This window comes from Sciurus carolinensis, chromosome 8, assembly GCF_902686445.1.
Source record: "Sciurus carolinensis chromosome 8, mSciCar1.2, whole genome shotgun sequence".
NCBI lineage: Eukaryota > Metazoa > Chordata > Mammalia > Rodentia > Sciuridae > Sciurus > Sciurus carolinensis.
Window position 1 is genome coordinate 120817876 of NC_062220.1, and position 72089 is coordinate 120889964.

Genomic DNA, 72089 nt, shown 5'->3' on the forward strand with positions numbered 1-72089 from the left:
AAAATTGGAGAAAATACAGCCTTTTAAACAAATGATGCTGGGGAAAACTGGATATCCATGTATAGAATAATAATACTTGATCCCTATCTCTCATCCTGCATAAAACTCACCTCAAAGTGAATAAAAGACCTAGGAATTAGATTAGAAACCCTGCGCCCGCTAGAAAAAAATGTGGATTCCACACTCCAACATGTTGGCACAGGCATCAACTTCCTTAATAAGACCCCGAAGGTACAAGAACCCCCCTTCCCCAAGAATCAACAAGTTAGACAGCATCAAATTAAAAAGCTTCTGCACAGCAAATGAAACAAGGGCATGAAGAGAGAACCTATAGAATTGGAGATCTTTGCCACTTACTCTTCTGACAGGGGATTAAATTCCAGAATATATGCAGAACCAAAAAACTTAACACCAAAACCCCGCAAACTACCAAGTTATTACATGGGCAAAAGAACTAAAGAGACACTTCTCAAAATAAGAAATACAATCGGTCAGCAAATATATGAAAAATGTTCAACATCTTTAGCAATCAGGGAAGTGCAAATCAAAACTACATTGAGATTTCATTGTATGCCAGTCAGAATGGCAATTATCAAGAATACAAATAATAATAAATGTTGGTGAGCATGTGGGGGAAAGATTCTCTTACACATTGTTGGTGAGACTGAAAATTAGAACAACCACTCTGGAAAGCAGTATGGAGATTCCTCAAAGAGTAAGAATGGAACCACCACATGACCCAGCTATCCCACTCCTTGGTATTTATTCAAAGGACTAAAACCAGTATACTATAGTGATAGAGCCACATGAATGTTTATTGCACCACAATTTACAATAGCCAACATGTGGAACCAGTCCAGGTGCCCATGGAGTTGCTCTTTTTTTTTTTTTTTTTTTTTTTTTTTTTTGGTGCGGTGCTGGGGATCAAACCCAGGGCCTCATGCTTGCAAGGCAGGCCCTCTACCGACTGAGCTATCTCCCCAGCCCCCAGGTGCCCATGAACAGATGAATATATAAGGAAAATATGGTATATATACACAATGAAGTTTTACTCAGTTATAAAGAAGAATGAAATTATAGTATTTTCTAGCAAATGGATGAAACTGGAAAACATCGTGTTAAATGAAATAAGCCATACTAAGAAAGTCAAGGGTCAAATGTTTCCTCTCATATGTTGAAGCTAAACCAAAATAAAGGGGGAAAGGTGTGTGGGAGAATCCCACAAAATAAGAGAGATAAGTGGAGTAGAGGAAGGGGACTGAGGGAGTGGGAGGAGGGGCATGAAAAGGGAGGGATGGTGGAATGAAATTGACCCAACTATCCTACATCCGTGAATATATCACAGTGAATTCCACTTTCATGTGTACCTACAAGGCAGTAATTAAAAAACTATAAATAAATTGAAGACCAATAGAGTAGAGGAAAGGAAACAGAGGAAGAGGGGAGAGGAGAGAAGGGGGATGTACTGGGGACCGAACTGAAGCAAATTATATTCAATTCTTGTATAATTATGTCAAAATGAACCCCCATATTTTATATAGCTACAATAATTTAAAAAATTCTAATACTAGTCTACATTCAGTCTCCAGAAATTCATTAAAATTACCATGGAAATGTTTCTAGGAGGTACTTGCTCCAGTGACTTCCGCTTCAGCTAAACTTGACTTAAGCTGTGAGAAACATCTACTCAAGTCCTTTTCCATATTCCATCTAGTTGCTTTAATTTTCTTGAATTTTAGTGGTTTTTACATATTACCCTCCCATCATTTATGAGTTGAAAGTATTTGCTATCATTTTATAGGTATTCTTTCTTGAATGTGATTTATGCTGAAAATGTTTTTTTTTAACAAAAGTCAGTTACCTGTTATTCTTTTTTTTTTTTTTTTGCTTTTGCTTTCCATGTTTTATCCAATAATCCAAGGTCACAAAGACTTAGTCCTATTCTTTTTTTTTTAACAGCATCTTCTATTTTAGCTCCTATACTTAGGTTTTTGACCTATTTAGAATTAATTTTTATATATGGTATGTGGTAGAGGTCTAACTTCATTCTTTTGCATATGATAATTCAGTTGGTTTAGTAGCATTTGTAAAAGAGACTATTCTTTACGTTTTCAATGGACTTGTTAAAAATCTTATTGTCTATAGATTAGTTAATTTAGCTCTCAAGTCACATATCTGTTCCATTGTTCTGTCTATTTATGCCAGTACCACACTGGATTAATATAGCTCTGATAGTAAATGCTGAAACTGGAAATTCTGAATCCTCCAAACAAGTTCTTTTTCAAGATTATTTTGGCTATTCATGGTCCCTTTCAATTTCATGAATTCTCTCTGTACAAAAAGAGTGTCAGAATTTTGATATGTACTACATGATTCTATAGAACAGTTTTTTGTGTAATATTGCCATCATGATGATATTCTTTTGATTCATGAACACAGATAATAACATTATTGGTGTGGTCTTTTTTCAATGATGATTTCTAGAAGTGTATGCACCTTTACTTCCCTAATTAAATTTATTACATTATATGTTATTTAGATGTTATTGTGAATGGAATCGCTCTCTTAAATTCATTTTTCTGTATTGGTTATTATTGAAACATCTGGGAAAAAGTGACTTTTGCCTTGATCTTATGATTTGAATCTCTGCTGGATTTGCTTATTAATTCTGAGATTTCTTGTGGAGTCTTTGGGAATTTTGGTGTATGGGATCATGTCTTTTATGAGTAGAGATAATCTGATTTTGTCCATTCAGACTTGAATGCCTTTACTATGGTTCTTTTCTGATTGCTCCAGCTAGAATCTTAAGTCTAGTGATAAATGGTAGGGAGAGTGTATATCTTTGTCTTACTGCTGATTCTGTGGAAAGTTTTTAGCTTTTAATCCTGTTGAAATGTACACTTACAAACTATTTACATGATTAGAATTATATGATTCACCAAAAAAAATTTAAAAGGCAAAAAGAATACATAATAAATGAAGTAGGAAATATAGATCCACAGAAGCCAAAACTTTGTAAAATTTAAAGAGAAAAATGGAGAGTTAAACCCGGGCTTCAAAATGGGCAGGAAGAGTAACAAGACACTGACATTCAATATACAGCACATTTTAGTGTGAACCTATTTGTAAATGTACTATTTTAGATTAAGTTACAGTTATCTGGGTAAACCAAGGCTCTGTTCGTTCCTGTTCCACTGCCTTTCCTTCCTTCCTTCCTTCCTTCCTTCCTTCCTTCCTTCCTTCCTTCCTTCCTTCCTTCCTTCACTAAGGTGCACAGTTCAGCAGAAACTCAAGTCTCTATTGTTAACAACCATCTCTTCATACAAGAAAGTTTCCTGAGTCATTCTTCAGAAACTTGAATATAATCACAGTTCTTCTGTGTTCCTCTATATCCTGTGGTGGTCCTATGGAAGATCTAACAAGTGACAAGGTAGATGAGGAGTCACAATTTATTAGAAGGTAAGGCTGCCTTTTCTTTTTTTTTTTTTTAAGGTTGCCTTTTCTGACATAGCCATGAAAGTCTGATCAAGTACATTATAGATGTCTTACACAATTTTCTATGCTGAAGAATGTCAACTGCAAGCATATTATCAAATGATACCCAACTCAAGATGGTATTCATGTGTGATAGCATCAGTTATAGACTGTATGTTATGTTAGCGAGAATTTCCTTAAATAACATCTTTTCTGAATGAAAAGGAACTTTGTGCATGAACTTGAGAAATTGTCCATGCATGCAAAGCTTGTGCTTTTTGTGCAAGTGCCCTTTGGGCTTTATTTTGTGACCATTTCCTGGATTACTGTTTCACATCCAGCTTTCTCATGTCACCACAGTGAACAAAAGTCCTGTGCAAAGAAGAAATGACATGATGTGATCCTCATAGTGTCCTCTTTTTAATTATAGATGAACTTAGGAGCAAATAAAAACCGTATATATTCCCATCTTATTCCTTACTAAGGAAAATATCTAAGTGCTGAGAAAGGTTGGACTTTGCTGCCTGTTTTCTTTAGGAAGCCACCTGATTCCACATTCATGAAGGAAAAGAGGACTGGGAGTTTTTGTATTATTTTGCTTGTATAGATTTGTGTGCAGGAGGTTTTGGAAGTACCTATGTGTGAGTGCATGTGTAGTGATTGTGAATGTGTGTAGTGTGTGAGTGTGTGTGTGTGTGTATTTCCCCAGAAAATATACTCCCACATGCACAGCACAATACAAGTGACAATTAAAAGAAAACCCACAGCACTGTACACTTGATAGAAATCATTTCCTTCAGTGCTCACCACAGCAGAATCTGAAGGTTTGTTTAATATCACCATTTCTTAGATGGAGGTGATGCAGTGATCCCTGCAGGGTCAAGAGATCTTTTAAGAGGAAAAGGCAAATGGGAAGCAAGGTGCTGGGGCCAGTGCTGACACTCTGGGCTACAGAACTGTATCACCATGCCAGGGAGGTCCAGCACATGTGTGTACCCACAGGAGGATTACAACCTTTGGATATCCCAAACACTGTCCATCATTATAAGGTGGTCTCAGTGTTCACATGACACTGAGTGGAAAGGGTACATTTAACAGCAGAAAAAGGACAGTGACAAATAGGGAATTCAAAATACAACTTGGCTATTAGCTTGGTGCCCACCTACCTTGTTGCAAATTTTTTCCTGCTGGGTTAAAGCACCAGCATTCACCAAATGCTGAACTTCACCAAGTACTGTCCCACAGTCAGGGGGCTAATGTGAGCATTGGCAGCCACTGACACACTAGATACACACACACATTGCATAGAAAAAGAAGACAGGAAAGGAAAATATCACATTGTTAGTCGTGGTTATATTTATTTTTGTTTTTATTTTTTTGGTACCAGGGATTGAACTCAGGGGCACCTGGCCACTGAGCCATATTCCAAGCCCTACTTTTTGTATTTCATTTAGAGACAGGCTCTCACTGAGTTGCTTTAGTGCCTTGCTTTTGCTAAGGCTGGCTTTGAACTCATGCCTCCCAAGTGACTGGGATTACAGGCATGAGTCACCACACCCAGTTAGTAGTGGTTGTTTTTAAATGGTAGGACTTTGGTAATTTTAAATCTTCCTTACTTATAAGTTAGCTTTATAAAAATGATCAACTTATAAATATATTCCACATCAAGTAAATACTTCTGAAGAGTTCATGAACAGCACCATCAGTATAAAGACAGTTCCTCTGTGTCCTCCTAGATCCCTCTAAGGACTTACTGGAGTCACTTGCAAGTGACAGCAAAAATGAGGAGGATACACTAATTGTCCAGTGGGAGAACCCACTGAAGGTCAGTTGTCCTCATCCGAAGTAAGAAGTGTTGCTTTCTCAGTTTCTATTTCAATTAAATTAAAATATGAAAATCTGAACATGCATAGTTTACATGATATATTCAGTTTCCTTGTTAGGGGAAATTTTACTGGAAAATCTGTTACCAACTGACACCTCAATCAAGAGAGCACTGAAAAATGACAACATCTGTACAAGCTGAATAGCAGCATTTTTCATTGCAGCATTTTTCCATCTTGGAAAAAGTTTTTTTTGCTTTTTTTTTTTTTTTTAATTGTCAACTACAGTTAGACTTGACACACACATTCCATGTAAAGAGGCAGGAGGAGTCTCACTCTTTTGTTTCCTCAACTTGACCACTGTTTTCTAATATCAACAAGTGAACAGAAGGCCTGTGCACACAGGGCACAACATGGCATGATCCTCATGGTGATTCTTTTTCTGGCAGGTAGACACAAGATGAACTAAGAAAGGTATGTACTGTGAAATCACTTACTTGCTGATGAACCATTTAGATGATGAGAAAGATGAAACTGTCCTTGTGGCTTTAGTGTGCAGAGCCACCCTGATTTCAGCTTCCTGTTACGAATGGGATTGGGGAAATTGTGGTAGAAATTCATCGTCCAGGTTAAGAACTATAGTCATTCTCTGTAGTTCTGGAAAAGCCTGCATTCCCTTTAGGTGGTGTGAGGATATGCGCATGGGAGTGGGGTGTGTCTGTGTGTGAATCCATGTGGTGTGATTCTAATGATGCCTGTGACTGAGGGTTTGTGTCTTTCTGTGGATATTTATTTGTTCCCTAGCTGCTAGTGTCAATATTTTCAATCAAAAATGCTATCACTGTTGCAATATGAAAAATACAGAAGAAAATTAATCAAATTGTAAACTTCATATGTATGTAACTCTTTGATTGCCACAGGTACTTCAGTGAACATGGAAAAATATCCCATCAACACCCAAGACAGTTCACAGGGCCTGGACAAAGCTGTGTTTCACAGTCTCTCATATTGTGTCAGAAACATTTTAATCATAAACCTTACCTATGAGTCTCATCCACATGGCATTTGGTCATTCAGTCTTTGACACTTTTCCTACTCACTTTCCTGTGAAAGGCCTTACAATTCATTTCCACAATTCATCTTAAGTATGGAGCTCTGGGTAGTGTAGTTTCTTTGCAGTGAGACCTTAGTACAGGTGTTCATGTGCCACACCCAGTTATGGCAGGAAAATGAGGCAGGAAGAGCCTGAGGCAGAAAATTCACTGCAGTTTTTGCCATGTAGATCTCATACGGACCTTCAGATAATGCTGCCAGGTGAGGCAATGCCATGTGCATGTGAAACCTGTCTCCCATCCTTTGACCTGGTCATGGTTTCTGTACTCTGCCCAGAAACACTGTAAACTGTATAGAGAAACAAGAGTGTCCCTTGAGGGACTGAGTATCAGAGTGAATATTTGGCTGCCTTTTTAAGAGGCCCAAGAAGAAGACATCCATTGCAAGTTGGGAAGACATCAATGCAGCCTTGGGGACAGGAAAAATCTCCATGTTGAACATACAAAAATCTCCTGTTGAGCATACAAGTTGAAATAGTTCTCGGTTGCTTCTGGAGGCCTTTCCATGGAAACAAGTCAAGGTATTATTTTAAATCAAAGGAGCAAAAAATTATCAAGTTTTGATGGTGATTCACTTCTGCAACATGTTTTCTGTGTCGATACATTTTATTTTAATAAACGTTGATCACACTGTGGGTAAGAATATTTTCCCCACAAAACAGCATGCCACTTGTTTACCCCAGAAACTATGTGCTTAAGACAAGATTGTCCTAAAAATCTTAAATCTCTAGGTCACAGTTTCCTAATGGTTCTGAAGGAGACCCAGCTATGTGCAGTCAGAGATAAAACTCAGTGTTTCCAACCGGGGCTCCAGGAATCCATGGACAGTTATTCAGTAGGCTCCATGAGGGAAAGCAGGGCAAAACCTCTGGACGTCCATTTAGAGGAACAATAGTTAGGGGGCAGGAGGAAGACAGAAAGGGCATCCAGGCCATGGGATGGGAGGTAGATTTCAAGGTTGCAGATTAATGTCATCAACTGAGTAAGTTAAGGATGTTTAGGCCCCTTATGAGTGGGAATGAACAATATGTGGCCTTCAGGGGTGACATGAGCACTGTCTAGCTTCCTAATATCCTGGAGATTTTTTTTCACTTGAGTCAGAAAGGCAATCATCAGGAATATAAATAATAATAAGTGCTAATGAGAATTTGTGGAAAAGGTACATTGTTGGCGGCACTGCAAATTAGTACAACCACTCTTGGAAGCAGTATTGATGTTCCTCTAAAAATAAGGAATGGAATCACATAGAACCCTGTTCTCCCACTCCTCAATATTTATCCAAAAAACTAAAATCAGCACATTGTAGTGATACAGTCACATCAATGTTTATAGCAGCATAATAACAATACCAAGTTATGGGATTAGCCTCCCAATGAAGAATGAAATTCTGGCATAGAGAACATCATGCGAGGTAAATAAGCCAAATGCAGAAAGTCAAGGGTCAAATGTTTTCTCTCACATGAGGCAGCTAGATCAAATAAGGCATAAAAATGGGTGGGAGAATCCCATGCAAATAGAGAAGAACTAGGTGGAGCAAAGGAAGAGGATTGGTGGGAGAAGGAGGAGGGACTGGAAAGGAGAGAAATAGTGAAATAAAATTGGTCAAATTATATGACTACACAATAGTGAATTTCATCTTTTATCTATATCTATCTATCTATCTAGTATTAATTTTAAAAATTATGAGTAAATAGAAGGGATACCATTAGAGTAGAGAAAAGGGAATAGGAAGAGGGAAGAGGGGAGACAAAGAGGAAATACTGGTGACTAAATTGGAGGAAATTATACTCCATGCTTGTATGATTGTGTCAAGATGAACTCCATTATTATGTATAACTATAATGTACTAATAAGAAAGAGGAAAAAAATGGAATCTCAGGGTGAGATGCCGTGGACTTGATAGTGCAGAATTCTTGCTATTTGGGGGCTGCTGGGAGAGTGTATTGACCAGGGACAGTGCCGTCTGACCAAAGTTGTGGACATATGATGATGGAGGAATGAGAGTCTGTTAGCTCCCTTGTGGAGGGTCTTGGGATGGGTCGGGGATCACAAAAAGTAGCTTCTGATCAAGTCCCTCTAGGGTAAATAAGAGACTGCCCCTTGCCCCTGCAGGAGCTGTGGAGAGATGAGAGATTGTGAGTCTGGGTTTGGGTGAGAAACATTACTATCAGGAAGACTCATGATCAAAGTGTATGCAACTACTACCTGTTCTCAGGCAGGCCACAGTGCAGCTGCTCAGTCAGGTGGGCAGATCAGCAGCTAGAAGATGTAGGAATATGTCAACTTCTTCCATTGAACCAAATAAGCACCAGCCCAGCAGGAAACATTTAATTGACCTAAACCATTCATCTACCATTGTACAGCGGAAGGAATGTTAATTTTTGGCATAGCCATAAAGTGGCAGTTGATTTGGAATGTCCTAAGTTCTGAGCCAGTTTGAGAGCCATGGAGACCACTGGTCACTTTGAGTGGTCAACTGCTCAACAGGAGGGCTCAGGGAGAGTCAGTTGACAGAAGATGCTAGGAACCTCAGAAGGTGGGGCTTTTTGATGTCCTTCAGAGGGGTTTTATTTAGTTTAGGCCAGAAATTAAACAATAGGTACAAAATGAATTAAGTTTAGGTCAGGAATTAAAAGGTAGGGTTGCAACTTGAACTCTTTTTTTTTTTTTTCCTGCTCAGGCACTTCTTCCAGGGCATTAGTATTCCTGAGGAAAGCTTGGCACAGGAAAATTTTAGAGAGAGTGGGAAAAGCTCTAGGTTTAGGGTTCTAGGGCATCATTTAGAGGACTCAGGTATTCAGAGATCTCTATTCCCAGGGAACTTACTACCTTCTTGTCTCAGATCCATCAAGCAACTATGTTGAAGTTAAATTTCAAATCCTTGAATTGTAAGATGTGGATGTCAGTCCCTGTTCTACCTATCTTATGGTGCTGACGTGGAGATCTTGGGAAATAAGATATTTTCCGTAAACTATAAAGCATCACACCCATGCAGAGTAGGAAGAGTTTATAATTCTTCTTAAATGTTATCCTTACAACATAACATAGGCCATATTAACCTCCACATCCCCAAACAGGAGATTGAGATATAGTGGGGTATAAGTACCTTTCACAGGTATAGCTTCTAAGTAGGATTTTATTCTAGGCCATGAGGCCCCAGTCCCTGTGCTCTGAGTAAATATTCTCTGCCTTTCTTTTTTAAAATTATTGATTTTTTATTTTTTACAGACTGCATTTTGATTCATTGTACACAAATGGGATACATCTTTTCATTTTTATGGTTGTGCATGATGTAGATTCATATTATTCATGTAATCATACATGTACAGTAAAGGCATTTGCCTTTATAGTCATTTGGTTAGGTTTGAAGGGCACACTATACTGAAGGATCTTCCTGAAGTCAACTCTCACTCAGATGACTCTGTAAAAGGAGATCAAAAGCTTGAACTTTGAGAACATTCAAAATCCTCTCTTTCATTTTGAAATATAACTCTGTATTATTGTCAACTATAGTCGCTATTCAATAAAACATCAAAAGTTATTCCTAATGTCCAACTGTTACATGAAACGCATTCACCAAACTATCCCCAGACTCTGGTAACTACTATTTTCAACTTTTGAGATCAACATTTTTAAATTCTACATATGAGTGTGATTATTTTATTTAACATAATGTCCTTTAGGTCCAACAATGTTGTAAAGGACAGGACTGTTCTCACCACAAAGTAACTTGATGGGAATCATTGTACATTGCACACACACATCAGAACATCACAATGAACTCAGAGGAAACTACATGTTTATGTGTACATCCAAAAAAGTTGGAGCTATGATAAAATATTACTAATTATCTATGGTTTTCTGCCAGTGAGTGCCAACAGCAGTCTCTTTTGCAATACATTTCCCAGGTTCTTGCCTTCCCCACTGGAAGATTGCTCCTCAGAGGACAAGATAATCTACAGCCTACTCCACACAGTGGGTCACAAATATCTGCCTTTGTCTGGACAATAGGGTATACCCTGCAGAAGAGTCAAATGAAGGTACTGTGCAAATTCCATCATTTCCTATATTCTAGAATAATGATTCCAGTTTATTCAGTGTCCCATATTTAAGAGAAAACTCTAAAAGTACTACTATGCCATATTCTTGCATTTTCTATGTGAAAATTTAAATTCATTAAGTCAATCAGGAGTTCTCCAAGTACCCAATAAAGATCTATTACTGTCTTAAAATTTGGTTCATTTGTAAAGACAAACAACATCTCAAGATAATGTTTAAATATTTAGCCAATTTTTGAAAATTAGCTATCATTGATCTCCTCCTGAAATAGTGTAAGTCAGATTTTTTAAAAAATAGGATTTATTTGGAACAGTTTTAGTTTAACATACAAACATACAAACAGATGATATATAAAGTTCTCCTTTTTAAAATGCTTTTATTTTTATAGTTGGGTCCAGTTTCCTTTTTTAAACAACTTGCAATAGTATTGTATATTTATTGCAAGGACTGAACCAATGTTGGTAAATTATTCTTAACTAGAGTCAGAGTTTTCATTAGGATTCACTTGTTACACAGTTCTATGGATTTTGACAAATGCATATTGTCATTCATAGTAATTACACAATACTTTTCCTGCCATGAACATTCCCTCAACTTCATTTATAAATCCCACTCTCCTTTGCCCAGAACCCCTGATAACCACTACTCTTTTTTTTGTCTTTGAAGATTTTCTTTCCTAGAATTTCTTATAGTTGGAGTCACAAAGTATTCAGCCTTTCAGACTGACTTATTTAATTTATCAATATATAATTAAGATTGAAAAATTTCTATGTAACTTCATAACGAAAGGATTTTTATCACTGAATAAAATTTCGCTGGATAGTTGTACTAGAATTTGTTGGTGCATTCACCTGTCACAGGAAATCTCATTTGCTTGCTGTTTGTGCGACTATGATTAAAGCTTCCATAAACATTCTTGTGCCCCCAGTCCTTTTTATTTTTATTTTGAAACAGGTACTCACTAAATTCCTTAGGACCTTGCTAAGTTTCTGAGGCTGGCTTTACATTTGTGATCCTCTTGCCTCAGTCTCCTGAGTTGCTCAAATTACAGATGTACACAACCATGCCAGGCCCTGTATGTTTTTGTATGCATATGTTTCTTTTCTTTTCTTTCTTTCTTTCTTTCTTTTTTTTAGGAGTTCTTTTGACTTTCTTTTATTATGCTAAAATAGTGGTGCTTTCAGGATTTACATTATCTATTGTACTCTCCAACACAAAGTATGGGGCACGTTAAAGTATAGAGTATACCATTTTTATACATGTACAATATTGGTGGATGAAGAATGTCTCTTAGCAGTAATACTGGATGTAGCCTCTGGTTTTACCAGCTACATACTCTAGGACTATTATATAAGTAAAAATCTCTCTTGTGATATTGAAAAGTGATTAGAATGTGCAGACTGATATAATAGCTTTCATTGGCCTCTTAAAGGATACCACCACAGGAAAGTCCATTCAGGATGTTTGTAGATTTAACAAAGTTGGAATGCTGGCACTGTTGAATTGGGCAATAGTTCTTCAGACCTGACTCAGAGCTACAAAGCAGCTGACATGATGACTTTTTGTGGGCCTTCCCAGGCACTGGAGTTTTTCTGTTAATTTGCCACACTAGGTCATAAAAGATCTCATTGACATTTACTTTTGATTTTGCAGAAGATCCTAAGAATTCACAGTTGTACCACTGTCTTGCTAGATTATGACCTTGCTCCTTTCCTAAAACTCTTTCATCTTCCAAGTCACACTTATTACCAACCAGAATAATGGGAACATCATCAGTGTCTTTAACTCAAAGAATTTGTTCTTTTAGATCTTGTAAATCATTAATGGTGGACTGTGTTGTGATGAAATAAACCAAAGCAAAGCCTCGTTCATTTTTCATGTACAAATACCTCATTGCTATAAAATGTTCCATTCCTGCAGTATCCAAGATTTCAAGCATACATTGTTGTGCATCTACTTCAACTTGCTTTCTATAAGAATCTTTTATCAAGGGATCATATTTTTCAACAAAATTTCCTTGAACAAACTATACAGTCAGAGCACATTTTCCAACCCCTCCTGAATTCCCTTTTTACGTGAGTATGTTGGCTGGAGTTTTATAAGCTTTTTGATCATTTTAAAGAACTAGATTTTAGGTAGGCTGATTTAAATCAGAGCTTCTACCAATATTCTCAAGTTTTAAAAATAGTACGGAAAATGTTTCAACAAAAATATTCTGAATTGCATACTACAGTAATGTATCCACATCAATGTTTACAGCAGTTCAATTCACAATAGCTATATAGTGGAACCAACCTAGATGCCCTTCAATTGATGAATGGATAAAGAAAGTGTGGTATATATACACAATGGAATATTTATTCAGCCATAAAGAAGAAAAGTATGGCATTTGCAGGTAAATGGATGGAGTTGGAGAATATCATGCTAAGTGAAATAAGCCAATCCCAAAAAACCAAAGGCCAAATTTTTTCTCTGATAAGTGGATGATGATACATAACAGATGCAGGGTGGAGGGGTTAGGAGAAGAATGGAGGAACTTTGGATTGTGTAGTGGGAAGTGAGGGGGGAGGGGTGGTGGAGAAAGAAAGATAGTGGAATGAGATAGACATCATTACCTTATATACATGTATGATTACACAAATGGTATGGATCTACATTGTGTACAACCATAGAAATTAAAAGTTGTACCCCATTTGTGTACAATGAATCAAAATGCAGTCTGTAAAAATAAAATTTAAAAAAATTTAAAAAATTCTACATGAATGAAAATCTCTGATTTAATTTCATGATTTTATTATGTCAGAACCATGGTTAATTTTTTAGTTTAAAAATTTTTTTTGGCACAGGGTATTTACCATTGAGTTATATCGCTGACCCTTTATATTATTTATTTTTAGGCAAGGTCCCCTAAGTTGTTGAGGTTGGCTTTGAATGTGTGACCTTCCTACCTCAGCCTCCTGAGTGGATGGGATTCCAGGCATGCACTATCATGCCTGGGAGGCTTTTGATTTTTTTTTTGAAACAGATATTGGTATCATAACACATTAGTTTATTAATAATTAAGGCATTTATATACACAATATCTCCGTGTGTACAAATTTTTAAATATTGATTATTTACTATGATGTCTTAAACTTTGAAAATCTATTCGACATAACAAAATAGCTGCACACATTCAAGGCTTTTTTTACAAAACATAATAAAAAATTAATGATTGCTCTTCATAGTCCCTGGTAATAAGTGCTGTGTATTTTTTTTTTTAATTTAAGGAAGAACAAGATGGCGGACTAGAGGGTGACTGCATTTCATGTTGCTCCAGGACTCAAGATTCAAGAAGAAGAGGTATTGAGAGACTTGGGATCAACTTAGAGCTGACGGGTGAGTCTCTCCCACTGGGTGAGGCTCCCCGGATGGGGCGGTAGTCCCGGAATGCAGGGAACTTTGTGGAGTAGGGTTACCCAGCGAGACTCCCATGCTGGAGCAGTGAACCCTGACAACCAGGAGCATTGTAGAAAAGGGCTGCCCAGCAAGAGGCTTCAGTGCAGAGCAAGGGTCCCAGGATGGGTGGCAGGACAGGACTGCAGGCAGCTTCTCGGACGAGGGTTGCCGAGCGAGAGGCTTCAGTGCAGGGCTAGGTCTGGTCCCCAGGGAATGTGGCAGAGATGGGCTGCCCAGCGAGAGACTCGCTCTCAGAGTGAGGCTCCCTGGCCAGGAGGTAGGTCTGGACCCCTGGGAACGTTGCAGAGGAGGGCTGCCCAGCCCAGGTGGTAGTTCTGAACTGAAGGGAACTTCTTGGAGGAGAGCTGCCTAGCAAGACTTCCCCACCAGGTGAGTCTTCCCTTCCTGGCGAGGCTTTCCCACCAGGACGGTAGAACCAGAGACACAGGCCCAGTCCAGCCATGCCCCAGCTGGCAGTCTAGTCCCCCTTTGGCTGACCATCAGTCAACAAGTGGAGGTACCTCTTCTCACTAGCAGGGAATATACCCCACCTGAAGGCCACCACCCCTAGAGGGGCAGATTCCTTGTGGAGCACTGCATTATCAAGTTCCTCCAAGACTTCATGCTACTGAAGGCTAAGAGGTGAGTTATTGGAAATCTACAGGGACAATATAAGTCAATAGAGGAAATCTGCAATATCTCAGAGTTTCACTATTAGAGGGGTAGATTCCTGAGCAATATGAGAAAACAAGGGAATAAAATTTCCCAAACAAACCTAGATGCTACATCAATAAAATCCAATGACAGCATGGCAGAAGAAATGTCAGAAAGGGAGTTCAGAATGTACATAATTAAAATGATCAGAGAAGCAAATGATGAAATGAAAGAGCAAATGCAGGCATTGAATGATCGCACCAATCGACAGTTAAAAGAGCAAATGCAGGAAGCAAGAGTTCATTTCAATAAAGAATTAGAGATATTGAAAAAAAACCAAACAGAAATCCTTGAAATGAAGGAAACAATAAACCAAATTAAAAACTCCATAGAAAGCATAACCAATAGGATAGAACACCTGGAAGACAGAACCTCAGACTTTGAAGACAAAATATTTAACCTTGAAAACAAAGTTGACCAAACAGAGATTATGGTAAGAAATCATGAACAAAATCTACAAGAATTATGGGATATCATGAAAAGGCCAAATTTAAGAATTATTGGGATTGAGAAAGGCACAGAGAAACAAACCAAAGGAATGAATGATCTGTTCAATGAAATAATATCAGAAAATTTCCCAAATCTGAAGAATGAAATGGAAAATCAAGTACAAGAGGCTCATAGGACTCCAAATATACAAAATTACAACAGACCCACACCAAGGCACATTATAATGAAAATACCTAACATACAAAATAAAGACAGAATTTTAAAGACTGTGAGAGAAAAAAATTGAATTACATTCAGGGGGAAAACAATATAGATATCAGCAGATATTTCAAACTAGATCCTAAAAGCTAGAAGGCCCAGGAACAACATTTTTCAAGCTCTGAAAGAAAATGGATGCCAACCAAGAAACTTATACCCAGCGAAACTTACCTTGAGATTTGACTACAAAATAAAATCCTTCCATGAAAAATAAAAGCTAAAAGAATTTACAAAAAGAAAGCCGGTACTACAGAACATTCTCAGCAAAATATTCCATGAGGAAGAGATGAGAAACAATGATGTAAATCAACAACGGGAGGAACTAGCCTAAAGGAATAGCCAAATAAAGGAGAAACAAAGTTGTGTCAAAAAAAAAAAAAATGAGCCAAATGACCAGGAATACAAATCATATCTCAATAATAACCCTGAATGTTAATGACCTGAACTCATCAATCAAAAGACATAGACTGTAAGATTGGATTAAAAAGAGAGATCCAAAATATGCTGCCTGCAAGAGACTCATCTCATAGAAAGAGATACCCACAGACTAAAGGTGAAAGGATGGGAAAAAACATACCATGCACATGGACTCAGCAAAAAAGCCAGAGTATCCATTCTCATATCACATAATGTGGACTTCAAGCCAAAGTTAGTCAGGAAGGATAAAGAAGAACATTTCATACTGCTTAAATCAGCAAGACATAAAAATCATAAATATCTATGCCCCAAACAGTGGCTCATCCATGTACGTCAAACAAATTCTTCTCAATTCCAGGAACAAAATAGACCACAATACAATAATACTAGCTGACTTTAACATACCTCTTCACCACTGGACAGATCTTCCAAAGAAAAATTGTACAAAGAAACCATAGATCTCAATAACACAATCAATAATTTAGACTTAACGGACATATATAGAATATACCATCCAACAAAGAGTGAATACACTTTCTTCTCAGCAGTACATGGATCCTTCTCTAAAATAGACCATATATTATTCCACAAAGCTACTGTTAGCAAATACAAGAAGATAGAGATACTACCTTGTATTCTATCAGATCATAATGGTTTGGAATTAGAATTAAATGACAGAATAAAAAACAGAAACTACTCCAACACCTAGAGAATAAATAATATGATATTGAATGATGAATGGATAACAAAGGATATCGGGGGGAAATAAAAAAAATTCTTAGAGGTAAACGAGAACAAAAATACACATATCAAAATCTCTGGGACACTATGAAAGCAGTACTTAGAGGAAAAGTTATTTCATGGAGTGCATTCAATAAAAGAAAAAAAATCAACAAATAAATGACCTAACACTACAGCTCAAAGCCCTAGAAAAAGAAGAAAGAGCAACACCAAAAGTAGTAGAAGACAGGAAATAGTTAAAAACAGAGCTGAAATCAATGAAATTGAAACTAAAGAAACAATCAAAAAATGGACAAAATAAAAAGTTGGTTCTTTGAAAAAATAAACAAAATTAATAAACCCTTAGCACATTAACAAAGAGAAGGAGGGCAAAAACTCAAATTACTAAAATTCAGAATGAACAGCAAATATCACGACAGACACGAGTGAAATGCAAAACATAATTAGAAGCTATTTTGAAAATCTATACTCCAACAAAATAGAAAATCTCAAAGACATCAACAGGTTTCTAGAGACATATAAATTACTAAACTGAACCAGGAGGACATACACAATTTATATAGATCAATTTCAAGTAATGAATACAAGAAGTCATCAAAAGCCTACCAACAAAGAAAAGTCCAGGACCAGATGGGTTCTCAGCTGAGTTTTACAAAACCTTTAAAGAAGAGCTCATTCCAATACTTCTCAAAGTATTCCATGAAATAGAAGAGGAGGGAACCCTCCCAAACTTGTTCTATGAAGCCAATATTACCCTGATACCTAAACCAGACAGACACATCGAGGAAAGAAAATTTCAGACCAATATCCTTAATGATCATCGACGCAAAAATTCTCAACAAAATTTTAGCACATTGCATACAAAAATATATTAAAAAGAGTGCACCACGATCAAGTGGATTTTATCCCAGGGATGCAAGGTTGGTTCAACATCCGGAAATCAAAAAATGTAATTCACCATATCAACAGACTTAAAGTCAAGAATCACATGACTATTTCAATAGGTGCAGAAAAAGCATTTGATAAAATATAGCATCCCTTCATGCTCAAAACACTAGTAAAAATAGGGATAGTGGGAACATTCCTTAACATTGTAAAGGCTATCTATGCTAAGCCCATGGCCAATATCATTCTAAATGGTGAAAAACTGAAAGCATTCCCCCTAAAAACTGGAACAAGGCAGATATGCTCTCTTTCACCACTTCTTTTCAACATTGTCCTTGAAACTCTAGCCAGAGCAATTAGACATACCAAAGAAATTAAAGGGATACGAATAGGAAAAGAAGAACTCAAACTATTTCTATTTGCTGATGACATGATTGTATATTTAGAGGAACTGGGAAATTCCACCAGAAAACTTCTAGAACTCATAAGTGAATTCAGTAAAACAGCAGGATATAAGATCAATGCTCATTAATCTAATGTATTTTTATTCATAAATGATGAATCCTCCAAAAGAGAATTTAGGAAAACTACCCCATTCACGATAGTCTCAAAAAAAAATAAAATACTTGGGAATCAATCTAACAAAAGAGGCGAAAGACCTCTACAATGAGAACTACAGAACACTAAAGAAAGAAATTAAAGAAAACGTTAGAAGATGGAAAGATCTCCCATGTTCTTGGATAGGAAGAATTAATATTTTCAAAATGACCATACTACCAAAAGTGCTATACAGATTCCACTTAAAATCCCAATGACATACCTCACAGAAATAGGACAAGCAATCATGGAATTCATCTGGAAGAATAAGAGACCCAGCATAGCTAAAGCAATCCTTAGCAGGAAGAGTGAGGCAGGGGGTATTGCAATCCCAGAACTTTAACTATGCTATGAGCAATAGTAACAAAAACAGCATGGTATTGGTACCAAAATAGACAGGTAGATTAATGGTAGAGAATAGAGGACACAGACACAAACCCAAATAAATACAGTTTTCTCATACTAGACAAAGGTGCCGAAAACATGTAATGGAGAAAAGATAGCCTCTTGAACAAATGGTGCTGGGAAAACTGGAAAGTCATATGCAGCAGAATGAAACTAAACCCCTCTCACCCTGCACAAAACTCAACTCAAAATGGATCAAGGACCTAGGAATCAGACCAGAGATTCTTCATCTTATAGAATAAAAAGTAGATCCAAGTCTTCAAAATGTCAGCTTAGGATCAGACTTCCTTAACGGGACTCCCATAGCCCAAGAAATAAAAAAAAGAATCAATAACTGGGATAGATTCAAACTAAAAAGCTTTCTCTCAGCAAAGGAAACTATCAACAATGTGAAGAGAGAACCTACAGAGTGGGAGAAAATTTTTGCCACTCGTATTTCAGATAGAGTACTAATTTCCAGAATATATGAAGAACTCAAAAAACTCTACACCAAGAATACAAATAACACAATCAACAAATGGGCTAAGGAAATGAACAGACACTTCACAGAAGAAGATCTATAAGCAATCAACAGATATATGAAAAAAAGTTCAACATCTCTAGTAATAAGAGAAATGCAAATCAAAACTACCCTAAGATTTCATCTCACTCCAATTAGAATGGCGATTATCAAGAATACAAGCAACAATAGGTGTTGACAAGGTTGTGGGGAAAAAGGTACACTCATACATTGCTGGTGGGTTGCAAATTAGTATAGCCACTCTGGAAAGCAATGTGGAGATTCCTTAGAAAACTTGGAATGGACCCACCATTTGACCCAGCTATCCCACTCCTTGGCCTCTACCCAAAGGACTTAAAATCAGCATACTAGAGTGTTTAGCCACATGAATGTGGCAAACTGCCACCGGATAGCCTAGAGCATTCCTTGGCTTCAGGGCTGAGCCCCACTCAGAGCCATTCAAACATCCCATTCTTTTTTTTTTTTTCATTCAAGTTCATGGTTTATTAAGGTTTATTATAATACAAGATGATGTTTTGAATACTTAAGGCATCCTGAGTATTTTCAGTAAAACCGACAGATGATTATGCACTGTTTTTACTCTGTGATTTCATGGAAGTCTATTATGCCTCCCCTGATAGAGAAGTAGAAATAGAAAAGAATTTGCCTTTTCCTTAACTCTGTCCAACTAGGACACTGAATTTTCATGGTTGACCTACTTTATTCTTTTCAATATGAGGTATGTTTTATGGCCCATGGTGTTGTCTATCTGGAGTTATGTTTCCTGTGACCTTGAGAAGACATTGTATTGTCTCATTGTTTGAAGCATGCATTGTACAAGTGCCGATTAGGTCTGGTTGAATGATAGTGCTTTTCTTAGTTTTAGTAGGGGCTGCCATGACAAAGTACTAGAGACTCTTTGGCTTGAAATAAATGAGTTTTAAAAAAACCTGTTTCATAGTTCTGAATGCCGAAAGTCCATGATCAGAGTGTAGGCAGGACCGTACTACCTCAAATCAATAGGAAGGAATTGGGCAGGAGGTGGGAATTAGGGTGTGGCTATGGGGTATATATTTTGCATCTGGAGAGTGGAATCTCTTTCTTTATGCTTCCTGATCACCTTGATGTGAGCTGCTTCCCCTATGTCACCCTCTCCCACCATGATATTCAGCCTCACCTTGAGCCCTGAGGAATGGAGCCAGCCTTTTATGGACTAAGACTCTGAAACCGTGAGCCCTCAAATAAATTTTCCTCCTCTACAGTTGTTCTGGTTGGGTCTTTTAGTCACAGCAGTGGAATGGCTGACTAAAACATTTGCATTTGATTAAAATAATTAATATTACATATATTTCACCACAAAGATTAAAAGTGAAACAATACATGATAAATTTAGTGACAGCAGTGTCAGATCTGTGAAAGCCAAATAATTTGGTAAAATTTAAAGTGAAAATTGGGGGAGTTGCCTGGACTTCAAGATGGGCAGGAAGAGTGAAAAGCCACTGGCATTCAACTATGCAGTGCATTTTAGTATGAATCCACTTTTAAATGAACTGTTTCAGGTGTATTTGGTTATAGTTAGCTAGAAAGCCAAGGCTTTGTTATTTCCTCTTTCTACTCCTTTTAAAAAATTTGTATTAATTCTTTTTAGTTATACATAACATTAGGATTAATTATGGCATAATTATAAAAGCATGAAATATAATTTGCTTTATTTCAGCCCCCAGTATTTCCCCTCCCCATTCCTCCCTTTCCCTGTTCCTTTCCCTCTACTCTACTGATCTTCCTTTCTGCTATTTACTTTTTGCTCCTACATTCAATAAGGAGTACATTCCAGTAGAAACTCAGTCCGTATTTTTGATCGATTATCTCTCCATACCAAGAAAGTTCCCCTATTCATTCTTCAGAGACTCCTATGTACTGAAAATTATCCTGTATTCTCCTAGATCCCCCAGAATTGCTGATGTAGGAGATACAAGTTTCAAGGCAGAGGGTAAGGTTCTATCTATCAATAAGAGAAGGATGTCTTTCTTTCTTTGACATCTACATGATTTTCCTCTCTTTATCTTCTTTTCTAATCAACTTCAGACATGGATATCTGACCAAGTACTTTGTAGATGAACTAAACAATTTCCTTTGCCAAAGAATGTCAACTCCAAGTCTATTGCCAACTGATACCTGACTCCAGATGGTATTTGTGTATGACAGCATCAGTTATGAATTTTAGGGTAGTAAGAATTTGCCTCTGTAACACCTTTTCTGGTTATAAAGGAATTTTGTAGGTGCCAACCAGAATGGACTTGAGAAATTTTCCATGTACTTGCCTTTTGTGCAAGTGCCCTCTGGGCTTTATTTTTTGGTCATTTCCTGGATCACTCTTTCCCATCTAATTTTCCCATGTCACCATGGTGAACAAAAGTCCTGTGCAAGCAGGATGTGGCATGATTAGGTCCTCATAGTGTCCTTCTTTCTTTCATTGTAGGTGGACTCCAGAGCAAATGAAAACTGTATGTATTCTGAACTCACTTGCTAAGGGAAAAGTTCAAGTGCTGAAAAAGTTTCAGCTTTCTTGCCTGTTTCTATCTACAAAGCCACCCTGATTCCAGATTGTTGCTGGAAAAGAGGACTGGGAGTTTAGTGAAAAAAACTGATAGTCCAGGGAAGACTTATGTCCATCTATTACAGCCCTCAGGTGGAGCTCTATCATTTTGGTGGTGTGAATTTTGTGCATGACCAACAGGAGGTATTTACAAGTGAGTCCATGTGTAATTAGTGGGAAATGGGTTAGTGTGCATTTCCCCAGAAAATTCTGTTCCCACATTCACACACAATACAAATGGCAATTTTCTAAAAATAAGAATCCCACATCCCTGCACACTTAATATAAATCAATTCATTCAACCCTCACGACCATAGAATCTGAAAGTTAGTTTAATGTCACCACTTCTTAGTTGGAGATGATGCAGGGATGAGTGATCCAGGCTCTTGACCCTGTAAGTAGAAGAGGCATATGTGAACCCAGGTACCCATCCCAATGGTGATAGTCTGGGCTGCAGAATCGTATTCATTATTCAACCATGCAATAACTAGTCACCAGGCCAGGGAGTTCCAGCACATATACTTCTGGAAGGATTCTATTCTAGTGGTCCCAAACATTGTCTATCATTATGTGACTTCAGTGGTGAAGTAATCTTGAAGGCAGTAGGAACATTTAACATCAGACTCTGGTATGGACAATAAGGTGAAGGACATAATCTACAAGGTTCTGGTCAATTCACGTATTTTGAGAGGTGCAAGGCACCTTGTAGGACAGTCAAGGTTCACACCTGCTGGTGCTGGGGTCCCTTGCTCTTTGTGGACAAGAATCAGGAAGTTATATTATTTAATAATAGGATCATCACTAGCTTTAGAAATGTTCAACCTGATTAGTACACAAAACCAAGGGATAGTGACAAATAAGAACTCAAACTACAACTTAGCTGTTAGGCTTGTGTTTATCACCCTTGTTGCAAATCTCCCTTCCATCTAGGTTAGGGTGTCAGCACTCACCACTGCTGAACTCCACCATGAACTGTCCCACCATCATGGGACTAGTGTGAGGGTGGGCAGCTACTGACACAAGGGATATGAACCTTGTGTAGAAAAGGAAGAAAGGGCCAGCATGTTGCCCACACCTGTAATCCCATCTACTCTGGAGGTTGAGGCAGGACTGATCACAATTTTGGGGCCAGTCTGGGCAACTTAGTGATAACCACTCTCAACATAAAAGTGCTAGGAGAGTAGCTCAGTGTTAGGGTGCTTGCCTAGCATGCAAAAGGTCCTGGATTTGATCTCAAATACTGGGGAAAAAAGGAAGAAAGGAAGGAAAAGGATTTAGGAAATATTAGTAGTGGTTATTTTGAAATGGTAAGATTTTAATGTTTTCAAATCTTTAGTGATAAATTATTTTTATAAAAATTAGAAAGCAAATGTAGAATATTTTGTCTATAAGTGAATCCAGTCTGCCAAAAAATGTTGCTATTAATCAAGTAAAAAAACTTCTAGAAGAGACAACATGTATAGTAGCAGCATTTATGGATGCAGGGATAAAATGCGATCTTGGAAGGTATCAAGATTGTGTCTATTTAGTTATATGTCTGAATGGGCAAGAGGAAGCTTGGAACTCAATCAGTGACACATAGCATGGACTTTAGTGTTTATCTCCTTTTTAGACTAATTCACACAATTAGTTTGACTTTAACTTGAAAGTCAAAGGCTCTGTTTCTCACCTCTTTCCTGCTCCACTCCTTTGCCTTTCACTCATGCCCTGCATCCATATCAAGTAATGCTCCTCAATAATTCATGAACAGAAACATCCATATCTTGACAGTCACTCTTTGTCATTCTACTTTCTTCTGAAGACTTGTCAGAGTTACTTGTAAGTGACAGCAAAGACAAGGAGGGCCCACTGAATGCCCTGGTAAGGTCTCTTTTCTTCATCTGAAATGGAAGTGTTGCCTTCTTGGTTTCTTTCTATTTCAATTCCATTAAAATATGAAAATCTGAATATGTATAGTTTAGAAAATATATATAGTTTCCTTGATGGGGGAATTTCAGTGAAAAGTCTGCTACCAACTGACAATTTTTTCAAGACGAAAAAATTGCATGATTATTTCAAAGTGTATAGTAGTAAGCATTTTCCTCAGCAACATTTTCCTCAGGAACTCCTTGGAAAATAATTTTGTAATTGCCAACCACAATAAACTTGAGATATCCATCTCCTGGGAAGAGTTTGTGTCTTGGTAGGAGTAGATTTTGCTCTGTTCTTGCCTTTGGGTTCCTCTGACTTGACCTCTGTTTCCCATCTGTTTTTCTAATGTCACCAAGAAAAGAAGAGGATCATGAACTGGTCCTCTTAGTGATTCCTTCTCTGTAATTACAGGTGAATGCAACAGGAACTGGAAATGGTAAGCACTGTGGAATCACTCACTTGCTGATGAATCGTCTAGATGATGAGGAAGGTGGAATAGTCTTGCCAACTTTCATGTGAACAGCCAGCCTGATACCAACTTTGTGCTGTGGGTGAGGACTGGGGTATGGTGGTAGTAACTTATTTTCCAGATGAACTACTATGGCTATTCTTCATTTTCTCTGAAAGCAGCTTGTTGCCTTTAGGTGGTATGGGGCTGTGTGTGCAGGGAAGGATTATCTCTGTGTGTGCATCCATGTAGTATTATTCAGAGTGTGCCTGTGTGTGAGTTTTTGTGTGTTTTACTAAATATTTATTTCCTTAGTTGCCAGTATGGATGTTTTCAATAAAAATGCCATCTTCACTGTAGCATAAATAGATGTAAATCAATCAAATTATCCACTCTATATGTGTGCAGTTTACTGCATGCCAAGTATACCTCAATTAAATGGAAAATACCACATCAAAACTCAGGACAATGTTCTCATGACTATAAAGAGGACAAATGCCCTTTTAGTGGGCTAGTAGCAACTTCATTTTATAATGAAATTCACCTGTCAGCAGGCCTCTATAGTTGTTCATGGCATTTGATTAGTCATAACACTTTATTCTTGACACTTTTTTCCATTGATAACCCTTTTCTCCAAAAGATCTTAGAATTAATTTATCCAAACCAGTTTAAACGTGGAGTGCTGGGTGGGTATTTCCTTTGCATTGAATCCCTGGTAGAGCCACACACCACACTCAGTTCTGATAAAAATCTGAGACAGAAAGAGACTAAGGCAGAGTTGGGGAAATTCACTCCAACTGTCTCCATGGAGGTCTAATAATTGACCTTTAGACAAGAGTAGCGCATGCCTTGTATATGTGAAAAATCTGTCTCCCCTCACTTACCCTAGTCGTGAATTTTGTGCACTGGACAGAAATACTGTAAAATGTATGGAGAAAAAGAGGTTTGCTTGAGGCACTGAGCATCAGGTTTCCAGGAGGACCAAGGGAAAGTCATTCACTGCAAGGTGAAGAGAGAAATGCAGCCAAGGAAGAGAATCTCCATCATGTCCCTGTTGAACCTGTAAGTTAAAGTATGTTCTTGGTTGTTTCTGAAGGTCTTTGCAATGAAACAAAGTCAAGGTAGTTCTTGGTAGTTTTATATTCATTTAAGTCTAAATGAATATAAAATAAACCAAGCAATGGTTTGAGTTTACTTTGGCAATTATTTCTTTTTTGGGGAAAATATTGTATTTTAATAAAATTGGATCACCCTACAGGTGTGCATATCTTCCCCACAAAACAAGATGGTAAGACTTTAAGATCTAAAAATTTTATTTTTTTATCCTCAGAGACTATGGATTTGAGACAAAATTGTCCTAGAAATTTTGAATTTCTAGGTGATAGCTCACCAATGATTCTACTGTGTGTGATTAGAGATAAAAACCAGTGTTACCACCATTGGGGCTCCATTAATTTATGGAGAGTTGTCCAATGAATTCCATGAGAGAGAGAAAGGCAGAACTTAGTATGGACCTTATAAAGAACAATAGTTACACGACTGGAGGAAGACATGAAGGGAATCCAACTCATGGGGTAGAGGTGGATGTCAAGGTTGTAGGTCTGCAGAATCAAGTCAACATCATCACCTGAGCAAATCATATAATTAGGTCCCATCTGAGTGGGAATGAGCAAGATGTGGCCCTCACAGGTGACATAAGTGCTATTTAACTATCTCCTAAAAGCCAGGAAAGAGAAGCCTCCTTCCTGTGCATGTCTTTTTTATTTCCCTGTGTGACAATAAGGACTCTGATGATGACAGAAAATAGTAAGAGGTAGAGAAAAGGGGTCAGGTGACCACATCTCTAGTTCAAACTGGCAGGGATTATGTTTATAGGGATAGACTTCAAGGTAGGTCCTGAAATTCCATAGGGTTGGAACAGGAACCTGTTCCACCTTTCATTGCTTCTCAAAGTTTCCCTCATGGAAAGAGTTCTAGTTGAGGGTTGTATGGCCCAGAAAACATTTAAACTGTGCTTGTTCAGTGTAGTTTCAGCACATTCTAATGACAGTGTAGGGGGTGGAATGCATGGGTTCCACTACAAGGTGAGCTCAGAACAGTGATATGGGCTCATCCCATAGTCCAGGTGGTCCTTGCCAGTCCCTTGTAGAGTTCAGAGGACATCAATTTGAAAGTGTCTCTGATGCTTGTCAGCCCTCAATTTTGTCTATGTCCTCCCATGCAATAGGTACAGGAATTCTGGCCCTGGGTAGTCACTGCATGAGCAAAACCTGTATACTCTCCATTCTTCCTCATTCTGAGCTTAGCCCTGATCAGTCTGTCTTAGTTCCATGAGTATCTGATTAAAATATGCTGGGCTGGGATCTCACTCAGGTGTGGAAAATTCCCCTCTTTAATTCTTCCAGCCTGTTGTGCCCCACCCCGAGCCAGGTGGATGCTCAGGCTCTGATCCAGGCTCAGGAGGATAAAGGCAAGCTCCTGAAGGTAGTATTGTTTCCCCTACCTCTTAGCCCCCAATGGACTCATCACTTCTGGATAGGTTTTTCTGGGCTGTTCTGGGAATTCATGTGGGCCTGGATTTTGGCATCATTGTTTTAGCACCTCCAGGAACTCATAGAATGCTGGCCCTTGTGCATGTTCTTGGATCACACTTGTAAGTGAGTAATTGGATCAGGCTAGCAAAACTACTCTGAAAGGGAACGACAAGGGAAGGGAGGTTGTCTTCCTCATCTTTGGATTTTAGGTCATTTCCATCCAATGTGTAAATCCTTACATGGTTGCTCCCTATATTTAATTTAATTTAATTTAGATAAATAAAGTCAAACATTTGGAACCTGGAGACAATGTTCCCAACCTCTTGTGGGCAGTTGCTTTCTGATTCTGGCCCAGGGTCTGTCCAACGAACTCATAAAATTCAATGTGTGTGCAGTAAAGTTGAAAATTCAGGTTTCTATGTTTGGAGGTTAGAATAATAATAAGTTAGTTGAAGTGAGAAGTTGAAAGGTGATTTATTCAGCTCCTCTCTTTCCCTTGGGGGTTTACGACTGATTGCAATGTCTTGATGAAGACCTCCAAGTCTGTGGAGCCCAGAGAGCATCTCACCACCCAGAGGAAAGAGCTGTGAAATAATATGTGAGCTAGCATATCCCCTGATATAGGGGCAACAAGTTCAAATAACTCATTGTTTAGGTTAGTGTTTCCAGAGATTTGCTTGTAGAGAATATCAGTGACTCCATAAATGAGAAGGAAGACTCTCTAGGTAGGTAACAATACTCCAGATTGAACCCAATCAGAGTCAGTCTTTGGGAACAATTGGTTTACACCTGCTGCTTTGGAGCCTGGGGAGGGTGACATGAAATCATAAACAAACAAATAATCAAAAAACAAAAAGAAAAGAAAATATGACATTCATTTCACCATTTAATGACATAGTAGTAAGAGGCTTTGTGTTCATGGGTTTTGTTACCTAGCATTGTGTTTGTAACTATCTTTTATTGCTTTGGTGTCCCAGTAAACTTCTCCTACTCCTGTCAGGCCAAACCTCCCATAGCTGCTTTAACTAGAAGGAGAAACTGTAAGAACTGGGGACCAATTCGTGCATGAATTTCCAGGACGCTGCTCATTGTGTCCTTGGTGAAATGCCACCAATGTTGTACAGCCTCTCGTTCTCCGGGAATCAGCTGTGCCTGCTCAATCCCCTAAGGTCAACAGAGAGCATGGTCAGTGAATCACTAGGTATGGGAAGACGTTGGGAAGCTGTCCTGACTTCAGGTGGTTCAAGCCTCCTGGAAGAATATGGGGTGAAGTGGCTTACCCTTGTGCAGGAAGGACAGCCCTCTTGGCCCAGCTTTGTGTACTATGGACACTTAGCAGGTCCTGGTATCTGGGAACGCTACAGGATCCAAGAACAGGTGGAATTTCACCATGCCCCTAGGACCCTCCTCAGCTTCTGTGGAGCCTTGTGGGGGCCTGTGTTCCTCATGGCACCATTTCTCTGAGGTTTGAAGGGTTTTGTATATAGAGATTATCAGTGTAAATTTCTGTACATATGTCAAATCTGAACAAAGCAAGCACCTGAAGCAATGCAATGCATTGCCCATATGAGTGAGTTAAAAGACCCAGATCATAAGTTGTTTACCTTGGTTTTATATATTTTCTGATTTTGTAATTCAATAACAAATATAACAGATTTCATCACTCTTTAAAAATATTGTCCTCAGTAAGCATTTTCACACTGGAATATTTTGAAATAATGAGATATATGTTAAGCCAAAGCAAAGGATATTTTTAAATTTAAAAAAAAGGCAGGTTTGATGAGGGTGTAATTAATTAGTTTTATAGTGTTAGCAGAAAATAATAAAGAGCTCCAGGAAGTTGCCCACATATTTAACATGTGGGTCACATGATGTGTCCTAGGATTTCATGACTGGAGGGACAGGGTCCAGGCTTCCCCCTAAGTTATCAGATCTCCTGCTCCTCAGGGGGCCCAGGTGTGTGGAACTGGGTCTTTCCATTCCAGGTCATAGAAATCATCCTTTCCTCTGCCTCAGGTTTACTGTCCATGGGAGCAGCCCATAAAGGCTATTCAGGTGTATGCCCAGGAGAATTTGCTCCTGAAGGACAGTTGTAAACACTCTGCCCACAGACAATACCCTCAGTAGAGGACAGCAAACAGGCCTCAGTGCTCCCTGTCCTGTGCCCTGGGGAGGTCAGAGGCTAAGGTCACTTTCTATTCCTTTACCCCTCCTCTAGTGAAACCCTTTTCCTTTTTCTCTATGTCTCCCCAGTGACCTGGCACCTGTTTCTGTTTTGCAGATTTCTGTGTGGATACCTGGGGCTTGGAGGATCTGGAGCTTCCTGAGTAATGGGAAGCACAAATGAAGTCTTAAGCTCAAAGTACAGGAGCAGCTTCCTGTTTGTCCTCTCCATAGTTTAAAATAGATGCAGTTTATTTTACTTTGTATAGGTTAAATATTAATTTTGAAAATGAGTTCAATATTTAATATTGGATGCTTTTATATTAAATAAGACACTTGCTACCAATTGCTTTTAAAGGTTTTTCCATAAAATAATGTATCATAGAAGAACACCTCTATAAAGCAGTGTTTTATCTTTTGCAAATCATCAATCATACTTGGCCACAATACTACCACACTGCTTAAACACCTGCACTAGTGGAATTGGTTCCATGTTCCCTAAAATATCATTTTCTTCATATTTCTCAAATGCCTGACTCCTGGCCCAAAGCTTACACAATTGCATTACTCTATTTTGGCAAGGGTTGTCTGTGTTCCCAAATCACTACCCACCATTTCGGGGTCTTCATTGCTCCAGAATTCTACCTCAGTGTCTCCTTTCTGAAATACTCCTGGCCCCAGGACTGTCCTGGTTTTAGCACTGAAAGATCCATATCCTGGAGAAACCTCTTGGTCCAAGGCAAACAGAAACATTCTCCTGCTGTAACATGAAGCAAGGAGTTGGGTGGGTTCTTTGTCTTGCAATCAAAGAATGAGATTGATGGCAGTGGATGAAAGCAAAGTGTAAGAATTTACTAAAACAAAGCAAAGCAAAGCTCCCTCATCTAGGAAGGGACCCAAGAGGGTTGCCAGTGAATGACTATTGTCTAGGGATTCATATGGATCTATAGGTTTAAGGAAGTCAGTCCCCAGCTCAATCCTGGGAAAGGCCTCCATGAGTCAAAAAAAAAAAAAAAAAAGGATAAACATTTGAGTTGATATACCAGTTACCCTCATCTGATTATTACATTTTGTCCACATGTATTGAAAAATCACACTGTACTCCATAAATATGTACCATTATTATATGTCAATAAAACATAAAATCTAGTATATCAAGTCTTGTAGCTTATCCTAAAAGTTATTAAGGAATGGGAGCCAAGAAATATCTCCAGTTAAAGAAAGAAATAAAGTCTAAGCTTAAAGGGAATGCATGAATACATATTTTTGTGAGAATAATAACAAAAAATAAAAAGCCTGTGAGTAAACAACTGTGTCATAAGCCTACCAGATGATGGTGTGCACTGGGTTAGAGACCAGTCCTCATCACCTGGGGTATAATGAGAAAGAAAGTTCCCTTGGAAAGCTAGAAGGGGTGTTCCAGACACCCCATGAAGCAGGTATCACCATGTAATTTGCTCTAGAAGAATCTGACCATACAATAAGTCATCAAAGAGATACAAGGTGCCAGTTTGTTGCAAATTAGGAGACAAACATGATAATTCTCACAGACATAACTTGTCACTTATAAAACCAAAGCGAGAATACTGGAGAATATTAAAAACAATTTCCTACCTACCCAAGGTTTACCAAGGTGAGAAGGCATTAGCACTAAGGAGGCCACGGTTAGCACAAATGAAAAGGGTCTAATACATGGAAAGGATGGCCAAAATGTTTGATATCAGGTATATTAAATTCCTACTGTTGATATAACAAATTAATACAAATTTAGGGGCTTAGAATAACAGCAATTTATTTTATTATAGTTCTGGGAGCCTGAAATCCAAAATGAGGTTTAAGGGTTGAAATCTCGGTATCCACAGTGTTGGTTCCTTTTGGAGTTTCCAGGACAGAATTCATTTCCATGTCTCCAACGGCTATGAGATGTTGCTGGCATTTCTTGTATTATAGCTACATTATCCAAACTCTTTCCTCAAGGCTTCCTTTGCTTTCCTTTTTTAGAGATACCTGTGACTCCATTTAGGATTCACTGAATAACCCAGGACAATGTCCCCATTTCAAGGTCCTTAATCACATCTGCAAAATGCTTTTTGCCATATAAGGTAACATTCACAGATCCCAGGAAGATCCTGATAACAACCTGGTAATTCTGTGCCATCTAATCTCTGCCAAGATACCAGGCTCAGTCCCTGAGTGGAGTTAGTTACAGAAATAAAGAAGACACCGTCAATCAGGATATGACTCCCCCTGGGAGAGGAGAGGTCTCTCCAGCCTGCTTCCTATAAAGCAGCTGCTATTCCAAGAGGAGGAAATAAGTAATAAGTGCCAGCTGATGACTACAGAGTCAGGTTGTGGGAAAATGCTGAAGAGAGAAGAACTGAGGATACAAGACTCCAGAAGGATAAGCCCGATTTTGTTCAGAAGATCAACAACAGACTGAACATAAGAGTCATGACGTATGCACTGACTTCTCCATTTTCTCATCTAGTACCATGAAGGTGGGAATATTTGAGCTCCTTCTTCCTCCAGTTTCAGTACTACAGGATCCACCTCCTGCCTTCACTGCAGTCTTATTCCCCTTCCCTCTGCCCTAGGCATTTTCTTCTGCTTCTCAAACTGGACAAGTGCTTTGCTACCTCAACTCATGTGCAGTCTGTGTCCATGCCTTGAATTAGGTCCCTTCCAGCTCCTATAGCTACTTGCTATGCAGGCTCATAAAGTAATTGCTCAGAAAGCAACCCTGCCAGGATTTCATCTGCCTTTGTAACTTTCTATCCAGCCTGTTTGTTTTCTCAAGAGATTCAGTAATATCTTGCTACCTCAGAGGACAGGTTTTTTTTTGTTTTGTTTTGTTTTTTTGGTGGTACTGGTGATTGTAGGGCCTCCTGCATGCTAGGCAAATGCTCTACCATTGAGCTATATCCCAGGCCACAATTCGTCACTTTAAAACAATGGTCATCTTGTGTGTGTGTGTGTGTGTGTGTGTGTGTGTGTGTGTGTGTGTTTATCTCCTTGATTGTTGTTTCCACAGTCCCTTAAGGTCAAACCTCTGTTGAATGTCAAAGGGAGGAGAGGTGGGAGGCTCCAGTTGCATGTGAAAAAATGGAAGATTTTTATCAGTCCCTTTCTGTGCTGCAAACTCAAGTCCAAAGGGGAACGATACATAGACTTCATTTGAATGTGCCTATTACACTATTCCTCCACTCATTCATTCCTTCATCCACATAATTGGGAACCTGAGGTTCCCCTAGTTCACAGTCTTGGGGATATTTGGCCAGTAGCGGATACAGAAAATATAGCAACCCTAGTATACTGCCTATTTCTCTTGCACACTAGGGTCACCATGGCCTGGGCACAGAGATTTGGGATGACTTGGAAAACAGGGACACAGTCCCACACTCCATTCCCCCACCTCCTTTAAAAAAAAAAATACAGTTTGTATAGGCTGAGTACTCCCCAGGTATGAGTGAGGCAGTTGAATTCAAAAGACCCAAAGAGATCACTGTCCCCCCATTCAAATGAACTTGAATGTGGCTTCCACTTTAGCAGCAACCCCTTCCCCACCTCTTGACCTGGCAAAGATCCTCCACATCTCTCCAGAAGCCTAATTCTGCCTTCCCCACCCACAAAAGGGATTGGGAGGATATAAGTGTCAAAAGCTGACATAGGCTTTGCAAGTCATCCCAGAGATTCTAGGCCTCCAGCTGGCTCCAAACAATTCTCCATGGTGGTCAAGGTGCACAGGTGCAGCCTGGAAATCCACAACCCTCCATAATCTTGACTTATTGGTAAAAAGCCCTGAATTTAGGAAAAGTCAAAGCTTAAATTCCTCTGAAAGTCTCTGGAGGGGAGTAGCACTAAAGGAGGTAGTAGAGCTAAAGGAAGATTATGGGGGGTCTGAAAAAGCCCCGGATATCCAAACCTGAGGGGAAGATTGAGGGAAACAAGCTCTAGAGAGGACAAGTGAACTGAATCCAGGTGGAGGTTACTCAGGTCAGGGTTACATAAACGGGTCCAGAGAGAGGGGGCATGGGACCCATGAAGGGCAGTGGTGTCTTTCTAGACAAAAAGGTTGGGTGGAGCTGGGAGATGAGAGGTCCCTTGTACCCTGAATGCCATGGAGGAAAGAGGTTGGCCCCGCAAGTATAGGCCCTGGAATGGGTTCAGGTCAGGACCTCACTCTTCCATCTCAGGTTCTGCTGTCTCACCCAACACCCTTCCTCCCTCTCTTCTGACCCTCCTCCCCACAACACATACCCTCACCTTCACCCTCCTATCTTTATCTCCTGCCTTCACCTCCTATCCCAGCCTCACTCCTTGCTTCTCTCCACTCCCTATCTTCACTCTCCTATCTGTACCCACCCCATCTTCCACCTACCCCAACTTAACCTCCCTTTCACCCTACTGACCCCATCCCTACCCCTCCTACCTCCACCCCACTCCATCGCTGCCTTCCGCCTTCCCTCTCTCCTCCATTCTCCTGCTGGCACCTCCACTCCCACCCGCACCCCTGTATCTCCATCCCCTGCCAAGCGCTGTCAAGTAGGAGGGGTCGTGGCTGTCATTCATTCTCCTTTCTGGACTCCTCACTTGACACCGCTGGATAAGAAGCCGGTATTAGTCAATCCACCGGTTTCCCAGCGCTAGGAAATTTGCCGTGGCAGCCTCTGATTTTTTTTTTTTTTCCGTTGAGCAGCCGTGCAAGGGGATCATGAGATGAGGCATGTGGTGTGGAAGAAAAGGTAAGTTCAAACTCCTTTTCTAACACTTTCTTGCAGGGTGACCTTGGTCTCCTAATCGACCCTTTCTTAGGTCCCTGCTTTCTATCCAAAAATGGATTGTCAAAGCTTAGGTTGAAACTAAGGGCATAAGCAACAGTGTACTTGAGTCAGCTGAGGTACCTGCTCCAGAGTCGTGCAACAGGGAGGAGAGTCAGACATCATAATTCATGGAATGGAGTAATCTGGGTTTACAGCTTGATCTGACTTTTTTACTAGGTGTCCATTTGCAATTGGGCAACTGCTCTAGGGACAGGCCCCTCTGAAGGTCCCTGGAAGTCCTGGGAGGTGAAGTAGCTCAGCCAGAGTCTTCAGAATTCCAAGGGGTAGGGGAAAGAAGGGCCTAAAAATTGACTGTAAGTCAGTGTCATTGAGGGAAGGGTCAGTTGTGACCAAGCACAGGCTCTGTCACTCAAATTGCCCTTGAGTTCAACTGAGGAAAAATGGGTGCTGAGGTTTGGGGTGTAAATGAATACGTTCCCCACCAAAAGGGCAGGATGGAAGCCAGCTGTGGTGTCACATGCCTGTATTCACTGAGACTCAGGAGGATCCCAAGTTTGAGATCAGCTTGGGCAATTTAGCAACACCCTGGCTCAAAATAAAAAATGTAAAGGACTGGGGATTTAGCTCAGTGGTAGAGCAACCCTGGTTCAACCCCAATACCTCAAAAATAAACAAAGTATAAAAGGACAGAATCAGAGGCTCCAGTGTTTACAGACTGGGGCTGTTGCTTCCCAACTCCATGTGTTCAGACACAGTCTCCTTGCTTTTGGGGCATTTTAGTTATTGCTTTCAAATTTGTTTGCAGATTGGTGATTGACATGACAGACATCTGGAAAACAAAGTATTGGAGGACCTGAGGCTGGTATGAGTTGGGTCAGTTTGTGTAGACGATATCATTGGCTGTTAGTTCCCTGAACCATCTTAGGTGCCCAGAGTAGCCCTTTCCCCACTGTCTTTGTCCCTGAGGAGCTAGAGGGAGTCTACTCTGAGGCCTCTCCTAAAGGTAGGCAGAAGCAGGGGCAGCCTTTTTTCTTCCCAAATAATTTCCCCTACAGAGAATTTCATTTGTTCTGCTTTTTTTTTCTTTTTCTTTTTCTTTTTCTGTTTTTTTTTTTTTTTTTTTTTTTTTTTTTTTTAATAAGAAGTAGCCATAACTTGTTGTGGACAATATTCCCCAAGCCATAGTTAAGTTTAGAATCTCTGCTCAAAGCATTAATGTCTAAGATACAAAAAGAACTCAGAAAACTTAACACTAAAAAAAAAAAACCCAATCAATAAATGGGCTAAGGAACTGAACAGACACCTCACCGAAGAAGATATACAATTGATCAACAAAGATATGAAAAAATATTCAACATTTCTAGCAATTAGAGAAATGCAAATCAAAACTACTCTAAGATTTCATCTCACTCCAATCAGAATAGCAGTTATCAAGAATACAAGCAACAATAGGTGTTGGCAATGATGTGGGGGAAAAGGTACACTCATACATTGCTGGTGGGGTTGCAAATTGGTGCAGTCACTCTGGAAAGCAGTATGAAGATTTCTTAGAAAACTTGGAATGGAACCACCATTTGACCCAGTTATCCCACTTCTCTGTTTATAATGAAAGGATTTAAAATCACCATACTACAGTGACACAGCCATATCAATGTTTATAGCAGCTCAATTCGCAATAGCTAAGCTATGGAACCAACCTAGAGGCCCTTCAACAGATGAATGGATAAAGAAAATGTGGTACACATGTATATATGTATGATGGAATATTACTCAGCTTTAAAGAAGAGTGCAATTATGGCATTTGTTGGTAAATGGATGGAGTTAGAGAATATAATGCTAAGTGAAATAAGCCAAACCCCAAAAACCAAAAGCTGAATGTTTTCTCTGATTCGTGGAAGCTAATTCACAATAAAGGAGCGGATAGGGAAGAATAGAGTTATTTTATATTAGGTAAAAGGGAGTGAAGGGAAGGGAATGGTATAGGGGAAAGAATGATAGTAGAGTGAAACAGACATTATTGCCTCATGTACATGTATAACTGCATGACCGATGTGATCCTGCAGTATATATAATCAGAAAAATGAGAGATTATACTCCATTTATGCATGATATATCAAAGTGTATAAATGCATTTTACTGTCATGTACAACTAATTAGAACAAATAAAATTTAAATTTTTTTTAAAAAGAGGCAAGAACAAAGCTTAATCCTGATCTTTCATAGAGAAAGGAAAACTCTCCATGTAGAGTTAGCTTATCTGATCTCTCATGGAAACTTTGGCTGAAGTCCCTGACTTGTTAGAACCAGATGCTGTTCGTGGAGCTGTCTGACTCAGCTCATGGAGAAGCAGAACATTTGCTCCAATGCTCCAAGCTTCTGGGTCCCTTCCATGGTCCTCAGAAGGTCCTGTAGGACTTTCTGTGCTTGCCTTCCCTTTGCAGCTCCAAGCTTAAAATTACAGTGGAAGAGTGAAATCTGATTACATTACTGGGATTCAATACTTAGATATTTCAGGACAGTCTGAACCTATTACAGTGCCCAAAATACTGGGTGAGCCCAGCAATGTCCCTATGTTTTGCTATTGTGGCAATTTATGGATGAAGAAACCAGGACTTTTCCATGCTGTGGGATAAAGGTGAGTATCAGGACCCAGTCTTACTAGGAGATATCTAAATATCTCCTCCTTTCCTAGTGCAAAGCAGCACTGAGGATCTCCCATTCTTCATCAAACTCTCATCAATAGAGAGAAGTCCTCAGGCAATATCTATTCCGTAACAGAGCACTGATTTGAGAAAGGGGCCTGTGGCTGATGCTAGAGTCATCTGTTGGCCTTTACAGGAAAATATATTTTTGGACATATCACACTTGGATCCTGTTTCCTTGTATCTTCAAAGATATTCAAGGGCAAACAGTTCCAGGGACTTTAGACAGGCCAGCCTCAGTCACAGCAACTGCAAGAAAGGGCAAAACTGGGCAGGGCATGGCAAGGAGAAATAGACCGGGAAAGCAGGATGCAAGCTCCTGAGGGCATTCACAATATTCAAGGCATGGAATTGAAGAAGGCAAGGCCTGGCAAATTCACTGTAGCCAAATCAGACCATGACAAAGGCAATTGACAATAACTAGACAAGGAATGGAAAAGTAAGGCCACGCCAGTCCAGTTCAGGTCAAGGAAATTCACACTAGCCAGACAAGAGATGGCCAGGCCAAGACAAAGCAATTCAAAATAGCCAACCAAGGGATGGTAAGTCAAGGTCAAGCCAGTTGGAGGGTAATTCAAAATAGCCATACTGGGCAACACAGCAAAACCGGGTTAGGCCAGAGGCAATTCACAATAGCCAGTGAGGCCAGGCAGCAAGGCCAGGCCACAAGAAGAGGTGGTAAGGCCAGTTCAGGCCAAAAGTAGTTCACAGTAACCAGCCAAAGGAGGGCGAGGGAAGTCAAGGAAAGCCCAGGCTAGGCAAAGGTGGTTCACAATAGATAGCCAAGGGATGGCAAAGAAAAGCCAGGCCAGGCCAAAGTCAAGTAACAACAGCCAGTCAGGGGATGGCAAGGCAAGAAAAGACCAGACCACGTATGATTGTATGAATGGTATGACTGTATGTTGTTACAACCAGAGAAAGGAAAAGTTGTGCTCCATTTGTGTGAAATGAATCAAAGTGCATTCTGCTGTCATGTATAACTAATTAAAAAAGAAAAAGCAAAGACCAAACTAGGGCAGACAAAGACAGTTCACACTAGCCAGCTGAGAAATGGCAAATCCAGGCTGGGCTGATCCAGACCAGATGAAAGCAATTCACAACAGCAAATTAAAGGATGGCAAGGCTAGGCCAAGCTAGACCAGAGGTAGTTCAAAACAGCCAGTCAAGGGATGACCTAACAAGGCCAGGTCAGACCAGGCCAGGTCAGGTCAGGTCAAAGGCAATGCACAATAGCCAGCCAAGAGATGGCATAACAAGGCAAGACCAGATCAAATTTAATTCACAATAGCTAGGCCAGACCAGGACAAAGATAATTCACAATGAAAAACCCAGTCCAGGCAAGGCCAGGCTGTGCCAGGTCAGGCAAAGGCAAATCACAGTAGCCATTCAAGGATTGGCAATGCAAGGCCAGGTCAAGCAAGACAAAAGGCAATTCACAATAGTCAGCCAAGGTAGTGGAAGGCCAGGCCAGGCCATGATGGGCCAGGCCAAAGGAAATTAAATTAGCCAGACAAGGGCTGGCAAGGGCGGGCCAGGCCAGGCTAGCACAAAGGCTATTCACAGTAGCCAGCCAAGGGAGGGCAGAGCAAGGCCAGGCCAGGTCGGACCAGGATAGACCAATCAGTTCATAAGAGCCAGTGAAGGATGGATACACCAGCAGTGCATCTCTAGTCACGTACAACCACAAAAGTGGGAAGTTATACTCCATATATGTACAATGTGTCAAAATACACTCTACTGTCATGTATAACTAAAAAGAACAGATAAAAACAACCTGTATATGGAAAGTAAATCACATTTTTTGACTAAGTACAATACTACAAACACTCTAAAATAAAATGGTTATGGAAAAGAAAGAAAGAAAGAGTCAGGAAAGGGTTGACAAAACAAGGTCAGGTCAAGCCAAGCCAGGTCAAAGGTAATGCACAGCAGCCAGGCAGGTGATGGCAAGGCGAGTCCAGTGCAGCCAAGTCATCACTGAAGGCAGTTCACAATAGGGAGGGCAGGGCAAGGCAAGGCAATTCACCATAGCCTAAAACCTGGAATTATCCTAATGTCCATCAGTGGACAAACTGATAGGAAAATGTACATATACACAGTGAAATAGTATTCAGCCTTTAAAAAGTTGAAATTCTGTCATTTGCAACAACTTGGTTGAATCTAGAGAACATTATGTTAAGTGAAATAAGTCAGGAACGGAAAGGCAAATACTGCATGATTTCAATCACATGTGGAAACTAAAAAATTGATCTCAGAAGTAGAGAGGATTAACGTTCTTGGTAGAGGCTGGTGAGGGAAGCGGGTAGGAAAGGATGATGAGAAGTTGGTCAACAGATACTATGTAAATTAGGAGGAATAAATCTGGTGTCCTGTGGCACAGCAGGGTGAATGTAATTAACATTTTGTAGATTTCAAAACAGCTCCAAGAGAGGATTTGATGATTTTCCACAAAGTACTGGTACATATTTTAGGTGATGGATATGCTGTGTACCCTGATTTGATAATTGTGCAATGTACACATGAATTAAACATCTCATTGTACCCCCTAAATCTATAAAAATGTTATGTGTCAACTTTCTTTTTCTAAGGGGAGGCATGCCCTCCTTTCTCACAGGGCTTCAAGGCTAGAAATTAAAGTGTTCACTATGCACCTTACACACAAGTACATTAGAACTAAGAAATGTGTTCATTGTGTTGAAAGGCAGGTGCAGGGAACTGTAAGGTATGGAAGTCACATATCCTAATGTGGCTGTTCCCTAATTGAACAAAACTTAATGTCAATATTATGTTCTGTTATTCCATTACCTTTTTGTAACCTTCTCTGTGTGTTCATTTGTTAGGCAACTCATGGTGGCTGAGGAAACTGTACCTTTCTCTGGGACCTGTGCCACAAGGCAATACATCCTGTACCACACATTGAGTGAGGCAATTCTGCTACTGATTATAGACAATTCCTGATTTATAATGATCTGACTGATTTTTGAATTTATGATGGTATAATAGCATACCACACAATCATCCTGTTTTCCACTCTTTGGTACATTATTCCATAAATTACATGAAGTATGTTAATACTTCATTGCCCAACAATAGGCTTAATGTAAGTGTTCTGAGCACTGTTTTTTGTTTTTGTTTTTGGTACTGGGGATTGAACCCAGCTCTTAGGCATGTTAAGCAATCACTCTACCACTGAGCTACCTCCCCAGACCTTATTTAAAATTTTATTTTGAGACAGGGCTTTGCTGCTTCAGAGGACCAGATATTATGGGCAATCTACTGCTCACCTCATGCAGAAAAATCTGCATCTGTCTAGATAATAAGATGCACCCTGCAGAAGAGTAAAATGAAGGTACTGTGGAAAGTCCATCAATAACTTCACTCATAAATAATGATTCCAATTTATTCAGTGACCCATATTTAAGAGAAAACACTGAAAGTGCTATATCATAGTCTTCTTTTATTTCTGTGTGAAAACTTAAATTCACCCTCAATCAATGATGGGACGATGGAAGGGAAGATCTATTTACAACTTAAAGTTTGGTTCACTTGTAATAGTAAACAACATCTGAACCTAATGCTCGGTAATTCAACTGATTGTTGAACTTTAGCTGAAATGGATCTTTCTGAAAGAGTAACATCAGCTTTAAAAAAAATACAATTTGTTTGGAAAAGTTATAGGTTAACATACAAATTAAACAGATAGTGCAGAAAGTTCTCACATCCCCCCTCATGGCCCAATTTATTTTTTTAAGAACATGTTACTTTAGTGTGGTAACTTTGTTAAAATGATGGAACAAACATTGCTATATTATTATTAATTATAGTCCAGAGTTTGCATTGATTTACCTTACTTAGTCTGTTGGGCATTGACAAATGCATATTGTCACTTATCACTCTTAGAAAATAGTTTCCCTGCCTCAACATTGTCTTAGTTTCATTTTTGAATCCCTTTTCCAGAATCTCTGTCACGGTGGATTTTTGCTCTCTGTAGTTTTCTTTCCAGAATTTCATATAGTTGGAATCCTGCACTTTTGTAGGTTGACAGCTCAATAATTTTTATCAGTAAATAATATTCCAATTGACAACATTCTATTCACACAATTAAAGTGTGTTGGTGAATTGACTTATTGAAAGATGTTTGGGGTATTTCAGTTTGGCCAACTATGAATAATGCTGCCATGATCATGCCTGTGCATGTTTTTGAGTGTACATAATTTCTTAATTTAATTGCATAAATACCTATGATTATGATCACTTGCTTGAATGATAAGGTTGTGTTTTCCTTTCTAAGAATTTGGTAGGATTCACCAGTGAAAACATTTGGGCCTACTGCTTTCTTTTTTGAAGTTATTAAGGATTCAATTTCCTTCAGAGGTACAGAAATATTCAATTATCTTTCACCATGGGTAAATTTTTATAATTTCTGCCATCAACAGAATTGTTCCCACTTATTTCAAGCTTTCAAATTTGTGGGCAGAAAGTTATCCAAAGTATTCCCTCGTCATCCTTCTAATGTCCACATACTCAGTAGTAGTAGCTCCTCTTACATTTACAGTATTGGTCCATTGTGGTGTTTCCCTTTTCTTTGTGTTTAGCCTGGCTACACATTTACCAATTCAAATGATTTGAAAAAACTCAATTTTCACTCTTTTCCTCTATTGATTTCCTTATTTCCATTACATTGATTTGTGCAATCATGATTAATTTTTGTTTCCTTCTATTTGCTTAACATTACAATGCTCCTTTCCCTCTATTTTCTTTTTCTTTCTTTTTTTTTTTTTTTTTTTTTTTTGCGGTGCTGGGGATCAAGCCCAGGGCCTTGTGCTTACAAGGCAAGCACTCTACTGACTGAGCTATCTCCCCAGCCCCCTCTATGTTCTTTTTAAAAATTCTTTTTAGTTACATACAGCACCAGGATACGTTCTGACATAATCACAAAAGCATGGAACAAAACTGAACTCCATTCAATCCCAGCACTTCCCCTTCCCTCTCCTGCTGTTCTATCTCCACTCCACTGATCCCACTTCAATTCATTTACAGTTTGCTTATTGATTTATTTTTTGTAAATTAGTGTCCTGTGGATACACCTGATGCTGGGACCCACCATGCCACATTCATGCACGTACATATTCCAGTTTGGTCAGATTCATTCCACTGTTCTCCTTTTTCTGTCTCCTCATCTTCCTCCTCAATCTCTTTCCTCTACTGATCTTCCCTCTGTTTTGATGAAATTCCCTCTTCCCGTTTTTTCTTTTCTCTATTTCTTTTTTATGCTCCCCCACTCCATTTTGGATCAGCTTCCACGTCTAAGAGAATACAGTGACCTTTGACATTTGGGGATTGGCTTATTTCACTTAGCATGATAGTCTCCAGTTCCATTCATGTATTGGCAAATGCTATAATGTCATTCTTTACAGCTGAGTAATACTCCATTATGTATACATACCACATTTTCTTTGTCCATTCATCTATTGAAGGGCACCTAGATTGGTTCCATAGCTTTAGCTACTGTGAATTGTGCTACTATACACATTGATGTGGTTGCATAACTGACATATGTAGATTTTAGATTTTTTGTATATGTATCAAGGAGTGGGATAACTGGATCAAATGGTGGTTCCATTTCTAGTTTTGTGAGACATCTCCACACTGCTTTCCAAAATGGTTGCACTAATCTGCAGTCTCACCAACAATGTATGAGTTTATCTTTCACCCCACATCCTCACCAAAATTTATTATTATTTGTATTCTTGATAATTGGAAGATTAGGTTATTAAGCTTAGATCTTCTAATTTTTTATACTATTGCATGCAGTGATATATTTTGAACCACTGCTTTCACTGAATATCACGTTTCACAGTAATATTTTCATTTTATAGCTCAAAATGCTCATAAAGGTCCATTCAGTCTTCTTTGACCCATAAGTTTTAGTAGAATGTGTTGGGGTATCTCCAGTTTCCTTCCATTGGTAAATTCTAGTTTAATTCCTTAGTGGATATTCTGTATTATTTCTCTTCAATATTTTGAAGTGTGTTTTATGACCCACATTGTGGTCTATCATGAGGAATATTTCATGTGACCTTGAGAAGAAAGTGTGTTGTCTCATTATTAGATGAGTGCAAAAATGCAAATTAGGTCTGGTTGGTTGATAACACTAATAAAATTAGTTCCAGGATTGCCATGAAAAATTATCAGATTGATTGACTTGAAATAACAGAAATAACAGAAATTTATTGCCTCTCAGTTCTGGAGTCTAGAAGTCCAGTGTCAAGGTGTAGGTATAACCATGCTTCCTCTGAAATCTTTATGAAATAGTCTTTCCTTGCCCTCTCCTGTCTTCTGCTGGTTTGCTGACAATCCTTTGCTTTCCTGGCTTGGAACTTCAGCACTTCACTCTCTGCCTCTGTCAGCACATGGTATTGACACCCTTGTGAATCTGTCTTCTCACTTTATAAGAACAACAGTAATTTTTTTTTTATTGTAAACAAATGGGATACATGTTGTTTCTCTGTCTGTACATGGCGTAAAGGCATACCATTTGTGTAATCATAAATTTACATAGGGTAATGTTGTTTGATTCATTCTGCCATTTTTTCCCTTCCCCCCTCCCCTCCCACCCTTCCCCTCCATCTAAACAGTCCTTCCTTCCTCCATTCCTGCCCCCCTCCCTAAACCCAACTCCAACCCCAACACTAACCCTTCCCACCCCCCATTATGTGTCATCATCCACTTATTAGCGATATCATTCTTCCTTTGTTTTTTTTGAGATTGGCTTATCTTACTTAGCATGATATTCTCCAGTTTCCTCCATTTGCCTGCAAATGCCATAATTTTATCGTTCTTTATGGCTGAGTAATATTCCATTGTATATATATACCACATTTTCTTTATCCATTCATCAATTGAAGGACATCTAGGTTGGTTCCACAATCTGGCTATTGTGAACTGAGCAGCTATGAACATTGATGTGGCTGTATCTCTGTAATATGCTGATTTTAAGTCCTTTGGGTATAGGCCAAGGAGTGGGATAGCTGGGTCAAATGGTGTTTCCATTCCAAGTTTTCTAAGGAATCTCCATACTGCTTTCCAGAGTGGCTGCACTAATTTGCAGCCCCACCAGCAATGTAAGAGTGTACCTTTCTCCCCACATCCTCGCCAACACCTGTGAACAACAGTAATTGAAGAGGGTCTATCTACTCTAGTATAACCTTATCTTAATTAATTACATCAAGAATGACTTTATTTACAGATAAGGTCACATTCTGAGGTACGGAGATTAGGCCTATAATGTATATTTGCTGGGATAAAATTTGACCCATAACACAGAGGGGCAGCTCAATTATACCCTTACTTGTGTTAGTTCTGCTGGACCTGTCAAATACCAATAAAGGAATGTTAAAATCTTCCACTGTAATAGTGGATTAATATATATCTCATTGCAGTTCCATCCAATTTATTTTTATTTTTCTTTATTCATTTTTATTTGTTCTTTTTAGATATACACGATAGTAGAGTATTTCAACATAGTATACATACATGGAATATAACATTCTAATTAGGATCCCATTTTTTTAATGGTTGTACATGATGTGGAGTTTCACTGTAATGTGTTCATATATAAACATAGGAAAGGCAAATTGGCATAACTTTCCATCCAGTTTTATATCAAGAATTTTGATACCATATTGTTAGGTACATACACATTAAGGATTCTCATGGCTTCTTGGACAATCAATTCCCATACACTGCACAATACCTCTTTTTTCCCAATAATCTTCTTGTCCTGGGAACTGCTTAGTCTAAGACTAATTTAGTTACTCCTGCTTTTAAATATATTTAAGATGGATTTCTCACAGACAACAGCTACCACATGGATATTAATTTATTTACTCTTCCAGTCTGCATATTTTAATTAGTGCATATATAGACCATTCTCATTCAACATGAATATCAGTATATTTGGATTGACAAGCATATGTTTACCATTATTTATTATTTGGTACAATCTGTCCTTTTCTGCCTTTCATAATGCATTCTCTCTTTTATTGCCTTCTCTGGTTTTAATTATGATTCCATATTTTTTCCCATCTTAAAATAACACTTTTGCATTTTTTACAGTGGTTGCCTTTGAGTCTTTCATTAATACCTACCCAGATAGTCCTGTGACCTTTAAATATAGTACTCATTTTAATTCTACCATTCTTTGCAGCATTGCTGGTTTTCACCTTTCCAATATTCTATAATGGCTCAATTCATTGTTATTTTTCATTACTTTGAACATACTGCTATCTTTAGATTCACTGAGAATAAGAAAATGTAGATATTTGATTTTTAAAATTTTATTCCTTCTCCCATGATATTCCTTTATTTAATGTAGTTCCAAATTGCATCTATGACATTTTCCTTCTGTCCAGAATTTATTTTAATTATCTTATAAGGCAGGTCTTCTGGTGGTAAATTTCCTTATCATTTACCGGAGAAAGTCTTTACTTTTCCTTCTTTTTTGAAGCAAAATTTCACTGGAAAAAGAATTGTCATGAGTAGAGGTTTTTCTCCTTCCAAAACTAAAAAATTTGTATTCCACTCTCTCCTTTGCATCCTTTCTGGTGATGTTTTCTTATAATCCCCGGCCTTTTTCCTGTGTAAGTAATCATGTTTTCACTCTTTAGTATTTTTCAAAATTGTATCCTTTCATTGGTTATCTGGAGTTTGAATATGATGTTTCTACATGTGATTTTTTTTGTTTAGATTTATACTATTTATTTGTACTATATGATATTCTCTGAGCTTCCTGGATCTGTTTGTTTGTTGTCTGTCATCAGTCTTGAAAAATTCCTAGTGGCTTGGAAGATTGAGGCCAGATTTCAAGTTCAAAGACAGTCTCAGCAACTTAGACCCTAATCAGTTTAGTGAGACCCTGTCTTAAAATGAAAAATGAAAGGGCTGGGGATGTGATTCAGAGGAAAAATGACCCTTGGTTCAACCCTGGTATCAAAAATAAATAAATAAATAAAATCCTAGCTGTATTTACTTGTAATATTTCTTTTTTCGCCTTCTTTGTCTGTCTTCCCTGCCTCTCCTCTTTCTTCTCTTCCTCTTCCACTTCTTATATTCCAATGATACATGGTATATCTTTCATAAATTCTCCCATAATTCCAAAATATTCTGTTAATTATTTCCCATTATTGTTTTCTTTTGCATTTCACACTGAAAAATATCCATTGATAGATTATCAGACTCACACTTTTTCTTTCCCCATGTGTGTTCAAACTACTGAGGATTCCCTTTGAGACATTCCTCACTTATGCTCCGTTGTATTTGATCTTACCATCTCCTTTGGGTACTTTCTTAGAGGTTACATCCTTCCACTTACATTATGGATCTATTTTGCATGTTTTCTGCTTTTTCTTTAGTGACCTTAACATAGTAATCACCATTGTTTTCAATTCCCTATCTGAAAATGCCCAAATTTGTTATCATATATGAATCTTGTTCTGATATTTGTTTTGTTTCTTTTTTTTATTAAGATCTTTTTTATTTTTACAGACTGCATTTTGATTCATTGTACACAAATGGGGTAATAGGGCAATAGTAACAAAAATGACATGGTATTGGTACCAAAATACACAGGTAGACCAATGATACAGGATAGAAGACACGGAGACAAACCCAATTAAGTACAGTTATCTCATACTAGGCAGAGGTGCCAAAAGCATACAATGGAGAAAAAAATAGCCTCTTCAACAAATGGTGCTGGGAAAACTGGAAATCCATATGCAGCAAAATGAAACTAAACCCCTATCTCTGACCCTGTACAGAACTCAACTCAAAATGGATCAAGGATCTAGGAATTAGGCCCAAGATCCTTCACCAAGTAGAAGAAAAAGTAGGCCCGAATCTCCATCACGTTGGCTTAGGACTAGACTTCCTTAATAAGACCCCCATAGTGCAAGAAATAAAAGCAAGAATAAATAAATGGGATAGATTCAAACTAAAAAGTTTTCTTTCAGCACAGGAAACAATCAATAATGTAAAAAGAGAGCCTACAGAGTGGGAGAAAATCTTTTCCACACACACTTCATACAGAGCACTCATTTCCAAAGTTTATAAAGAACTTAAAAAATTTTACACCTGAAGTACAAAGAACCCAATCAATAAATGGGCTAAGGAACTGGGCAGACACTTCACAGAAGAAGATATACAGGTGATCAACAAATATATGAAAAAGTTGTTTTGTTTCTTTAGCCTGTAATTTTCTTTCCATACAATTTTGATCAATATAGTTATATAATAAATGTTCAAATTGAAAAATTGATTGCTTCAAATTTATTTATTTATTTTTTTTACAAAATTATTTTGACAGTTTAGGTTCCCTAAACTCCAATTTCCATGTAATTTTCAACTCTCCAACTTTCAAATCTCCATGTAATTTTCTAGAATTCTCTTTCCCCAGTGGAAAGTGATGGTATTTCAGTACATATTGCATAAATCTGTAGAATTGTTTCCAGTAATGATCACTATTATAACATTACTAAGTCAATTCGTCAAGACAAATGCTTGACATTTATTTAGCTTCTTTAGTTTCATTCAATAATGTTTTCTACATTTAAGCTACAAACCTGTACTTTATAGGTTAATTTTATTCCTATATATTTTATAATTTTACATGTTATTATAAATAGAATTACTTATTTATTTTCAAATTGGTCATCTATGATGCATTCAGACAAAAGTGATTTGCCTTGTCTTGTATCTTGCAACTTTGCAGAATATGCACCTTAGCTCTGGTAATTTCTTGTGGATTCTTTAGGAATTTTGATGGGTAGGATCAGGTTCTCTGGAAGTAAAATCTGACTTCTTCCCTTCAGGCTTGGGTGTCTTTAATTTGATTCTTGACTAATTTCTCTAGGTAGAATTTCAAGTCCAATGATAATGGTAAAAGTTGATATCTGACTTGCTGCTGATCACATGAAAGTTTTTCAGACTTTAATGCCACTGAAATGTACACTTACAAATGATGTAAATGATTAATATTATAGATACTTTGCCACAAAAATTTAATAATCAAATAGAACACATGATAAATGCAGTAGTATCAGATGTAGAGCCACAAAACCCACATAATACTGTTAATTGAAAAAAAAATATGAGGCATTTCCTGAGCTTCAAAATGCACAGGAGAATTGACAAGGGCACTGACACTGAAATACATGGTATATGTTGGTGTGAACACATTTGTAAATGGACTATTCTTCAATTAAAGTACTGCAAAAAGCATAAAATAGTTAATCTTATAAAAATGGAGTAATATGTCTGAATTCAGAAATTTCATAAGGATTGTTTCAAAATGCAAATTTAGAGAGTAAGCAACTAAAAAGAAATACAAAAGGCTTAAGTATGAAAATATATTTTAGTATTAAAAAATAGAAGGAAAAATGTTTCTGGATGAGAAAGTATTTTATATGGTAAACAGGTTATAAAGTGTTTAAATAAGTTGCACAAGGTTTGTGGAGGGTAAATCTCAAAAACTTGGTGAGTGATTAAGTTGGCTATAATTGGCACAATCAGTTGAAATTATTTAAGGGTTTTTCCTAAAGACAAATATTAATGCACTGATATAAACTAAAATTTAATTCTCTATGAGTTGAAATAACAAGGGTTTCTTAAACCATTAATCGTCTCTTATCTATCAAGATAATTTCTCATGTCAGGTTTTATTCTTTAAGGGAATTAGTCTTAAAGGAAACAAGATTTGCACAACTCTAGTTAAACAAACAACTGTTATTTTAGTTTATTACACTACACTATGGATTCTAATTTTTCTTTAAAAGTTAAACTTGGTTAATATAAGGACATTAGTGTAATTGTGATTTTATTACTGGTTTCTTTGCATATTAGATGTATTCATGTCTTCCAAGCACACAAGTCTTTTTAGAGCACTTTACCAAACTGGTTTTCTCCAAAATAAACTTGAATGTATCAGTAGTCTCTTTCAGACTTGTATAGAAATAGCAAATTTAGTTGGGAATTTATTTATGTCATTTATATTTTGCAATTGGATAAAAACTACCTGTCATCAATAAGTGTTATATATAAAGTTCTGTGTTACTCTTTACACTGGGATGAGAATATAAATGTATTTTTGAAAGGTAATAAGGAAAACCCAGTTTAATTAAAGGTCAACAATGTGGAACATAAAAACATTTTTGTCATTTTCCCATAAAAATAAAGTTGTGAACTCTCTTAGCTTTTGTTTAATTAATGTTTCAGATGAAATGTCCAACCCCTAAATCCTCTTCAGAGGGTTCATTCTCTGTCACTTTATCTACCATTACTGCAGTAAAGGTGGCTGAGGTGGTCCCCTGGATTCACCACGGCAGGATAAATCCAGCTTCTCATGACTGTGAATGTGTTCCTTATCCAGCTATACCATGTAAGTTGACCATCTGAAACAAGTCAGCTACACCCCAAGAAACTCCCAAAGATAACAGCTCTGTTTTACTTACCCCAGAAGCTGACTATAATCTATGCACAGCAAAAGCTTGAGGAATTGACTGATAGCTGGGATGAATGGACTAATCTTGTTTCCTATACTGATCTCCTCACTGTAATGCCTTGCACTGTTACCTCTTACACCTCTCTGTGGTCACAGTCTTAGCCTTAATTTTCACCCTTTTCAACTCTGAGGGAATTCAAAACTTTTATAAGTGCTTTGGTTTTAATGCTGGGGGCCTGTCTACTCCTACCATGCTTGTTACCCCTTGTTATAAGATCTGTCTCCAGTCTACTAGAGGATATAGTTAAAAATAACTGACCACACATGTTATGATATTATGAAAATATAAGCCATTGGATCGGGATGATGCTCTTTGACCCTGAAGGGATCCAAACCTCAAAGGCAGAAATATGATAGGGACTTTCTCAGAACAAAGGAAAGATACTGTTGGCACCATCAGTATCAATGTGCACATTTTACAAGTCTGTTGTAACACTGTAACAACTCTATAGTATAGAAATAAACTGCCCAATCAGAATGTGTACACCATACATGGGAGACAAACAGCTAGCATAAAAAGAGGAACTAACAAGAGGTATATAAGGCAATGCCTCCTATGTTGGGAGCTTGGCCCTTGGATAAAAATCTGCAGAGCCAATGCTAACACCAATAAACACTGCTTCCTGATGCAGACCCGGGTGTCCTGTCTCTCTACATGAGCATCCTGCAACACCTTGGTAGTGAAGAATGACTCAGAGAGCTGTCTTTGTATAGAAATAGGGTTAGAGTCAATGCAGGCAGTTGATTAAAGCACAGACTGAGTTGCGGCTAGATGTGTTCCTTAGTGGATAAAGGAGGGAAAGAAATGGAACAGGAAATAAGTGAAAACACAGAGCTCTGAGTATCTAGCTAATAGCCGTGGTGAATCCAGGGGACCACCTCAGCCACCTTTACTGCAGTAATGGTAGATAAAGTGACAGAGAATGAACCCTCTGAAGAGGATTTAGGGGTTGGACATTTCATCTGAAACATTAATTAAACAAAAGCTAAGAGAGTTCACAACTTTATTTTTATGGGAAAATGACAAAAATGTTTTTATGTTCCACATTGTTGACCTTTAATTAAACTGGGTTTTCCTTATTACCTTTCAAAAATACATTTATATTCTCATCCCAGTGTAAAGAGTAACACAGAACTTTATATATAACACTTATTGATGACAGGTAGTTTTTATCCAATTGCAAAATATAAATGACATAAATAAATTCCCAACTAAATTTGCTATTTCTATACAAGTCTGAAAGAGACTACTGATACATTCAAGTTTATTTTGGAGAAAACCAGTTTGGTAAAGTGCTCTAAAAAGACTTGTGTGCTTGGAAGACATGAATACATCTAATATGCAAAGAAACCAGTAATAAAATCACAATTACACTAATGTCCTTATATTAACCAAGTTTAACTTTTAAAGAAAAATTAGAATCCATAGTGTAGTGTAATAAACTAAAATAACAGTTGTTTGTTTAACTAGAGTTGTGCAAATCTTGTTTCCTTTAAGACTAATTCCCTTAAAGAATAAAACCTGACATGAGAAATTATCTTGATAGATAAGAGACGATTAATGGTTTAAGAAACCCTTGTTATTTCAACTCATAGAGAATTAAATTTTAGTTTATATCAGTGCATTAATATTTGTCTTTAGGAAAAACCCTTAAATAATTTCAACTGATTGTGCCAATTATAGCCAACTTAATCACTCACCAAGTTTTTGAGATTTACCCTCCACAAACCTTGTGCAACTTATTTAAACACTTTATAACCTGTTTACCATATAAAATACTTTCTCATCCAGAAACATTTTTCCTTCTATTTTTTAATACTAAAATATATTTTCATACTTAAGCCTTTTGTATTTCTTTTTAGTTGCTTACTCTCTAAATTTGCATTTTGAAACAATCCTTATGAAATTTCTGAATTCAGACATATTACTCCATTTTTATAAGATTAACTATTTTATGCTTTTTGCAGTACTTTAATTGAAGCACAGCTGAAACTTTTATACTCTTTGTTCTTAGAATTACTTCTGTTAGAATTCTTTTTTTTTTTTTTTTTTTTTGCAGTGCTGGGGATTGAACCTAGGGCCTTGTGCTTGCAAGGCAAGCACTCTACCAACTGAGCTATATCCCCAGCCCAGAATTTTTAACTCTTAGTAACCTTGCTTTAGTGAAGACCCAGAAACAAAGCAATCTTAAATTCCCTTTTTAAATTTACTAATTTATAAAAACACATTTAATATTCATATATTACCTTATGAAATTAAAGAAGTGAAGGGTACTTGAATTTATATTTAGCAGTTGATGTTTTAGTATTTTAACTTTGCACATTAATCAAATGTCTCCTTTAATAAACACATTTATGAAGATTAATCCCATTATGTTAAAATTTACCCATTTCTGACTTAGGTTACCCATGAAAACCAAGATATAAGACAAGTAAGTGTAGTTAACAGTATAGGCCATCTTTTTATTGCTAAAGAAAAGTCATAGAAACCATGGAATTACACTTTAAACATTTTATAGAAAACATCACTATCAATTGCCTGACCACCTAGAAAAATGTGAGTTAGTATTATTAAAGATATCTTTACTCTTATCTGTTTAACAACTTAAATTGAACTTTTTAATTAAGTGTTTAAGTCACATGAACTAAAGGTATTTGGATCCATTTCCTTTTTCATTATTTAACTTAATTTATGAGTAGTCATTTATTTATATGCTGATTTTTGTATGTACATGATATAGACACAAGCACATATATAGGCACATGACATACAATACACAGGTGTGCATACATACATAAAACAGACAGGAAGCCTAGATCTTGTAGCTTTTTAGTAGAAACTGGATCTCATAAGTAGGAGACAAGAGCTACAGATGTTTAGTAAATCTATTAGATTTAACCCCTTAGAAATTGAAACAGAACCTATCACAGAATTTTACACTATGACCCAGACATGAAAAGGGCCTTTGGAGTTGAGAACATTAGAAGTAGAGCCTTGTCAGTCATGGCGGAAGCTAAAGTCAAAGGTTCAGCTGGTCATCCTCCTTCACTTCTTGTGCAATCAAGACTCCTTAGGGCATCTCTGGGAAGTGATCAGGCTCCCTTTCTGCCACTTACAGACAGGTCTACCTCTTGAACCCTGGTTCCTAGGTGTCTAGTGGGCAGTGCTCCCTGCACTGGTCCCTGGACCCCACCAGGTTCCTTTGTGCTTCCAGGGTTTTTACCCACCATGCCAGAAGGGCTTGCCCCCTATGGATCAATTGGTTCACTGGTACCAGGTGAGGTCACCTCTCCTGGTGGCCCAGGGGCCCATTCCTCAGTGACAAGGGAGGTGAAATCACCATCTCTGTATCTTGGATGAGCCCCAGAGAAATGTTGCAGTGCTTGCATAGAGAGAGGATACCAGGGCCTTGAGCAGAAAGCACGATTTGTTAGTGCCAGCATTGGATCAGCAGATTCTTAACCAAAGACTGAGCACCCAGGCAGGAGGCATTGTCTTATATACCTCTTGTTAGTTCCTCTATTCATGTTAGCTCTTTGTCTCCCATATAAGGTAATACACATTTGGTTTTTGCCTTCTGTTTCTATACTATAGAGTTGCAACAGTGTAACAACAGTTGTGAATGTGTACATTGATACTGATGGTGCCAACAGTATCTTTGCTTTATTCTTAGAAAGTTCCTACCATGAAGATACTGAGAATTTACATTCTTCCACTGAGTTCCTAGGAACACTGAGTTCCTAGTGCAGGAGCTTAGAAGTAACAAGGCCAAGGATGAGGCCCAGTGTCCTGCCAAGGTAAGGTTGCCTTTCTTTGCCTGAGATAGAAAGGTCATTTTTAGGTTTTGTTCTTTTTCAACCAGCTTGAGATGTGAAAATCTGGTCATGGACATTATAGATTACCTAAACATTTTCCTTTATGGAAGATTGTCAACAATAAGTCTTTATTCAACTGACCTGATTCAAGATGGCACTCATAAGGTAGGATTAGCTAAAGGTTGAATAACCCTGGGAAGTTTTCTCTGTAGAAATTTTCCTTGTTTCTAAAGAATTGGGTATGTGGTAACCAAACCGGGCTTGGGAAATTTTTCATGCAAAGCCCATGAATTTTCTGCAAGTGCCTTCTATGCTTTATTTTAGGACTATTGAATGGAGCACTGTTTACCATCTGTTTTTCTCATGTGACCATAGTGAACAAAATATTGTATGGGTTAGGGTCTTAGTTTCTGAAATATCATCACACTTATTCTATTTTTCTCTCCCTCCTGCAGATTTATTGAGGGAAAGTTGACAAAAAATTGCTATATATTAACATGCTTATTGTTACATGACATTCTTGTAGTTGTATAAATATGCTTTTGTGTAGAGCAGCTATTGGATCCCACAGTATGGTTTTTGAATTTACTCTGAAAGTTCTATGTCTCTCTGTCACCATGGTTATGTGATTATGTGTTTGTTTTCCTCAGTTCTAAATTCTTTCTGTGTTGAGGGTTTTCAGACTTTTAACAGGTGGAAAACTACTTGTTTTTATTTCCATAGTGTTTAACTATGGGGAACCTGATTTGCCGCAAGAGAGGTATGTTAGTATTAGCCATTGAATGCTCTCCCTTCAAATGGACTATTTAATAGTTATCAAAATATTTAATGTAAATGTGTTTCCTTTCTGTTATGCTATATTTATTAATTCATTGTTGGATTTTATTCCTGAAGTCATAGTTTTGATTCTTATATAAAGCATTTTGCTTTAAAACATTTCCTCAATCAAAAGTATATATTATTTCCGGGGCTGGGGAGATAGCTCAGTTGGTAGAGTGCTTGCCTTGTAAGCACAAGGCCCTGAGTTCGATCCCCAGCACCCAAAAAAAAAAAAAAGTATATATTATTTCCAATTATATGCACCCATCGAGCTCCCCCTAATTAGGTATTCTCTGAGGCCAATATGACAAAATCTTTTGTTATGCAGGTCTCAGTGTAATTGAAGTTATACATACTACAGTTATTTAATTTCAGAAATTTAGAGTGAATCTGAACGGTGGGTGTGTTTTGAGGGATTTCACACTATTAGGTGGGTTTATCTTTGTTTTTAACATGCAGTCCCTGATTCTTTTTTGTAAAAGGTTTATTTTATTCAGTATATAAGAGATATGTCCTTTTCATTTATGTAACACATCATGAAAATTAGTACTGATTTGTGTCAGTGAACTAAATACATATTCAATTTTATGTTTTGTGGCTTATTCAGCATGCCAGAGATATTAATTATAGGTAATTGCCCAACCCTTTTACTTTATAAAGCTCAGCCTACAGTGAATTTTCCCCAGATGAGCAGTCAGCATTTCAGTACACAAAAGTAGAAAAATAATGTAAATGGACAGAACATAGTGACATGTGAGTTACTCTCAGAAATAAGTACCTAATGTAGATACATATGATTACCAATATGAATTATATAGATTTAATTATATATATCTGCATTTAGAATTATAGCTTTCAAAAAAATAAATGAGAGGATGTGAAAAAAAGATGTGTTGAATGTTGATGCTCTTATCACATATTATGTGACTTACTTCTTCAGACCCTTCATCCAGAGTTCTTTCAAAAAAGTTAAGCTATGAGTACTCTAGTGTCTTGGCCTCTATCTAAATTTAGTGGCATTTGTATTTATAGGAATAAATAACATCAGATATTTTTATTTTTCACAGGTTTTAGGGTAATAGGGTTTTTTTTTTTTTTTTTGGTACTGGGAATTTAACACCGAGGTGCTCAATGACTGAGATATACCTTCATCCCTTTTTATTTTATTTTTTAAATTTTGAGACAGAATCTCACTAAATTGATGAGGCAACCTCAAATTTCTGATCCTCCTGCCTCAGCCTCCTGAGTTTCTGGGATTACAGGGTTGTGCCATTGGACCCATCTAGTGTCCAATAAGAACACCATGGTCAGGAATATTCTAGAATATTCTGGAGAACAATGCTACCTTTCCTGTGGGCAGACACAGAGGAGAGAGACAGACTCAGGCAGAAAAGGGCAGCATGTTAGAAACTTCTCTTTGATTATTGAAAACCTAAGTATGGGTAAAATCTTAATGTCTGCTTTCAAGCCAAGCAGGCACATATTATAGAAAGAACAATTATCTGGGAATTTAGAATCCAGGGTTTTAATGAGCTGTGAGATCTAATGTAGAACATTTCCACAAGAATTAACCTTCTGAATATACTACATTCAGTAAATCATTCAACCCTTACAGAGATGTGTGTCCTGCTTTGTTAACTATCTCCATCTCTGGGGGGAGAAGACACACATAAGTGAATGTACAAAAGTTCATGTGCTCTTTAGCAAAAGAACCAAAATGAGAACTCAGTTGTGTGGCTCCCAATTCTTTTTCTTCCTTTTCTTTTCTTTTTAATGGGAAAATTTGTATTATTTTTAATCTTTCAAGTAACAGGTTATGCAGAAAAGAAATTGAAGAAGCAAGATTTAATATTTATTTCATTCTAAGGCACCATCCTTAATGCTTTAAATATCTAATCTCATTTTAATCATTCCAACAATATGAGGTATTATGGGGGACTGTGTTACTGACAAGGACATTGAGCTTCACAGAGATTTTGTACCAAACTCATACATTGAATAAGCGGAACTTGGATTTGAACACAAGCATGTTTGACTTTGAGTCCATTCTTGTAAGTATAATGCTAATAATGTGTCCACACCATTTCATTATTAAGCATCTGTTGAACACTTACTAAGTTCCAGGCAAAGTACTCAATGCTGGAGACACAAAAGGGAAACAGGATGATGTTCCTGCTGCTGCCAGAGTGGAAGATAAGGTCAATGGAATCTCTGTTTCACATTATATAAAAGCTTGACTATTCTACCATGATTTCCTCCAGCTTAATGCTTCAACCCACAAAAGCACCAACCCAGTTTAATTATGGCAGTTAATATTGTCAAAATGGATGAAACATCTTTATAAAATGTAAGAGTGCAGGTAATAAATAACTGCACTCTTATTTATTACCACCCAATATTTAGTAGCAAGGCAATATGTTAGAGTGGCTTAGATCATCTATTTTGGAATTAATAGGATTTGGTGTGGCTCCCAATTCTGATGCTTTAAAACACTCACCTGTGAGATCATTAGTCAGTATTCAAGGGACTAACATCAAGTGTATAAATGTCTAGAATTATCCAGACCTATAGATATCCTACACATTATCCCACATTATACACTAGTGTCAGAGGTCACATACTACATGGCAGGTATTAATACAGTGACATTATGGATTTTATCATGGTCATTATGTGGAAAGCACATAGAAAGCCCCAGTACTTTAAGTCAACAGAGTTTCAGAGTTGGGACACACTATTTGACACAACCAATCAAACTCCATTAGTTTCTGGGTCACTCCTCAGCACCAGTTGCAAAACTGATAAAAAGTAGGGAGATCCTTTAGGGATATTTGATGCTATTATTCAGGGTGAACCTTAGAAGTGCTGAAGTTCTGGCTCCAAAACTGGGAACAGTGACAGGTTAGCCTGGATGAGAAAAAGTTTATATGTTTTATCAGCATTATAACACAGAGCATTTTATGTATTTCAATTATTGTTCCAAGCTACTTCTAAATATTTAGAAAGTTTTCTAAATATCCAGATGAGTTTCTTTCTTTGTTTACCCTGCTTTCTCCCTAGAGCAATCACTACAGTGTATGCTCAAGTTTCTTGTAAAAGAAAGAAAAATTAAAAAATAGAACCCCCAAAAATGTATTCTAAAGGATAAATAAACAAATATGGCTATATCTTGGGCATTATATAAAATCCATTTCCCTAATAAGATATGTCCATTATCAAGGGAAGAATGCTATATAATGAATGATAAGTGCAGATTAGCCTGTGTGAACCTGTGGTGTTTGATGTAGACTTGCTAGATGTCAAGAAAGCACTGACAATTGTACTGAGCTTTCACATGGTCAGAAGCAGTGATAGGAATCTGTCATTTAATCATCATATTTATTTTAGTGTTTATCCAATTGAGGATGTTTTGTTTCATGTTGTTTTGGGTTGCCATTACCTGAAAAGTCAAAGAAACTATTCCTTATTTCCTTCCTGCTGCTCTCTTTGCCTTCATTTTTCCACCAAGGAGGATGGTCCAGCAGTAGTTCAAGCTATATTTTTAAATCAACTACATCCATTAAGTCTAGCCCTTTGCAAATATTAATTAAAATTCCCTAAGTAGTTAATGACTGACACCACAAATGACCTAACAGTTACTCTTTTTTCTTCTAGTACATCCAGTGAATGAGTGTCCAAAGAAGAAAAAGACCTCATGCATTCAAGTAAGACAGTCTTTCTTTGCCAGAGATAGAAATATTACTTTTGTGGTTCCTTTAATTATTTAAATTCAAAATCAGATTGTCCTTTATAACACTTGATAGAGTGGTTTACTTAGGAGGAGGAAATGCAGTCTTACCAACTAATCCCTGATTCAGGAAGGCATACAAAATTGACAGTGTCAGATTGTACATTGTACACGAGGGGGACTTTCCTTCTAAAACAAATCTTTCTCTTTGGTTAGGCGTTTTGTAATTTTCACTCAGAAGTTGACTTGACAGATATATCATCCATGAAAAGTTTGTTGTTTTCCAAAGGTGCCCTCTGTTTCTTGGTTGTGAGGACTTCTATGACTTGGATATGGTTTGAGTGTGTTCCCTGAAGATTCAGGTGATGCCGACTTCATATACATGGTGTGGCAGTGTTAAGATGGTGGAACAATTCAGACTAGCTCTCAATTGAGAGGAAACAGGTACACTCCTCTCCAAAGGGATGAATGATAATCCTGCAGGATGAATTAGTTATCACAATAAAACGTTGCTTTAAAGCAAAGCCATCCTACACTCTCAGACCCTTCTCTTAAGCGGCTGGTTCCTTTTCAGTTCATCTGCCATGTTGCAGTGGAGCCAGAGGAACTGTCCCAGGAGGCCAAATAAATTGGGCTGCCTGATACTGGACTTTGCATCAACAAAACTGTGAAATAAATAAACTTCTTTATAAACTACCTAACCTCAAGTATTTAGTGATAGTGCTACATAACAGACTAATTCAGGACTTTTGACTATCATTCTTTCCCATCATGGCTATTACTTAGGCTCACTAGTAGAACCAAAGATCTATGCAAACAGAACTCAGCATGATGTGGGCCTCAGAGCATTTTCTCTTCTCTAATGCAGGTAGCCTCAAGAAAGTGGCAAAATGGTATGTATTCTTCAAATCATTCACTGTCTGTAGACATAATTCAGATGAGAAATGTCTAAATACTTACTGACTTTTGTCAGGAGCACTTCCACAATCTGAACCACCTGTTAGGAATGAGGATTAGAAGTTTCATAAAAGGAGTTGATGGGGCTTGGGGTTGTGGCTCAGTGGTAGAGTGCTTGCCTAACATGTGTAAAGCACTGGGTTCAATTCTCAGCACCACATAAAAATGAATAAATAAAATAAAGGTATTGTGTCCATCTACAACCCAAAAAAAATTAAGAGAAAAAGGAAGTGACTTTCCATGAACAAACCCTAGCCATGTGTCTGCAATCTCTGGAATCAGTTGTGTTCCCTTTAGATGGCATGGGTTTGCATGTATCAAGGTTTGTCTATGTGTTTCCCCTTGACCACCATCCCAATTGCCCAACACAATTTCCAGTGGCAAATTTCTCAATTAAAAAATCAGAGTACATACTTTACCCAATGAACTAATTCAAACCTCATTAGAGTTCTGTGCAGCAGATTTGGTTGTTCACTATACCCCTCTACAGATGAGTTCACCAAGGTGCAGAGATAAATGACCAAGCTCACTAGCTACTAAGTGGAAGAGGCAAGATGTTTACTCAGGCATGTGGTCCAAAGATGGTGCTCTAAACTAGAACCTCAAATTATCACCCTGTTGAGGGGTTACTAGTCATTATGCTAGATGATTCTAGTATCACACTATCTGCCTGGAATAACTCAAGACTACAGAGATCCCCAAATAATTCATCATGTGATTGCCTCATGGTCACAATCCCAAGATAGCATCTATGCACCTGTCTGCAGACATTAACATTGGCACCAGTGTGAAAAGAGAGAAAAAACTCACACATTTCTGATCAGATATAGAATCCAAAGATGGTAGACATTTACATAGGGCAATGTATTGGATATATGCTAAAAGCATGACTCAAGTTCCAGTAAGAACTGGTGAAATGTTTTAATGCACTGGACAGCATTACCATCAGGAGCCCAAAGAGCTAAATCATAGGAATAGTGTCCAAAAAGATCTCAAATTATCACTTGGTTATCAGCTAGTGTTCGTCATTCTTGTTAATGCCTTTCAAAAGTGTTAGAGGTTCTGTGCTCAGAGAGTGCTTCCTCTCTGCAATGGAGCCAGAGGAACTTTCCCAGGAGGCCAAATAAAGGGTATCTTCATATTGGCTGGTAAGTGTAAGCATAGTGAGCCAGTACACTAAATGAATTTATACACACATCAAAGAAAAGTATGGCTCGGTGTCAGTATTTCTAAAATGTCAGTTATGTTCAGTTTTTAGCTATGGCAGGGTTAACTGCTCCTGCAGTGTCTATGGCTGGAAGAGGAGTCCATGGAATAGAACCTGAACTCAAGGAAGGGATGAGCAGAGAAGGTACACTCTCATCACTACTGTGAACACTGCCTTTCCTTAACCAGACTTAGTCCAGGCTGCACAGATAACTTGCTGAATCAGAGATCATCAAGAAAGTGGTGGTTACAGACACAGTTCATTAAACATTTGAAGCTCCATTGAAAATGGTTATATTTCCAGACAATTCACATGACATCTCCCCTGGGATTTGTCAATTGCATGGACATTTATGCTTTGCAGAACCATCAGGCAACAGTGGATTTGGAACTGTGTGGGTTGAATCATGTTGGAAGACCAGCAGAGACTGGTTTCAGTGAGGACACCAGATCACTGGAAGGACCGAGGAATAGGCAGCTGACTGTGTAATGACAGTGGTGAAGGTCACACAGTTGCAATGCCCACAGCCCCTTGGAGGATTATCTTAGGAGGATATTCTCAATACATTGGATCAGGGAGTGAAAGAAGAAAAAGGATTGCTTGTGATTTGAGATCTGCTCTTACCTCAAACATCTCCTCTAGAGAATCAGCTTTGTCCTCCCACAAAACCTTGGAGTGTGAAGATTCAAGAAAGAAAGTGAGAGGAGTTCTTGGAACACGGAGTCAGGGCATGATTTAGAGTTGTTTGGAAATTTCTGTTTCCAGGGGACAGATGTATTTGCCCTTCCAGATTCATCCCTCAACAGTGTTATGATTCTGCAAATAGCTTAACATCTATAAATATTAATATCCTCAAATAAAAATTGGAGTTACAGCACCTGATCTGCCCACCTTTCTGGGGATGATGCCATTTATCCTTCGTGAATTGTGAAACATTATGTGTATATAAAGAATGAAGAGTAAATATCCATTCTCTACTGCTCTAGAGCCACCCATATACCTTCTCTGGACTCAATCTCTGCCATCTACCTCATTCCTTCTGGCATTTAATGAACATTATAAGTACTTCTGAAGTATGAGTCCTTTTTCTTGAGGTTTTACCTTCACTTAGTTACTTTTAGTCCTATAACATAATGCGTTTATGCAGGCCATATGGAAAATTTCATCCATAGTGCACAGAACTGAGAACAGAGAGATTTCATGACCTTCTCCAGGTCCATGTGGACACAGGCCATCAGGCACCAGTATACACACTTTCAGTCGCTTTACTTTTCTGAGGTTCTATATTGTATGTGCATAGAGACATTGCCCCCACAATCCATATGGTATGTTTGTTAAGTGCACATTGAACTCCATGATATTCTGGAAGCCCCTGTCTGACTCAGATGGCTCTGCTTGAAAGCCAGTAAATTAAGGGACCAGAAGTTTAAGTTCAGAATGACTTATTAGTAATTGTCTCTAATTTTGTGATGTGACACTGATATAACTCTTTCCATATTATAAATGCATTTCTCAGTACGTTCTGCAATGCAGCGGTTGCGGAAGAATCGTTCCAGGCCTGAGAAAGGCACAGTTCTCATTTCCCAAGATATACAACAAGAATATGACTCAAATGAAGGTATGGTGGAAATTCAATAATTAGGTTGAATCAGGAATAAGAGTCGTAGATTATTTTTTGTCCCGTATATGAGAGAAAACCCTGCAGAGGTTCAGCAGTATTTTCTTAATATGTGAAAATTTTAATTTACTGAGTCAATTAGCAGTATCTCAATTACAGTTTAAAAATGCATTTAGATATCAAGTATGGTTATCATTAAGATATAGATAGCATGTTTAGCTAATATCTAGATAGCACCAAATTCTTGAAGTCAGCAAATGAGACTTTCTCCCTGAGAGCATTGTGCCAGGTTATTTATTTGAAATTGTTAGAGTTTTTTAATATAGAACAGGTTTGAATTTTATTTAAAAAACTGACTAAATGGGCTGGGGAGATATCTCAGTCGGTAAAGTGCTTGCCTTGCAAGCAAAAGGCTGTGGGTTCAATTCCCAGCATCACAAAAAAAAAAAAAAAAAACTAACTAAATTAATACTCGAAGTTCCCAAGTCTACCTCTTCTCAGACAAGTGCCACATCATCATCCCCATTATTAGTGTCTTTCATTAATTTGGTAAATTTGCTAAACTAATCAATAAAAGTTAATACATTATTTACATGTTGTTTTCACTCTTTTTTAATCTTTTTATTATGCATGACAATAGAATCCATTTTGACATAAAAGCTTGGAATATATCTTGTTCTTATTCAGTCCCCGATCCCTCCCCTCATCCCTGGCTCCCTTCACTCTATTGATCTTTCTATCAATTATCCATTGGTTTTTTAAAGTTAATTTCTTGTGGATGTGCACAATGGTGACATTCACTGTGGTATATTCATTTATGTACATAGGAAGATTATGTCAGATTCATTCCACTGTCTTTCCTTTTTACATCACACTCCCTTTCTTTCATTCACCTTTGTCTAATCCACTAAACTTCAGTTTCCCCCTGTACCCTTTGTCATGAGTTATCTTCCACATATCAGAGAAAACATTTGACCTTTGGGGTTTGGGGACTGGCTTATTTCACTTAGCATGATAGTCTCCAGATCATTCCATGTACTGGGAAATGTCATAAAGTCATTCTTCTTTATGGCTGAGTAATACTCCATTATGTATATATACCACACTTTTTAAATTCATTCATCTGTCAAAGGACACCTAGGTTGGCTCTATAGCTTAGGTATTGTTCATTGTGCTTCTATAAATATTGATGTGACTGCATCACTGTAGTATGCTGATTTTAAATCCTTTGGATGTGTACTGAGTAATGGGAAAACTGGGTCAAATGGTGATTCCATTCCTAGTTTTTTGATGAATCTCCATACTGCTTTCCAGAATGGTTGCACCAATTTTCTCTTCCACCAACAGTGTATGAGTGTACCCTTTTCTCCCCATCCTTGCCAACATTTGTTACTTGCATTCTTGATAATTGCCATTCTCTCTGGAGTAAGATGGAATCTTAGTGCAGTTTTGATTTGCATTTCTCTAAATGCTAGAGATGTTTGAACATTTTTTCATATATTTGTTGACTGATTGTATTTCTTCTATGAAGTGTCTGTTCAGTTCCTTTACCCATTTGTTGATTGGGTTACTTGTATTTTTGGTGTTGAGTTTTTTATATATCCTGGATATTAATGCTCTGAGGAGCAGATGTCAAGATTTCTCCCATTCTGTAGGCTCTCTCTTCCTGCTCTTGATTATTTCCTTTGATGTAAAGAAGATTTTTTATTTGATGACATCCCATTTATTAATTTTTAATTTTTCTTCTTGTGCTTTAAGAGTCTTCTTGAGGAAGTTGGTTCCTAAGCTGACATGTTGGAGTGTTGAGCCTGCATTTTCTTTTAGCATGTGCAGGGTTTTCTGGTCTAACGACTGGGTCTTTGATCCATTTTGAGTTCAGATTTGTGCAGGGTGAGAGATAGGAGTTAAATTTCATTGTACTATATATGGATTTCCAGTTTTCCCAGCACCATTTTTAGAAGAGGCTATCTTTTCTTCAGTGTATATTTTTGTCACCTTTACTGATGCAATTACCATCAGTAAAAACAGTAAGTAATCATGTATTAGGTCTGGTATAAAATCAAACAAGAGGTATTATCTATGACTTCCACTGTATTAATTATTACTACAGCATTGGTGGTGGGGTATGGCATTATACAAACCAATGAGTTTATATAGTCTAAGAGATGTTAAGAATAGAGTTAATTAAGAGGAAAGAATAGCTAAGTGGGTAGCAAAGGGTTTGCAATTTGCAAGGTGAACTGGAGAAAAGAAAAAGCAACATAGGATGTGATGTTTATGAGGGGGAAGCAGAAAACAAAAGAGTGAAAGAACGACAGAATTTGGCTGTTAGCAAGAAAAAATAGAAAAAGGGAAACAGAATAGTAAAAAATATAGAAAAAAAATATGAAAAAAAACCCAAAATATAGTAATGAAAAACCTTCACCCTCAAAAGACTGACCAAGGAAAAATAACTACCTTCAAAAAATGCTAGAAATGAGAAAACAGAAACAAATATGTGTGTATATATATATAAATATTCATGAATCATTCCACACATAGTTAAAAAAAACCTTGATGAAAACTTAAGTCATTTTCATTGTGGTGAACAAAATAGTCAAGGAGAATATATGTTTGCTGTCTATTCTCAACTGTCTGTTCTTTTTTCTTCTTGAGGTATGTACTGAGCACTAGAGTAGGGGCCATGGGCTGTCACATCCTTCCCTGTTATTGTGTTGTTCACCAAGATGCCAGTTGGAGTTCAAAATTTCTCAGTTTACCTTTTTGGCAACATGGCATAGGATAGGATGGGAAGTACTGTACCCCAGTAGTCTCCCAAAGGTTCCACTTAGGGGATGTGGCAGCCTGTTCTTTGCCACTTCTGTTGCTTGTGGACACTGCCCTTCCCAGCCTCCTGGGGTCAGTCCCTCAGTATAGTTCACCCATTCAAGTTCCTGAGATGCTGTACCTGGTCCTGCATGCTGCTGGATTCAAGGTGGGTAGGGAGCTGGGTTTTCCCTGGCGCTCCCCACCCCCAACTTGTATTCCTTTGGGAAAAATACCCTCCTTGTCCAATTTTCTCCACATTTGCTAGGCATAGTCTAGGTCACATGGCTGGTGTCTGCCAGAACTGTGTATTGGATCCAGGCCCAAACTCCGGGATCTGAGTTCCCAGTTCCCATAACTGCTGACCGCTGCAGCACAGTCACCTCAAGATGACTCCTGCCTCAGCTCTCCATGGACACTTGATAAACACAGGGCATCTTTCCTGTAACATTTTATTGTGCCACACAGCCTCTTGATCCACCTAGGGTAGTCTTCCTCTCTGATCTCTGGATTTTCCACCCTAAAACTGACCATAGTACTTCTCAACTTTTTCCATCCTAGTGAGGTAATTCTGATACTCCTGCAAGCAGCTTAACTCTAATTTTGTCCCTTTTCCTTGTTTAATGTATCCAAAATTTCAAAGTCTCTAATATTGAGTTTTAGTGAAATCCTCTCTCACTCATCTCACAGAGAAGTAGTATTCCTGCTGCTTGAATCCTAGGTCACTTTCCTCTAGTCCACCATATTCTTCTTTCTCCATATTCTTTGGAACACCATTGGATTATAATCCATAGGAATTTATCCTCAAGAGTTTTATTACATGATATTCAGCAATAATTATAGCTCCAATTGTTTCATGTGTTTTAAAACAGCATTTATCTGAGATTCGAAACATGCACTATGAATAATGGAATTCTAGTACCATTGAAGATTAACTATTTTTTTCTTGACTTCTATTACCCTCAGCAGAAGTCCACAAGCTCAATTTCTCACACCTTTCCTTTTCCTCATTGTGTCTTCACTTCCTCTGAGCTGGATGCTTTTTACAGCCCAACTTTGCATTTCTCCTTTTCCCTAAGTCTTATCAGAGGTGTCTGAGTAAATCATCAGCAACACCACCAATGATTGATAATGACACTCTGTCCTCCTAGGTGCTCAGGAAGTGCAACCACAAGAGCAACAGCAAAAGAAAGAGTTGCCTAGAAGGGAGGAAGACAAGGTATCATCCAATACTGGGGTAAGATGAACTTCATGGCTTGTAGTATACATATCGCTTTCTTGATTTCCTGTTTTTCAGTTGAATTCAGCTGTTAAAACAGGAAAATGAACATTATCCTTATTAGATTCTATTTTCTGAAGTGGTGGAACAACAGACCCTTCTTGACAGATATTGGATGCAAAAGAACATTTACAAATCACAGGGTCAGTTTATAAATTTTATGCTAGGGGTGCTTTTCCTTGCAAGAAATGTCTCTTTTTTGGATTATGTGTTTTATAATTGATGACAAATAGATTTGATTACAATCTGTGGGAAAAACTCATGTGCCTTCCAAGGGTACACCCTTATTATTGTTTTGGGGAACCTGTGACTTTTTCCAGTGTTTCTCATGTGCTTTCGATACTAAGAGAACCAAAACCATATGTTCACAGCACGACATAGTGCTCACAATGCTTTCATTTCTGTAATTGCAGGAGTTCTCAAGACAACTTGATGATAGTAAGTATTCTGAAATTTCTTGGTGAGGAAAACAATTTTGATATGAAGACAGGTGAGTCATCCTTACTGGCTTTCTCTTTGAAGAGTTGCCCTGATTCTGGGTTTCTAGAGGAAAGGAGGATAGTCGAAGTTTTGTAAACAAAACAAAAACAACAACAACAACAACAACATAAAAGAAAGAAAGAAAGAAAAAGAAAAAACCTGATTGGGTAAAAACCTATAACCAAGTTTCTCCACCTCTTGGAAGCAATGGTGCTCACCTTAGATTTATGGGGGTTGTGTCCTTGAGGATTGGGGTGCCTAGTGTGGGTTTGTGATGTGTGATTGTGAATACCTTTGACTCTATATTGAGGTTGTGTGTTTCTGAGGAGATATTTCCCACTAACAGTACAGTTGCTCCTCTCAACTTCCTAAAAATTAAAACTCATCATGAACACAAACATTGCCCACCCTTATATGAATTAACTCAACCATCTATGGCAGGTTAAACCATGGGATTAATTTCCAGAACATATAAACAACCAAAAAAAAAATTAACAGCCAAAACAAACTAATCAACAAATGTGCAAATGTTCTAAATAAACATTTCTCAATACAAGAAATACAAATGGCCAACAAATAGATGAAAAAATATTCAGCACCATTAATAATCAGGGAAATTCAAATCAAAATTACAATGAGATGTCATCTCACTCCAGTTAGAATGAATGGCAATTATCAAGAACAAATAATAATTACTGGTGAGCATACAGGAGAAAAGTTATACTTATGCATTGTTGGTGGGATTGCAAATTAGTACAACCCATTTGGAAAGTAGTATGGATATTCCTATAAAGACTAGGAATGGAAACACCAGGTGACTCTGCTATACCAAACCTGGGTATTTACACAGAAAATCTCAAATCACATACTAGAATGAGACATGCATACCAATGTTATAAGTACTACTATCCATAATAGCCAAGTAATAGAAGCAGGCTAGGGACTCATTGACAGATAAATGGATAAAGAACTGTGGTACATATACACCATGAAATTTTACTCAGTCATAAAGAAGAATGAAATTGTCATTTTCTGGTAAGTGGTTGGAACTTGAGATCATACTAAATGATATATGCTAGACTCAGTCAAGCTTTAAATGTTTTTTCTCTTATGCAGAAATGACAGAGAAATAAGGAATAAAAAAAGGGTTCCTCATGAAAATAAACAGTGAAGTAGAGGAAGGGAATTCAGGGGAAAGAAAGAAGGGTGGGCAAATGAAGCAACTGCAGAATGAAATTGACCAAATCATGCTAGGTGCATGTATGCACACATGAAAACAAATTCCTCTTTTATGTATAATTATAATACACCAATTTAGGAAATAATAAGTGAATAGAAGGAAGACCAGGAAATGAGAGAATAGGAATCAGAAGGAGGGAGGAGAGGAGGGAAAGGCAAAATATTGGGGGGAATTTTAAGTGAGCACAATTTGTTGTATGCATCTATATTGTGTATGCACCCACAGTTGTATATAACTACAATGCATCAATAACTAAAAAATCCCCCAAATGTGGGAGGAATGAAGGGATACTTCCAATAATTTGCACTGTGCATTTTAGTACTGCTTCATATTATTTTGTACTATTTATGATGCCTTTTGCTCCAAGGCCAAGGCCTCTGTGTCTCATTTCTTTCCTGTTTCTGTTTTTTCCATCCTTCTTCCACCCAGGATGCTTGTTAACCATGAACATCTGACACTCCAGCCCTGTGTCTATACCAAGAAAGCTCCCCAAGTGATGCATAATCACCAATGACCAAACACACTGACAATTACTCTGTTTCATCCTAGATTACCCTGAAGACCTGGTAGGGATGCCCTCACTGCAAAGTGTAAGACTACATTTTGTGTCTTATATACATATGTAGTTCCTTTTTCAATCAAATTTAGATACCAAAGTCTGATCATGTACCCTATCTTTTGAAAAACGTAATTTCATTGGTTGGGTGTAGTTGAATGGGAATCTATAACCAACTGACGCTTGACCCCAGAGCTACAAACTGCATCTTTTTATAAAATGTATGTGGAGGCTTTTCCCTCAGCATCAGTTTACTCCTTGGATTGAGGATTGTGAATACAATCCTTCCTGCAGAGGTGTACTCCACAGGAAAAACTCTTGCTTGGTGTCCTCTACCATAGTTTTTTTGGGGTCTATGAACTTTCAGTACACCATTGTTCTTTATCTGGCTTTTTAAGTCATCAAGAATAAAACAGACCTGTATAAAGAGTACAGCATGTTGTGGGGCACAGTGGCACACACCTGTAATCCCTGTGGCTCAGTAAGCTGAGGCAGGAGGATCTCAAGTTCAAAGCCAGTCTCAGCAACTTAGCAAGGCCCCAAGCAACTCAGCAAGACCCTGTCTCTAAATAAAATATAAAAAGGACTGGGGATGGCTCAGTGGTTAAGCTCCCTGGGTTCAATCCCCAGTACCCCCCCCCCAAAAAAAAAGTGCAGCATAGTTTGATCCTCATAGTGTCTTCTTTTCTCTAATTGCAGATACCACCTATTAATAACAAAGGTACGAATTCTGAAATCACTCTGTTGCTGAGAAAATACCTGACTGGATTTATTCTAGAGAATCTTGATTCTGGGTTCCTGCTGGGAGGGAGGATTTAGGGAGTTTAGTGAGACAAAATAATTTTTGTGAGTATGGAGCTATGACCATCAAGGTTCCTGGAAAACCCCGTGAACCACAGAGAAGACTCAGTTAATCTTGTGTGAGCCAAAGTGGCTTCACCTGATATAGGGAGGAATGGGCCAGTCACTCTTTTTGTCGACTTTCCTCCAGCTGCCTGTGCTGAGGAGTGGGAACTTGAAAGCATTAGCAGTGACTGGGAGGACTTTGGTGCAGGTAGGTAACCATATTCCAGGTAGGATGAAATGGAAGAGCATCTTAGGAATAGTCAGGTTATACTTTCTTCTGAGGAGGCTGAGGGAAGAGGAAGAAGATAGAAGAAAAGAAAATACGTTTGAAAGTTGCCTTGTTCTTTTGATTAATGGCATAATGGTAACAAGTGCTGTATCTATGAGTTTTGAGTGTACTGCATTTCTGCTGATATTTAAAGATCTTTCCAGAACACCTGCTCTTTCTTGCCTCTGCCACTTCCAAATAGCAAAGTTTTTGGTTGTGATTATTAGCACTCCTTGGGGATTATGCAGAGGTTGTGGTTTGAGTTTTGAGTATTGATGGAGGGAATCTTGTGGGACCCAATTCTCTCACAGGCACGTCCTTAAAACTACTATGGGTCATAGATGAAGGAGAAATAGGATCTTTTCCTTCTGAACCTTGAGGACTCAGAAGTATTTTTGTTTTCCCTCCTTACTGCTTATTTCTTGTGTAAAGACTACTCTCAGGGATGAATAACATACAAAATATATGGTCTGGGATCATTGCAAAAGCTACATTGTCCTGGGAAGAAAGGCAAGAAGCATGGTCTGGAGCACATTTCCAGGCTCAGCTTCTCACCCCAAACACAAACTCTGGGATGAGGTTTCTTCCTCCTCAGTTCCCTGATTTTTCAGAAGACCAAGAATTTCTCCTTTAAGAATCAGTTCTGTACTCTTTCCTCTCTTCCAAAATCAGTCTTTAGAATATGATTTCTATCTTTGTATTGAGGAATTCCATTCTAGACTGGATTATCCTCAGATCATCACCAAATGTTCAGGAAACTCCATGTGATAATGTGTAGATAGGAACAGAAGTTGACCAGTGTTACCAAGGACACTTTTTTTCTTTGAAGGGCCATCATCACTGGCCCGTTGACCAGTATCACCAGACTCCCAGTTATCTGGTTCAAGAGCTCCACTCCTCAGCCAGAGCACCCTCAGTGATGTCCAGGAATGGACACTAGAGACATCTATACAGTTGGAGGGTAAGTGAATCTTGTTTTTTCCTGATTTGAACCCACAGAGATGCAGATATAGGTGTGAACTGAAGCCTTGGTGGCATGGTTCCAGTGAAACAGCCTGCTATGGTGATGCACACCTCTAATCCCAGTGATTCAGGCAGCTGAAGCAGGAGGATCGCAAGTTCAGTGCCACCTCAGCAACTTAGAAAGAACCTGTATCAAAAATTAAGAGAATAAATAGATAAACAGGATGGGGATGTAGCTAAGTGTAGAGCACCTCTGAGTTCCAACCCTAGTACCAAATATGCCACCCCCAACCCCATGCAAGAAATAATAGTGTTCTACTTTGGATTAGGCAGAGGGGGGTATAAGGAGGAGAGGGGGACATGGGGGTTGGAAGGATCGTTGAGTAAATCAGATATTAATATCCTATGTGCATATATGATTACATGACTGGTATAAGTCTACATGTGTAACCAGAAGAATGAGAAGTTATACTCCATTTATGTTGATGTGTCAAATGCATTCTACTGTCATGTATAATTAATTTGAACAAATAAAAAAAGGATAGTGTTCTAGATTTGGGGGGAGGACAATGGAGGATATCTAATTCAACTTCATATATTTTAGTTATAAACTTGGGGGTCACACTTTAAAAAAAAAGGTTGTTTCTCTATACAAATGGCAGCGAATGTCTCTTATTTCTTGTTCTCTTTACACTCCTCAACCAGAATGACATCTTCATAAGAGTCTTAATTAGTCTTAATTTTGGTAGAGTCAAAATTTCCGCCCTACTTTTTTTTTTTTTTTTTTGGTACCGGGGATTGAACTCAGGGGCATTTAACCACTGAGTCACATCCCCAGCCCTATTTTTTTCCCCAGCCCTATTTTATATTTTATTTAGAGACAAGGTCTCACTGAGTTGCTTAACTCCTATCTGTTGCTAAGGCTGGCTTTGAACTTGCAATCCTCCTGCCTCAACCTCCCCAGTTGCTGGGATTACAGGGGTGTGCCATCACATCTGGCTCCACCCTGCTTATTAACTATAAGCATTATCTTTAGAGATCTCCATATATACCACATGAAAAGCAGTATTGGAGTAAGTCATCCTCTCATTACTATAAATTTTGCCATCTGCATTTGTTGGGAATGTTGACATGATAGAAAACTACAGGTTCAGAGAAGATTCAGGCCAAGAGGCTGCTTAGAGAGTTATGTCAGACCAGGGAGCCCCAAGGGCATTGAGATGGAAGGGAACAAGCAAAAATGATGCATGACATTTTCTCATTTTTCCACTTCAGAATTTTCAAATAGACACTCTGTTAGCATTGTGCTAAAACTTTTCATAGTTTGACATATGAAGTTGCCAAAGGGTTGTAAACGCTTTTAAAGATTAAATGGCATAATTCTGTCATATCTACTGCACAAATGCTTGTTCCCCCATTTACTGAACTACCATACCTCTGTTTTAGAGAACTGAGAACTTTTTATGGTCATCCTAGTAAATTTTGTTTGTTTTTAGTATTCACATAAGCACAGGATACTGTGCAGGTAAAGATGAAAATGTCATTCTTCCTGGACTTCATTAGTCTCTCCTAGAAGTCTTTAACCAATTCCTTCACACTGTAAGTCTATTATAATAGGAAAATATATATATTAGCATGTTTTCCCATTCACTGAGCATGGACACTGTTTTAGCTTCAACTTAAGTAACCTGACAGTTTTCCTCAAGCTAGATTGAGAAAAGGGCAGTCAGTTTTATCACAACAAAAATTGTCCTTTACTGGGCACATAGTTCAACAATGACAGATGAAGAAATGAGCAATGACTGAGAAAAGCCTGTTGCACCTGTTTGTTTAGATGAGTAAGTATGGCAAAGTAAAGGCATTTTTGTTATTTTTACTATTTGTTAGAGTTTTAAGTGTTTACTTCATGAAATTCTTTTCAAGCATGATTTGTTACACAATAGCAAATTTTAAATATAAAATGTACCTGATTTACTTAACTTTCCTTGAGTACAAAGAATGGAAACTCAGAATAAAAGTAAAATTAGAGATAATTTCCCATAGGAAAAAAATAAACAAGAATAGAATGAAAGATGCTCTTGTGGTGTCTTTTGTAGGCAGTGGGAACAAAGTCATCCAGAATGGGTGAACAGAGCAAAAGGGAAGACAAAGATGGAGCCAAGCAAGAACACTGTATTCTCACACTGCTCTGATGAGACTGAGGTCAAAGCCTGCACTCCTCCTCGTCCCCCTCCAGCACAGCCTGAGCAGGTCCAGGCAGTAGGTGGAAAAGAAGGAAAGACACCTGAAGGTGGACTCCTTGGGGGTGTCAGAGAGCGAGGCAAGAATGTCACTGTGGCTCTTTGTTGAGGAATCCCTAGAAGGAATGGGAATTGCCCTGAGGGCCAAATGCCTGATGACATTCAAGAGTAAAACACTGGCAGGTGTTTTGAAGTATGGAAATGTCAAACTTTTTAATAATTGAACAGAACCATGTTCTCGTTTTAAAAAATTAATAAAATGTATATAGTTTCATTATTTCAGAAAGCACAGGATGTTCATGCATTTTGAACTTGCACATTCACAAGAACCCAGAGGAATGGTAATGCCAAAAATGTCACATGGGAGTGAGCATGTAAAATTTAAGACATTTTAATTTAATTGCTAACACTGGGAAAATTCTGGCAAACTAGGGTTGATCACTGCCCTAGATCCTCTGGGGCCTGCACCCATTTGGAAAGAGTTTCTGAAGACACACACACACACACAATACATATGCATTTGTATATCAGTCCATGGTCTTCAACTTTAAATAATTTTGTTTATTTTTTGACTTTATAATGGTGCAAAACAGTTCATGTTCATTGAAAATCATACTTTACATTTGGAATTTTGTTTTGTTTCTCAGGCTAGAAAGATAGGATTCGAAACTCTCCTGTGATTCCAGGGAGTTCCATGATAGTGCA

General features: G+C 38.0%; 1 pseudogene; it reads right to left on the minus strand.

The window, feature by feature from the left end:
- Nucleotides 1-11894: 11894 nt before the first annotated feature.
- Nucleotides 11895-29277, minus strand: LOC124991473 (ras-related protein Rap-1b-like; annotated as a pseudogene).
- Between the last annotated feature and the right edge of the window lie 42812 nt (nt 29278-72089).